General features: G+C 42.0%; 2 protein-coding genes across 2 annotated transcripts; both read left to right on the top strand.

Annotated features, from left to right (window-relative positions):
• Positions 1–50,897: 50,897 nt before the first annotated feature.
• LOC139835545 (uncharacterized) lies at positions 50,898–61,414 on the top strand. The gene is made up of 3 exons (XM_071825402.1): positions 50,898–52,971; positions 53,371–54,635; positions 61,313–61,414. Exons 1-3 carry the CDS (start codon positions 52,962–52,964, stop codon positions 61,412–61,414), a joined length of 1,377 nt encoding a protein of 458 aa, XP_071681503.1. The 5' UTR covers positions 50,898–52,961.
• Positions 61,415–61,445: 31 nt separating this feature from the next.
• On the top strand, positions 61,446–63,922 carry LOC127333291 (succinate dehydrogenase subunit 3-2, mitochondrial). The gene is made up of 3 exons (XM_051359671.1): positions 61,446–61,567; positions 62,668–62,733; positions 63,249–63,922. The coding sequence occupies exons 2-3, from the start codon at positions 62,670–62,672 to the stop codon at positions 63,572–63,574; spliced, it is 390 nt and encodes a 129-aa protein (XP_051215631.1). The 5' UTR covers positions 61,446–61,567; positions 62,668–62,669; the 3' UTR covers positions 63,575–63,922.
• The last annotated feature ends 8,167 nt before the right edge of the window (positions 63,923–72,089 follow it).

The following is a 72,089-nucleotide window of genomic DNA, read 5'->3' as shown; positions in this document are numbered from 1 at the left end:
AACAACAATTAATTCTTTTCTCATTAGAGATTTGAGGATGTTTGTCCAAAACTGAAACTTCCACCATGGATCATGGCTTTAGTTAGCGGCCCAATGTTCTTCTCTAACAATATGCATGCTCAAACCATTCAACTCAGTGTAGATCGCCCTTACTTCAGACAAGACGAACATGCATAGCAACTCACATGAAATTCAACAATGAAAAGTTGATGGCGTCCCCAGTAAACATGGTTATCGCACAACAAGCAACTTAATAAGAGATAAAGTGCATAATTACATATTCAATACCACAATAGTTTTTAAGCTATTTGTCCCATGAGCTATATATTGCAAAGGTGAATGATGGAATTTTAAAGGTAGCACTCAAGCAATTTACTTTGGAATGGCGGAAAATACCATGTAGTAGGTAGGTATGGTGGACACAAATGGCATAGTGGTTGGCTCAAGTATTTTGGATGCATGAGAAGTATTCCCTCTCGATACAAGGTTTAGGCTAGCAAGGCTTATTTGAAACAAACACAAGGATGAACCGGTGCAGCAAAACTCACATAAAAGACATATTGAAAACATTATAAGACTCTACACCGTCTTCCTTGTTGTTCAAACTCAATACTAGAAATTATCTAGACCTTAGAGAAACCAAATATGCAAACCAAATTCAGCATGCTCTATGTATTTCTTCATTAATGGGTGCAAAGCATATGATGCAAGAGCTTAATCATGAGCACAACAATTGCCAAGTATCACATTACCCAAGACATTAATAGCAATTACTACATGTATCATTTTCCAATTCCAACCATATAACAATTTAACGAAGGAGAAACTTCGCCATGAATACTATGAGTAGAAACCAAGGACATACTTATCCATATGCTACAGCGGAGCGTGTCTCTCTCCCATAAGGTGAATGCTAGGATCCATTTTATTCAAACAAAACAAAAACAAAAACAAACCGACGCTCCAAGAAAAAGCACATAAGATGTGATGGAATAAAAATATAGTTTCAGGGGAGGAACCTGATAATGTTGTCGATGAAGAAGGGGATGCCTTGGGCATCCCCAAGCTTAGACGCTTGAGTCTTCTTAATATATGCAGAGGTGAACCACCGGGGCATCCCCAAGCTTAGAGCTTTCACTCTCCTTGATCATGTTGCATCATACTCCTCTCTTGATCCTTGAAAACTTCCTCCACACCAAACTCGAAACAACTCATTAGAGGGTTAGTGCACAATATAAATTAACATATTCAGAGGTGACACAATCATTCTTAACACTTCTGGACATTGCATAATGCTACTGGACATTGGTGGATCAAAGAAATTCATCCAACATAGCAAAAGAGGCAATGCGAAATAAAAGGCAGAATCTGTCAAAACAGAACAGTTCGTATTGACGAATTTTAAAATGGCACCAGACTTGATCAGATGAAAATGCTCAAATTGAATGCAAGTTGCGTACATATCTGAGGATCATGCACGTAAATTGGCTTAATTTTCTGAGCTACCTACAGGTAGGTGGACCCAGATTCGTGACAGCAAAGAAATCTGAAACTGCGCAGTAATCCAAATCTAGTACTTACTTTTCTATCAACGGCTTAACTTGGCACAACAAAACACAAAACTAAGATAAGGAGAGGTTGCTACAGTAGTAAACAACTTCCAAGACACAAAATAAAAACAAAGTACTGTAGGTAAAAACATGGGTTGTCTCCCATAAGCGCTTTTCTTTAACGCCTTTCAGCTAGGCGCAGAAAGTGTGTATCAAGTATTATCGAAGGGTGGTGCATTCTCAGCGGGGTGCGGAGTTTTCTCAACCAGGCATAATATATTAGATACATAAGTTTTAGCATCTCCTTTTTCATTAGTCTTAGGCGTGCTACTCTCATCAAACAAATTTTCAGGAACAAGCCAAGCATAGTTATTTTCTAGTGCATCATTCATAGCTAGGAGTTTACATGGTATTGGTGCTTTGATCTCCCCACCATCATCAATATTATTAGTGCATCTTATTCTATCCATGTCCATCTTTTCAAGGAGACTAACAAAATTAGTATGAGAACCAAGCATATTAAATTTAGCAAAGACCTTCCTAGCTTCTCTTGCTAGACCACCAAATTCTCTAAGAAGGGTTTCTAAAACAAAATCTTTCTTTTCCCCTTCTTCCATATCACCAAGTGTGAGAAACATGTGTTGGATTATAGGATTAAGATTAACAAATTTAGTCTCCAACAGGCGAACTAAATGCGCAGCAGCAATTTCATAATAGGTGCAAGGTCTACCAAGTGTCTATCTTCAAAATTTTCAATAGTACTAACATGATTGAAAAATTCTTCTATATTATTTCTCCCAACTATAGACCCACGTCCTACCGGTATGTCTTTTGTGGTAAAATTAGAAGGAAACATGATGAAATAAGTAAAGTAAATGCAAGTAAACTAATTTTTTTTTTGTGTTTTTGATATAGCAAACAAGATAGCAAGTAAAGTAAAACTAGCAACTAATTTTTTTTGTATTTTGATTTAGTGCAGCAAACAAAGTAGTAAATAAAACTAAGCAAGACAAAAACAAAGTAAAGAGATTGAGAAGTGGAGACTCCCCTTGCAGCGTGTCTTGATCTCCCCGGCAACGGCGCCAGAAAAAGAGCTTGATGGCGTGTAACTCACACGTTCGTTGGGAACCCCAAGAGGAAGGTATGATGCGCACAACAGCAAGTTTTCCCTCAGAAAGAAACCAAGGTTTATCGAACCAGGAGGAGCCAAGAAGCACGTTGAAGGTTGATGGCGGCGGGATGTAGTGCGGCGCAACACCAGGGATTCCGGCGCCAACGTGGAACCTGCACAACACAACCAAAGTACTTTGCCCCAACGAAACAGTGAGGTTGTCAATCTCACCGGCTTGCTGTAACAAAGGATTAACCGTATTGTGTGGAAGATGATTGTTTGCAGAAAACAGTAAAACAGTATTGCAGTAGATTGTATTTCAGTAAAGAGAATTGGACCGGGGTCCATAGTTCACTAGAGGTGTCTCTCCCATAAGACAAACAGCATGTTGGGTGAACAAATTACAGTTGGGCAATTGACAAATAAAGAGAGCATGACAATGCACATACATATCATGATGAGTATAGTGAGATTTAATTGGGCATTACGACAAAGTACATAGACCGCCATCCAACTGCATCTATGCCTAAAAAGTCCACCTTCAGGTTATCATCCGAACCCCTTCCAGTATTAAGTTGCAAAGCAACAGACAATTGCATTAAGTATGGTGCGTAATGTAATCAACAACTACATCCTTAGACATAGCATCAATGTTTTATCCCTAGTGGCAACAGCACAACACAACCTTAGAACTTTCTGTCACTGTCCCAGGTGTCAATGCAGGCATGAACCCACTATCGAGCATAAGTACTCCCTCCTGGAGTTACAAGCATCTACTTGGCCAGAGCATCTACTAGTAACGGAAAGCATGCAAGATCATAAACAACACGTAGATATAACTTTGATAATCAACATAACAAGTATTCTCTATTCATCGGATCCCAACAAACGCAACATATAGAATTACAGATAGATGATCTTGATCATGTTAGGCAGCTCACAAGATCCGACAATGATAGCACAATGGGGAGAAGACAACCATCTAGCTACTGCTATGGACCCATAGTCCAGGGGTAGACTACTCACACATCACACCGGAGGCGACCATGGCGGCGTAGAGTCCTCCGGGAGATGATTCCCCTCTCCGGCAGGGTGCCGGAGGCGATCTCCTGGATCCCCCGAGATGGGATCGGCGTTGGCGGCGTCTCTGGAAGGTTTTCCGTATCGTGGCTCTCGGTACTGGGGGTTTCGTCACGGAGGCTTTAAGTAGGCGGATGGGCAAGTCAGGAGGGGGCACAAGGGCCCCACACCACAGGTCGGCGCGGCCAAGGGGGGGGGGGGGCGCCGCCCTAGGGTTTGGGCACCCTGTGGCCCCACTTCGTTTCGTCTTCGGACTTCTGGAAGCTTCGTGGAAAAATAGGCCCCTGGGCGTTGATTTCGTCCAATTCCGAGAATATTTCCTTACTAGGATTTCTGAAACCAAAAACAGCAGAAAACAGCAACTGGCACTTCGGCATCTTGTTAATAGGTTAGTTCCAGAAAATGCACGAATATGACATAAAGTGTGCATAAAACATGTAGATAACATCAATGATGTGGCATGGAACATAAGAAATTATCGATACGTCGGAGACGTATCAATCCCTCTCATGCAACCCTGCAACCACAAAGCAAGAAGTCTCTTGTGTCCCCAACACACCTAATAGGTGCACTAGTTCGGCGAAGAGATAGTGAAATACAGGTGGTATGAATATATATGAGCAGTGGCAACGGCACCAGAAAAGTGCTTTGCCCAGGACAGTAAACAAGCAGTAGTAACGCAGCAGTAGTAACGCAAAGAAACAAGGTAAACAAGCAGCGATAGCAGTATTTAGGAACAAGGCCTAGGGATCAGACTTTCACTAGTGGACACTCTCAACATTGATCACATAACAGAATAGATAAATGCATACTCTACACTCTTGTTGGATGATGAACACATTGCGTAGGATTACACGAACCCTCAATGCCGGAGTTAACAAGCTCCACAATTCAATGTTCATATTTAAATAACCTTAGAGTGCATGAAAGATCAATTTGACTAAACCAAGTACTAACATAGTATGCACACTGTCACCTTCACACTATGTAGGAGGAATAGATCACATCAATACCATCATAGCAATAGTTAACTTTGTAATCTACAAGAGATCACAATCATAGCATAAACCAAGTACTAACACGGATGCACACACTGTCACCATTACACCGTGCAGGAGGAATAAAACTACTTTAATAACATCACTAGAGTAGCACATAGATAAATTGTGATACAAAACACATTGCAATCATAAAGAGATATAAATAAGCACTTCACTATGCCATTCATAACAGTGAATAAGTATTTTGTGAAATATAGCCTAAGAGACCCACACGGTGCACACACTGTCACCTTTACACACGTGGGACAAGGAGTCTCCGGAGATCACATAAGTAAAATTCACTTGACTAGCATAACGACATCTAGATTACAAGCATCATCATATGAATCTCAATCATGTAAGGCAGCTCATGAGATTATTGTATTGAAGCACATAGGAGAGGGATGAACCACATAGCTACCGGTACAGCCCCGAGCCTCGATGGAGAACTACTCCCTCCTCATGGGAGACATCAGCGGTGATGAAGATGGCGGTGGTGATGATGGAGGAGCCTTCCGGGGGCACTTCCCCGTCCCGGCGGCGTGCCGGAACAGAGACTCCTGTCCCCCAGATCTTGGCTTCGCGATAGCGGCGGCTCTGGAAGGTTTTCTCTGGTTTCGTCGAACGTATCAGGGTTTTCGCGACGGAGGCTTTAAATAGGCGGAAGGGCAAGGTCGGTGGACTTCTGGGGGGCCCACACTATAGGAGGGCGCGCCCCCCCCCCCTTGGCCGCGCCGGCCTAGGGTTTGGTGGCCCTGTGCCCCCTCTCTGGCGGTTCTCGTGTGTACTGGATGCTTCCGAGCAAAATAGGAACCTGGGCGTTGATTTCGTCCGATTCCGAGAATATTTCGTTACTAGGATTTCTGAAACCAAAAACAGCAGAAAACAGCAACTAGCACTTCGGCATCTTGTTAATAGGTTAGTTCCAGAAAATGCACGAATATGACATAAAGTGTGCATAAAACATGCAGATATCATCAATAATGTGGCATGGAACATAAGAAATTATCGATACGTCGGAGACGTATCAATGTGATCTATTCCCCCTTTCATAGCTATTGTTGACAGTGTGTATGCTATGTTAGTACTTGGTCTAAATTGCAACGGTATTATCTTGGATTATGATTTGATGAGGATATCCCTATGAGTGGTGTTTGTCAAGTACTTGATGAAATTTGAGTGGAGCTTTCGTAGCCACTACGTGATGATTAGTGATTCCAATAGGAGAGTAATTCAGAGTAGCACAAGTGAAGTTTTGTAATCTAGTTGAATATGTAGATGTTGCTCTTGTCTATTATGCACTCTAGAGGTTACTTTAATATGAACTCCGGAGTCACTCTTCACGGTGTGATGGTGACAGTGTGCGCATCGTGTGTGATTCCTTTATGACGTTGTGGAGCTTGTTTACTCCGGCTTGAGGTGTGCTTTTGCAGCCGTACACAATGAATGGTGTTTATTATCCAACAAGAGAGTGTTTGAGAGTAGTATTTATTTATTCAGTTATCTGATCATTGTTGAGAGTATCCACTAGTGAAAGTATGATCCCTAGGCCTTGTTTCTAAGCATTGAAACACCGTTTCCAACAAGTTCTGCTACATGTTTGCTTGCTGCCATTTTTATTTCAGATCGCAATTACTACTTATAATCATCCATATTACTTGTATTCACTATCTCTTCGCCGAACTAGTGCACCTATACATCTGACAAGTGTATTAGGTGTGTTGGGGATACAAGAGACTTCTTGTATCTTAATTGCAGGGTTGCTTGAGAGGGATATCTTTGACCTCTACCTTCCTGAGTTCGATAAACCTTGGGTGATTCACTTAAGGGAAACTTGCTGCTGTTCTACAAACCTCTGCTCTTGGAGGCCCAACACTGTCTACAGGAATAGAAGCGTGCGTAGACATCAAGCTATTTTCTGGCACCGTTGCCGGGGAGGTAAGGTAAAAGGTATTCACATCCTCCGACTACTAAGCTATTTCCTAGCACTGTTGCCGGTGTGTGAGTGCTTGAAGCTATTTCCTTTAGATTCTGCAATTATATCTTTTTGTTTCTTGTTTTTATTTCACTAGTTAGGCTTAATGGAAAACAACAAAAATATTAGAGATCTTTATAGTATTTATCTTGAGTTAGGACATGAGATGTTTGAAGAGAAAATTAAAAAACCTAGGGAACTTTATATGCATGCTAATGTCAATGTTATTAGTATGAATGCTTTGAACACCATTGTTGCTAATGCTATGGAAAATTCTAAGCTTGGGGAAGCTGGTTTTGATGAGCATGATATTTTTGGTCCCCCAAGCATGGAGGAGAAAATTTACTTTGATGATACTTTACCTCCTATATATGATGATTACAATGATGACTATCATATTTTTAGTCCACCTACTATTGAGGAGAAAATTAATTATGATTATAATATGCCTCCTATACATGATGATTATGGTGATGAGAATAATAATGATAGCTATTTTATTGAATTTGCTCCCACTACAATTAATAGTAATGACTATGCTTATGTGGAGAGTAATAATTTTATGCATGTAGCTCATGATAAAAATGTTTCATGTGATAGTTATATTGTTGAGTTTGTTCATGATGCTACTGAAAATCTTTATGAGAGAAGACAATATGGTTGTAGGGATTTTCATGTTACTAAAACACCTCTCTTTTTGCTGAAAATCTTAAAGTTGCGCTTGTCTTGTTTTCCTATGCTTATTGCATTATGCTTACATGACTTGTTTATTTACAAGATTCTTTTTCATAGGAAGTGGGTTAGACTTAAAAGTGTTTCTTATTTGCTTTTGATGCTCTCTTTTGCTTCAACTCTTATTTCTTGCGAGAGCATCATTAAAATTACTGAGTCCATCTTAATGGCTATAAAGTAAGCACTTCTTGGGAGATAACCCATGTTTTTATTTTTGCTACTGTTTTGTTGTGTCTTGGAAGTTGTTACTACTGTAGCAACCTCTTCTTATCATGTTTATTTCGTTTTTGTGCCAAGTAAAGTCTTTGATAGAGAGTTGATACTAGATTTGGATCTCTGCGCAGAAACAGATTTTTAGCTGTCATGAATTTTAGCTGTTCTCTCTGTAGGAGAATCAAAAAATTCTGTAAAAATTCATGAGTAATCCACAGATATGTACGCAACTTTCATTCGATTTGAGCTTCTTCATCTGAGCATGTTAAGTGCCTCGAAAAAATTCGTCTTTACGGACTATTCTATTTTGACAGATTCTGCCTTTTATTTCACGTTGCCTCCTTTACTGTGTTTGAGTGGATTTCTTTGCTCCATTAAATTTCAGTAGCCTTGGGTAATGTCCAGAAGTGTTGGGAATAATTGTGTCCTCGCTGAACATGTGAATTTTTGATTATGCACTAACCCTCTAATGAGATTGTTTCGAGTCTGGTGTGAAGGAAGTTTTCAAGGATCAAGAGAGGAGGATGATATAATATAATCAAGAAGAGTGAAAAGTCTAAGCTTGGGGATACCCCCGTGGTTCATCCCTGCATATTTCAAGAAGACTCAAGCATCTAAGCTTGGGGATGCCCAAGGCATCCCCTTCTTCATCAACAACTTATCAGGTCACCTCTAGTGAAACTATATTTTTATTCGGTCACATCTTATGTGCTTTACTTGGAGCGTCTGTGTGCTTTTATTTTCATTTTGTTATCTTAGTTCTCTAAATAAATCGGATCCTATCATGCTTGTGTGGGAGAGAGACACGCTCCGCTTTTTCATTTGAACACTTGTGTTCTTCGTTTTACTTTAATGTTCATGGCAAAAGTTGAAAGCCGCTGCACTTATTGCTTTTTGGTTGGAAACAGAAAATGCTTCATGTGGTAATTGGTATATTATCTTGAATAATTTGATACTTGGCAATTGTTTTGAGCTCTCAAGTAGATCATGTTTAAGCTCTTGCATCATGTAGTTTAAACCTATTAGTGGAGAACTACCGTAGAGCTTGTTGAAATTTGGTTTGCATGATTGGTCTCTCTAAGGTCTAGATATTTTCTGGTAAAAGTGTTTGAACAACAAGGAAGACAGTGTAGAGCCTTATAATGCTTGTAATATGTTCTTATGTAAGTTTTCCTGTACCGGTTCATACTTGTGTTTGCTTCAAACAACCTTGCTAGCCAAAGCCTTGTACTGAGAGGGAATGCTTCTCGTGCATCCAAAACCTTGAGCCAAAACCTATGCCATTTGTGTCCACCATAATTACCTACTATGTGGTATTTTCTGCCATTCCAAAGTAAATTGCTTGCGTGCTACCTTTAAAAATTCATTCCTTGTCTTTGCAATACATAGCTCATGGGAAAGTAGCCTAAAAACTATTGTAGTAATGAATATGTCGCTTATGTATCTTAGTTCTTATAAGTTGCTTGTTGAGCTGTAACCATGTATCTGGGGACGCCATCAACCTGTCACACCTTTGTTGAATATCATGTGAGTTGCTATGCATGTTCGTCTTGTCAGAAGTAAGGGAGATTTGCCATGAGTTAAATGGTTTGAGTATGCATATTGTTAGAGAAGAACTTTGGGCCGCCAACCAAAGCCATGTATCATGGTGGAAGTTTCAGCTTGGACATTAATCCTCAAATCTCTTATGAGAATATTATCTGTTGTTGAATGCTTAAAGCATAAAAGAGGAGTCCATTAACTGTTTTCTATGTTGTCCCGGTATGGATGTCCTCAAGTTGAGATCTATCAAAATTGAGAGATCAAATGCGATCTATCTTCTTGGACCTTTGTACAGGTGGCATAGAGGTACCCTTTTGTGACACTTGGTTGAAACATATGTAATGCAATGATAATCCATGGAAATCCGAGCTAATTAGGACAAGGAGCAGGCACTATTAGTATTCGATGCATGAGGCTTGCAACTTATAGGAAGTTTTATGCATAACCCATATGAATTATTACTACCGTTGACAAAATTGTTTCCATGTTTTCAAAATAAAAAGCTCCAGCACATGAGTAATCCCTGCTTCCCTCTGATACGTCTCCGACGTATCGATAATTTCTTATGTTCCATGCCACATTATTGATGTTATCTACATGTTTTCTGCACACTTTATGTCATATTCGTGCATTTTCCGGAACTAACCTATTAACAAGATGCCGAAGTGCCAGTTCCTGTTTTCTGCTGTTTTTGGTTTCAGAAATCTTAGTAACGAAATATTCTCGGAATCGGACGAAATCAACGCCCAAGTTCCTATTTTCACCGGAAGCATCCAGAACACCCGGGAAGGACCAGAGGGGGGGCACTGGGCCCCCAGACCATAGGCCAGCGCGGCCCAGGCCCTGGCCGTGCCGCCCTATGGTGTCGTCGCCCCTTCGACCCTCCTGCGCCGCCTCTTCGCCTATATAAAGCCCCTGGATCGAAAACCCTGATACGATTGTCGAAAACCACAGAAACCTTCCAGAGCCGCCGCCATCGCGAGGCCAAGATCTGGGGGACAGGAGTCTCTGTTCCGGCACGCTGCCGGAGCGGGGAAGTGCCCCCGGAAGGCTTCTCCATCGACACCGCTGCCATCTCCACCGCCATCTTCATCACCGCTGCTGCTCCCATGAGGAGGGAGTAGTTCTCCATCGAGGCTCGGGGCTGTACCGGTAGCTATGTGGTTCATCTCTCTCCTATGTACTTCAATACAATAATCTCATGAGCTGCCTTACATGATTGAGATTCATATGATGATGCTTGTAATCTAGATGTCATTATGCTAGTCAAGTGAGTTTTACTTATGTGATCTCCGGAGACTCCTTGTCCCACGTGTGTAAAGGTGACAGTGTGTGCACCGTGTGGGTCTCTTAGGCTATATTTCACAGAATACTTATTCACTGTTGAATGGCATAGTGAGGTGCTTATTTATATCTCTTTATGATTGCAATGTGTTTGTATCACAATTTATCTATGTGCTACTCTAGCAATGTTATTAAAGTAGTCTATTCCTCCTGCACGATGTAATGGTGACAGTGTGTGCATCCGTGTTAGTACTTGGGTTATGCTATGATCATGATCTCTTGTAGATTGCGAAGTTAACTATTGCTATGATATATTGATGTGATCTATTCCTCCTACATATGCATGAAGGTGACAGTGTGCATGCTATGTTAGTACTTGGTTTAGTCTTTTGATCTATCTTACACTATAAGGTTACTAAAATATGAACATTAATTGTGGAGCTTGTTAACTCCGGTATTGAGGGTTCGTGTAATCCTACGCAATGTGTTCATCATCCAACAAAAGTGTAGAGTATGCATTTATCTATTCTGTTATGTGATCAATGTTGAGAGTGTCCACTAGTGAAAGTGTAATCCCTAGGCCTTGTTCCTAAATACTGCTATCACTGCTTGTTTACTGTTTTACTGTGTTACTACTGCTGCAATACTACCACCATCAACTACACACCAGCAAGCTATTTTCTGGCACCGTTGCTACTGCTCATATATATTCATACCACCTGTATTTCACTATCTCTTCGCCGAACTAGTGCACCTATTAGGTGTGTTGGGGACACAAGAGACTTCTTGCTTTGTGGTTGCAGGGTTGCATGAGAGGGATATCTTTGACCTCTTCCTCCCTGAGTTCGATAAACCTTGGGTGATCCACTTAAGGGAAAACTTGCTGCTGTTCTACAAACCTCTGCTCTTGGAGGCCCAACACTGTCTACAGGAAAAGGAGGGGGAAGTAGACATCAAGCTATTTTCTGGCGCCGTTGCCGGGGAGGAAAGGTAAAAGGTACTCACACTCCGGACCTCGGCTACTAAGCTATTTTCCGGCGCATTGTAAGTACTCAAAGCTATTTCCTTTAGATCCTGCAATTGCATCTTTTTGTTTCTTGTTTACACTAGTTTGGCATAATGGACAAGAATGAGCTTCTATTTCTATTTCCTGATTTAAAACATGGATTGTTTGATGCGAAAATTAAAAAACCTATGGAATCTTATTTGCATGCTGGTAGTAATATTAGTATGAACGCTTTGAACACCATTGTTGATAATAATATAGAAAGTTCTAAGCTTGGGGAAGCTGGTTTTCATGATCTTTTTAGTCCCCCAAGCATTGAGGAGAAAATTTTCTTTGATGATACTTTGCCTCCTATTTATGATGATTATAATGATAGTGGTCTTTTGGTGCCACCTACTATGGAGAGTAAATTTAATTATGATTATACTATGCCTCCTACACTTGATGAGAATAATAATAATGATAGCTACTTTGTTGAATTTGCTCCCACTACAACTAATAAAACTGATTATGCTTATGTTGGGAGTAGTAATAATTTTATGCATGAGACTCATGATAAGAATGCTTTATGTGATAGTTATATTGTTGAGTTTTCTCATGTTGCTACTGAAAGTTATTATGAGAGAGGAAAATATGGTTGTATAAATCTTCATGTTACTAAACTGCCTCTCTATGTGCTGAAATTTTTGAAGCTACACTTGTTTTATCTTCCTATGCTTGTTACTTTGCTCTTCATGAACTTGTTTATTTACAAGATTCCTATGCATAGGAAGCATGTTAGACTTAAAATGTGTTTCTAATTTGCCTCTTGATGCTCTCTTTTGCTTCAAATACAATTTCTTGCGAGTGCATCATTAAAACTGCTGAGCCCATCTTAATGGCTATAAAGAAAAGAACTTCTTGGGAGATAACCCATGTGTTATTTTGCTACAGTACCTTGTTTTTATTTTGTGTCTTCGAAGTTGTTTACTACTGTAGCAAACTCTCCTTATCTTAGTTTTGCGTTTTGTTGTGCCAAGTGAAGCCTCTAATCGAAGGTTGATACTAGATTTGGATTTCTGCGCAGAAACAGATTTCTATCTGTCACGAATCTGGGCTGTTCTCTCTGTAGAAAAATCAGAAAAATATGCCAATTTACGTGCGTGTTCCTCAGATATGTACGCAACTTTCATTAGTTTTGAGTTTTCTGATCTGAGCAACGGAAGTATTTATTAAAAATTCGTTTTTACGAACTGTTCTGTTTTGACAGATTCTGCCTTTTATTTCGCATTGCTTCTTTCGCTGTGTTGGGTGGATTTCTTTGTTCCATTACCTTCCAGTAGCTTTGAGCAATGTCCAGAAGTGTTAAGAATGATTGTGTCACCTCTGAACATGTGAGTTTTTGATTATGTACTAACCCCTCTAATGAAGTTTATGAGAAGTTTGGTGTGAAGAAAGTTTTCAAGGGTCAAGAGAGGAGGATGATATACTATGATCAAGAAGAGTGAAAGCTCTAAGCTTGGGGATGCCCCGGTGGTTCACCCCTGCATATTCCAAGAAGACTCAAGCGTCTAAGCTTGGGGATGCCCAAGGCATCCCCTTCTTCATCGACAACATTATCAGGTTCCTCCCCTGAAACTATATTTTTATTCGGTCACATCTTATGTGCTTTACTTGGAGCGTCTGTATGCTTTTATTTTTGTTTGTGTTTGAATAAATTGGATTACATCATGCTTGTGTGGGAGAGAGACACGCTCCGCTGTTGCATATGAACACATATGTTCTTAGTTTTTAGTATTCATGGCGAAGTTTCTTCTTCGTTAAATTGTTATATGGTTGGAATTGGAAAATGATACATGTAGTAATTGCTATTAATGTCTTGGGTAATGTGATACTTGGCAATTGCTGTGCTCATGTTTAAGCTCTTGCATCATATGCTTTGCACCCATTAATGAAGAAATACATAGAGCTTGCTAAAATTTGGTTTGCATAATTGGTCTCTCTAAGGTCTAGATAATTTCTAATATTGAGTTTGAACAACAAGGAAGACGGTGTAGAGTCTTATAATGTTTACAATATGTCTTTTATGTGAGTTTTGCTGCACCGGTTCATCCTTGTGTTTGTTTCAAATAACCTTGCTAGCCTAAACCTTGTATCGAGAGGGAATACTTCTCATGCATCCAAATCCTTGAGCCAAACAACACTATGCCATTTGTGTCCACCATACCTACCTACTACATGGTATTTCCTGCCATTCCAAAGTAAATTGCTTGAGTGCTACCTTTAAACAATTCAAAATTTATCACCTCTGATTTGTGTCAATGTTTTATAGCTCATGAGGAAGTATGTGGTGTTTATCTTTCAATCTTGTTGGGCAACTTTCACCAATGGACTAGTGGCTTCATCCGCTTATCCAATAATTTTGCAAAAAGAGCTGGCAATGGGATTCCCAGTCCCAAATTAATTAACAAAAAAATAGACACTCCTCCATGGTATGTGATTGTTGGACGGCACCCGAAGGATTCGGTTAGCCATGGCTTGTGTAAGCAAAGGTTGGGAGGAGTGTCATCATAATAAAACTAAAATAAAAAGGCACTCCTTCATGGTATGAGATTGTTGGCAGGCACCCGAGGATTCGGTTAGCCATGGTTTGTGAAAGAAAGGTTGGAAGGAGTGCCACCCAAAATATAATAAAATGGGAGCCGCTCTTTGAAGGTTTGTCTGGCAAGGGGGTTAGAGTACCCGCTACCATTCATTGACAACAACATACACCTCTCAAAACTTTATTTTTATGCTCTCTATATGTTTTCAAAATCAAAGCTCTAGCACAAATATAGCAATCGATGCTTTCCTCTTTGAAGGACCATTCTTTTACTTTCAATGTTGAGTCAGTTCACCGATTTCTCTCCACCTCAAGAAGCAAACACTTGTGTGAACTGTGCATTGATTCCTACATATTTGCATATTGCACTTGTTATATTACTCTATGTTGACAATTATCCATGAGATATACATGTTACAAGTTGAAAGCAACCGCTGAAACTTAATCTTCCCTTGTGTTGCTTCAATGCTTTTACTATGAATTATTGCTTTATGAGTTAACTCTTATGCAAGACTTAATTGATGCTTGTCTTGAAGTGCTATTCATGAAAAGTCTTTGCTTTATGATTCACTTGTTTACTCATGTCATATACATTGTTTTGATCGCTGCATTCACTACATATGCTTTACAAATAGTATGATCAAGTTTATGATGGCATGTCACTCCAGAAATTATCTGTGTTATCGTTTTACCTGCTCGGGACGAGCAGAACTAAGCTTGGGGATGCTGATACGTCTCCGACGTATCGATAATTTCTTATGTTCCATGCCACATTATTGATGTTATCTACATGTTTTATGCACACTTTATGTCATATTCGTGCATTTTCTGGAACTAACCTATTAACAAGATGCCGAAGTGCCAGTTCCTGTTTTCTGCTGTTTTTGGTTTCAGAAATCTTAGTAACGAAATATTCTCGGAATCGGACGAAATCAACGCCCAAGTTCCTATTTTCACCGGAAGCATCCAGAACACCCGGGAAGGACCAGAGGGGGGGCACTGGGCCCCCAGACCATAGGCCGGCACGGCCCAGGCCCTGGCCGCGCCGCCCTATGGTGTCGTCGCCCCTTCGACCCTCCTGCGCCGCCTCTTCGCCTATATAAAGCCCCTGGATCGAAAACCCTGATACGATTGTCGAAAACCACATAAACCTTCCAGAGCCGCCGCCATCGCGAGGCCAAGATCTGGGGGACAGGAGTCTCTGTTCCGGCACGCTGCCGGAGTGGGGAAGTGCCCCCGGAAGGCTTCTCCATCGACACCGCTGCCATCTCCACCGCCATCTTCATCACCGCTGCTGCTCCCATGAGGAGGGAGTAGTTCTCCATCGAGGCTCGGGGCTGTACCGGTAGCTATGTGGTTCATCTCTCTCCTATGTACTTCAATACAATAATCTCATGAGCTGCCTTACATGATTGAGATTCATATGATGATGCTTGTAATCTGGATGTCATTATGCTAGTCAAGTGAGTTTTACTTATGTGATCTCCGGAGACTCCTTGTCCCACGTGTGTAAAGGTGACAGTGTGTGCACCGTGTGGGTCTCTTAGGCTATATTTCACAGAATACTTATTCACTGTTGAATGGCATAGTGAGGTGCTTATTTATATCTCTTTATGATTGCAATGTGTTTGTATCACAATTTATCTATGTGCTACTCTAGCAATGTTATTAAAGTAGTCTATTCCTCCTGCACGATGTAATGGTGACAGTGTGTGCATCCGTGTTAGTACTTGGGTTATGCTATGATCATGATCTCTTGTAGATTGCGAAGTTAACTATTGCTATGATATATTGATGTGATCTATTCCTCCTACATATGCATGAAGGTGACAGTGTGCATGCTATGTTAGTACTTGGTTTAGTCTTTTGATCTATCTTACACTATAAGGTTACTAAAATATGAACATTAATTGTGGAGCTTGTTAACTCCGGCATTGAGGGTTCGTGTAATCCTACGCAATGTGTTCATCATCCAACAAAAGTGTAGAGTATGCATTTATCTATTCTGTTATGTGATCAATGTTGAGAGTGTCCACTAGTGAAAGTGTAATCCCTAGGCCTTGTTCCTAAATACGCTATCCTTTGCTTGTTTCTTGTTTCTTGTGTTACTATCTTTGCAATACTACCACCATCAACTACACGCCAGCAAGCTATTTTCTGGCACCGTTGCTACTGCTCATATATATTCATACCACCTGTATTTCACTATCTCTTCGCCGAACTAGTGCACCTATTAGGTGTGTTGGGGACACAAGAGACTTCTTGCTTTGTGGTTGCAGGGTTGCATGAGAGGGATATCTTTGACCTCTTCCTCCCTGAGTTCGATAAACCTTGGGTGATCCACTTAAGGGAAAACTTGCTGCTGTTCTACAAACCTCTGCTCTTGGAGGCCCAACACTGTCTACAGGAAAAGGAGGGGGAAGTAGACATCACCCTCTGCGAAGGGCCTTTCTTTTTACTTTATGTTGAGTCAGTTTACCTACTTCTTTCTATCTTAGAAGCAAACACTTGTGTCAACTGTGTGCATTGATTCTTACATGCTTGCTTATTGCACTCATCATATTACTTTGTGTTGACAATTATCCATGAGATATACATGTTGAAAGTTGAAAGCAATTGCTGAAACTTAAATCTTCCTTTGTGTTGCTTCAAAACCTCTTATTAAGAATCTATTGCTTTATGAGTTAACTTTTATGCAAGACTTTTTGATGCTTGTCTTGAAAGTACTATTCATGAAAAGTTTTTGCTATATGATTCAGTTGTTTAGTCATTATCTTTTTGTTAGCAATAGACCATTGCTTTGAGTCACTTCATTCATCTCATATGCTTTACAATAGTATTGATCAAGATTATGATGGTAGCATGTCACTTCAGAAATTATCCTTTTTATCGTTTACCTACTCGAGGGCGAGTAGGAACTAAGCTTGGGGATGCTTGATACGTCTCAAATGTATCTATAATTTCTCATGTTCCATGCTAGTTTTATGACAATACTCACATGTTTTATATACACTTTATATCATTTTTATGCATTTTCCGGCACTAACCTATTAACAAGATGCCGAAGCGCCAGTTCCTGTTTTCTGCTGTTTTTGGTTTCAGAAATCCTACATAGGAAATATTCTTGGAATTGGATGAAACAAAAGCCCACGGTCTTATTTTCCACGGAGTCTGATGACCCACAAGTATAGGGGATCGCAACAGTCTTCGCGGGAAGTAAAACCCAACTTATTGATTCGACACAAGGGGAGCCAAAGAATATTTGTAAGCCTTAACAACGGAGTTGTCAATTCAGCTGCACCTGGAAACAGACTTGCTCGCAAGAGTTTATCAGTAGTAACAGTTTTATAGCAGTAACAGTAGTGAAATATCAGCAGCAATGTAACAAAGACAGCAGTAGTGATTATAGTAAACAGCAGGATTAAAATACTGTAGGCACAGGGATGGATGAACGGGCGTTGCATGGATAAGAGAAACTCATGTAACAATCAAGGTAGGGCATTTGCAGATAGTAATAAAACAGTATCCAAGTACTAAACAATCCATAGGCATGTGTTCCATATTGAGTCGTACGTGCTCGCAATGAGAAACTTGCACAACATCTTTTGTCCTACTAGCCGGTGGCAGCCGGGCCTCTAGGGAATCTACTGGAAATTAAGGTACTCCTTTTAATAGAGCACCAGAGCAAAGCATTAACACTCCGTGAACACATGTGATCCTCCCATCACCGCCTTCCCCTCCGGTTGTCCCAATTTCTGTCACTTTGGGGCCTCGGGTTCCGGACAACGATATGTGTATACAACTTGCAGGTAAGATCATAAAGCAATGAATATCATCATGAATTGATAACATGTTCAGATCTGAGATCATGGCACTCGGGCCCTAGTGACAAGCATTAAGCATAACAAGTTGCAACAATATCATAAAAGTACCAATTACGGACACTAGGCACTATGCCCTAACAATCTTATGCTATTACATGACCAATCTCATCCAATCCCTACCATCCCCTTTAGCCTACAGCGGGGGAATTACTCACACATGGATGGGGAAATATGGCTGGTCGATGGAGAGGCGTCGGTGGTGATGATGGCGATGATCTCCTCCAATTCCCCGTCCCGGCGGAGTGCCAGAACGGAGTTTCTGATCCCGAGATGGAGTTTCGCGATGGCGGAGGTGTTCTGGATGGCTTCTGGCGATTTCGTCTAACCCCCGTTTTTAGGTCGAAACCTTTAAGTAGTCGAGAGGGGAGCACCTGGGGCCGCCCGAGGCATCGCCACCATAGGGCGGCGCAGCCCAGGGGCCCACCACGCCGCCTTATGGGGTTGGCGCCTCGTGGCCCCCCTCCTTCTGGTCTTCTGGCTCCGTCCCTCTTCTAGGAAAATAGGCCCAATGGAATTAATCCCGGGGATTTTCCTGAAAGTTGAGTTTCTACACAAAAACAAGACACCAGGGCAATTCTGCTGAAAACAGTGTTAGTCCGTGTTAGTTGTATCCAAAATACACAAATTAGAGGCAAAACAATAGCAAAAGTGTTCGGGAAAGTAGATACGTTTTGGACGTATCAACTCCCCCCAAGCTTAGCTTATTGCTTGTCCTCAAGCAATTCAGTTAACAACTGAGTGCAATAAAAGAACTTTCACGAACACATTTGTTCATATGATGTAAATATCCTCATGATATGGGCAAGTACTTAAGCAATTCATAATAAGATACATGCAAATAAAGTCATCTAATAGCTATGTCAATCATGGAAAAGGTACCAACAAATTAATAATAAGCATCATGAATCATGTCTATCAGCAGGATTGCAATGTTCATAAAAGGATATGATAAAGTGGTATCTCGCTTGCCCGTATTTGTACAGCAAAACATAAATGCTCGGGAACCTTTGAAGTTCATGGAAATACTGAAAGTAGAGATTATCAAAGATAAAAGCATCAAAGTTATACCACAGTTAATCACATTTTGGGACAAGCATATTATACTAAGAATGACAGTTGTGCTCTCAAGAAAGTGCTCAAAGAAAGGATGGTGACTCAATGTAAAAGTGAAAGATTGACCCTTCGCAGAGGGAAGCACGGATTAACATGTGCTAGAGCTTTTCATTTTTTTAAACAGGAGTAAAATTATTTTGAGAGGTGTTTGTTGTTGTCAACGAATGGTAGTGGGCACTCCAACTAGCTCGTCAACCAGACTTTCAAGAGCGGCTCCCATGAAGGATGTTATCTCTACCAGCAAGGTAGATCATCCCTCTTCTCTTTTGTTTACACACGTACTTTAGTTTCATTATGGATGACACTCCCCCCAACCTTTGCTTACACAAGCCATGGCTAACCGAATTCTCGGGTGCCTTCCAACATTCACATACCATGGAGGAGTGTCTATTTGCAAATTAAGTTGCTTACTGATAAATCAGGGCAAAACATGTGAAGAGAATTATTGATGATAGTTAATTAATTGGGGCTGGGAACCCCGTTGCCAGCTCTTTTTGCAAAATTATTGGATAAGTGGATGTGCCACTAGTCCATATGAAAGTCTGTCAAGAGTAAATGACAAGGTTGAAAGATAAACACCACATACTTCCTCATGAGCTATAAAACATAAACACAAATTGAGAAGTATTTTGAAGGTTTAAAGGTAGCACATGAGAATTTACTTGGAATGGCTTGAAATGCCATGCATAGGTATTTATGGTGGACACTCTGGAATAACTTGGTTTTCAGGGGTTTGGAAGCACGAGCAGCGTTCCCGCTCAGTACAAGTGAAGGCTAGCAATAGACTGGGAAGCGACAATCAAGAGAGTAGTAACTATCATAATCATGCTTGCGGCAAAATAAATTAACGGAGGCATAAAAGTGATACAAGAACTCCGAGGCAAAGTAAATCATCGAGGCTTAATTGACTTTGTTCAGTCATATGCATGCGTGAGCATGTGCCAAGTCGATTCAAGTGAATTATTCAGAGGAGGATACCACAATGTCATACATATTCATGAATAAAACAATGCAAGCAAATATCTATGACATGCTACTCATATTAATAAATTGGAGCTAAACATGAGAGATCATGAACTACTAGACTTTCTTAAATGACATATACCTCACATGAAACAACTAAGCATGCTCACATGGATGAGTATATGTACAAAAATGAAAACAAATAGAGTTCATACCAGCCTCTCACCACAGTCGAGTTGTCGTAGATCGTCATTATTGCCTTTCACTTGTGCAGCTTGAATAATATGGAATGAAAACCAAGCTCCAGCCACCAAAGACCGCTGAACTCCATAATGAACTTTACAAAACCAAAGAAGAACAACAAATATTTTTGGTGTTTTCGAATTGGAAACAAGAACAAAAGGAAACAAGCAAACAAAGCAAAATCTTTTTGGATTTTCTTATAGCAAACCAACGATAGCAAATAAAGCAAAACAAGAACAAGAAACCAAAATAAATAAATGGTAAAGAGAAACAACATAAATATTTTTGGTTTTTTTGTGTTTTAGGAAAGAAATAAAGAAAAAACAAGAAAATGAAAACTAAAAGAGTCACATAAACACAAAGCAGCAGAAATTCGTCAAACTTGACATCAGTAGAGTAATCTGTTTTTAAGAAATTCTTCCGCTGCTCAGCTCGAAAAGTTCTCAACTAATGAAAGTTAGATAATAACCTGGGGAACATGCACAAAAGTTGGCTTCGCAAAATAACGCTCTGGATGTTTTTGGGAATTTTTTTGGTATCAGTCCAGAATCTGTTTTCAATCAGCACTTTCCCAAATATCATCTCCCTCTTATTAGAAAACCACTTTAAGAAGCTAAACAAGTATGTACAAGTATCCAGCAATTGTAATATGCAACGAATGAGTGATGCCGGTATACCTCCCCCCAAGCTTAGGCTTTTGGCCTAAGTGGAGTTCAATCCCATGGTGCCCATGAAGTGGCACCTCCGTAGTACGATGAAGATGGATCCTGTTCTGGGTATGTGCTGGAAGACGCACCAGGATACGTGACGGTGTACCCGTAGGAGGGCTCGGCGTCCTCGGAGTCATGCTGCTGGTGGAAGCCATGTATCCTCAGCTGCTCATCCACCTCCTCCTTAGAGCGCGACCACGGTCTCCTGTAAATATCGAACAAATCTGTCTGCGGCAAAGGGATTTCCTTCTCGTCCCCGTCAATAAACAACATCTTATAGACAATATTATCTAAACTAGAGTCAGTTGTAACAAATTGGTGACTCTTCATAGCAGCAATATCAAGCCTTATAGGAGTTAATTTCACATCAGTAGAGTCAAGAGGAAGATCTAGATATGCCAAAATACGTGAGGCAACAATTCCTCCAAAAATAGGCCCCTTGTTAGACAAACGACGAGCAACAAGAGCACCAAGATGATAAGGTGTCTTTCCAGTAAGTGCAGCAACTAGGAAAGCAAGATGATAACTAGAAATATTGCTAGTGTTCTCCCTACCAAGAATGCTAGTAGCAAGATAGTAAGCGAAATATCTAATGGCAGGGAGTTGAATGTTTCTTATCTTGCCGCGCTGAATGGTGCGGCTATCATCATTGGTAACTTCTCGATAGAGCTCCAGCAAAGTCTTGGGATTATTCTCAATCTTCTTCGCTGTACCTACATGGGCAATATCCAATGCAACACAAAAATCTTTCAACTTCATAGTGATAGGCCTATCATAAATCCTGAATGTAACTGATGGTTTGTAGTGCGTGTTGTTGAACTGAAAGCTTTCAACAAAGATTTTAGTTAGCATGTAGTATTGATCCCTCTCATCTTCCATATAGGTGGATAAGCCCACATTATTGATGAGGACCAAGAAATCATCGAGCAGCCCTGCATTGCGCAAAAAGTTATAACATGGAAAAGAGGAAGCATTAGGGACTCCATTATCCTCTTCAACTTCGAAGCTCGGTGCGATGATATCCTCATTATAGGATCGTCTAATCCGAGTGGATGCCCTTGAGGGCCTCCCCATGCTTGTCGTCTCTCTTTCAAACACTTCTCCAAAGTTATAATTATCCATCTTCCTTTTCTGAAATTTTCAACGAACATTATAAAAGTTGATTTGGAGACATATAAATGAGGGAAACTACTATAGGAACTTGGTAGAGTACTAAACATGCATCAAAACTATTTTTTACAACTTAGAACAAGCATGCAAGCTCACTTAACATGTTACCTATAGCAGCAAAATATTCAAGATATACTCAACCAAACAAAATTCTATTTGGATAATCGGAGGAGTCACATACCGGAGAGCAAATGTGCCAAATTTCAGACAGAAATCTGGGATGAGCAAAGAGATCGAAGAATCCCGAGCTCTTGAGCAAAAACGCGAGTGAGAGAAAGTTGGTACGAGTTTTTTCGGGAGAGAGAGTAGAATGGGAGGAAGAGATGAGTTAGTGGGGCAAGGAGGGGCCCACACCACAGGGTGGCGCGCCCCCTCCTTGGCCGCGCCGGCACATGGGGGGCAGCCTGGGGTGCCCCACTGGTCAGCCCCAGGTGCTCCCAGGTAGCTCTTCGAAAAATAAAACCAACGGTATAATTTTTGTAAATTTTTGAAAACTTTGAAAAATGCACATTTCTGGGTGTTAAAATTATTATTACTGGGCAGAAAAAGATTTTGAAATCTCTAAACAACTAAAGAACTTTGCAAAACAAGTAGTGCTACAGCGAGTAAAACAAGTGGAGAAAGAAAGAAATGTTGTTTAGCTCCTCTATGCATATAAAATATACTTGTTAACAAGGTTGATCAAGTCTTGCCACCAAATAAATTTTACATGGGATAAGATGAAATAAACCTCAAATCAATCATGTTACCTTGTATTGTATTGATATGGATCCAATCATAATATTTTGATACCCTTCTTTAGGCTCATATATAGGACAATCAATAACTCCCACTTTGATAGTTCTCACATTAGAAATTGTATTAACTCCACATACTTTATCAATCCTCTTGGGAAAATAAATAGTATGCTCCTTGTCATCAACATTGAAAGTAACTTTTCCTTTATTGCAATCAATAACAGCCCCTGCGGTGTTAAGAAAAGGTCTCCCAAGAATAATAGACATATTATCATCTACAGGCATTTCCAACACAACAAAATCAGTTACTATTAAGAAATTATTAGTAACTTGAACAGGAACATCCTCACATATACCAACAGGAATAGCAGTAGATTTATCAGCCATCTGCAAAGATATATCAGTTGGTATCAACTTATCTAAATAAAGTCTCTTATAAAGAGAAAAAGGCATAACACTAACACCTGCTCCCAAATCACATAGAGCAGTTCTAACATAATTATTCTTGATGGAACAAGGAATAGTCGGTATACCTGGGTCGCCCAGCTTCTTTGGAACTTTGCCATTGAAAGAGTAATTAGCAAGCATAGTGGAAATTTCCTCATTAGGGATTTTCCTTTTGTTAGAGACAATATCTTTCATATACTTTGAATAAGAAGGCAATTTAATAGCATCAGTCAAAGGGATTTGCAAGAACAAAGGTTTCATCCAATCACAAAATTTATTATAGTGTTCTTCTTCCTTTGATTTTAGTTTCTTAGCGGGAAAAGGCATTTGCTTTTGAACCCAAGGTTCTCTTTCATTACCATGTTTCTTAGCAATAAAATCTTCTTTAGTATACTTTTTATTTTTAGCATGCTTTTCAGGTTCATCTTCAACCTCTTCTTTATCAGAAGCATCATTCTTATCATTATCTTTATCATGTTCATTACCACTTTCAGTTTCAGCATCAGAAATAGAAATACTATTAGGATCATTAACAGGCTCAGAGGATTCTAAAACAGTTTTATGTTTATTCTTCTTTTTCTTAGAAGGAGCACTAGGTTCAATTCGTTGAGAATGTTGTTCAACTCTTTTGGGATGCCCTTCAGGATATAGAGGATCCTGAGTAGAAACACCGCCTCTAGTTGTTACTTCATAAGCATGTTTTTCTTTAGAACTATATTTTAACAAGTCATTTTGCACTTTAGTGAGTTGATCAATTTGAGTTTGAATCATATGAAAATGTTTAACAAGCATCTTAACATCATTGGCGGTTCTCTCCACAATATCATGCAATTTACTAATAGCTTGAGAATTTTCCGTTAAATGATTCTCTACTCTCATATTAAAATTTTCTTGCTTAACAATATAATTATCAAACTCATCTAATCATTGAGCAGGAGGTTTTGAATAAGGAATATCTTCCCTAGTAAAGCGTTGAAGAGAATGTACCTCAATCATGGATGAAGGGGGGGTTATCTTACATAAATCTTCTATGGGAGGTAAGTTTTTCACATCTTCGGATTTAATACCTTTCTCCTTAAGAGATTTCTTGGCTTCCCTCATATCTTCATCATTTAATTTAATCAAACCCCTCTTCTTCAATATTGGCGTCGGAGTTGGTTTAGGTGTAGTCCAATCATCATGATTTCGGCCTATTTTAGCCAATAATTCTTCAGCTTCGTCTGGAGTTCTTTTCCTGAAAACACAACCAGCACAACTATCCAGGTATGCCCTAGATTCAACGGTTAGTCCACTATAAAATATATCAAGTAAATCATGCTTTTCCAGATCATGTCCAGGCCGAGCTCTAATAAGAGAGCAAAATCTTGCCCAAGCTTCAGGCAATTTCTCTCCATCTTCCTGGTCAAAACTATAAATCTTCTGCAAAGCAATATGTTGAGCACTAGTAGGAAAGTATTTCTGAAAGAAAACATCAAGCAAACCACTTGGACTATCAGTAGAATCAGGAGGCAAACTATTATACCAAGTTTTAGCATCATCCTTTAATGAGAAAGGAAAAATTTTAGCAACAAAATAAGTACGCTTCTTGATATCATCAGAAAACAAGCTACTCAAAGTTGAAAGCTCATGCATGTGTTCTACAGCACTTTCTTTTTCAGTACCACAAAAAGGTGTTTTCTCAACAATAGATATATGAGATAGATCAAGAGAAAAATCATAATCCCTGTCCTTAATGTTTATAGGAGATGTGGCAAATTTAGGATCAGGAGACAGTTTATATCTAACAGTATGTTGTGCAAGAAGCTTTTTAATTTTACTTGCATCAGTAGCAGCATTGCATTTATCAGTGAAATCATCATCAAGTTCCACATAATCTTCATCAAGATCATCACTCGACTATTCAACAGACTCAGGTGAATTAACAGGTGTAACAGTATTTTCATTAGGAGTTTCAGTATTTTCAATTTGTCTAGACCTAGCAATTGTAGCATCTAGAAAAGATCCTAACGAACCACTATCATCAAGCACAGCAGAAGCATCATCAAAATTATGAGAATTTTCAGATTCAGCAGAAGTACCAGCATGTGAAGCTTGTGGTGGTGAAACAAGTTGACTTATCACAGATGGTGAATCAAGAGCAGTAGAGGTACTCAGAGTTGTACCTTTTCTTGTAGTGGATGGTAATATGGCGACCTTAGTATCGCGAGGTTTACCCATGATGGAGAATTTGCAGCGAACAATATCAATCCAAGTGAACTTGCAAATAAAGCTATGCTCCCCGACAACGGCGCCAGAAAATAGTCTTGATGACCCACAAGTATAGGGGATCGCAACAGTCTTCGCGGGAAGTAAAACCCAATTTATTGATTCGACACAAGGGGAGCCAAATAATATTTGTAAGCCTTAACAGCGGAGTTGTCAATTCAGCTGCACCTGGAAATAGACTTGCTCGCAAGAGTTTATCAGTAGTAACAGTTTTATAGCAGTAGCAGTAGTGAAATATCAGCAGCAGTGTAACAAAGACAGCAGTAGTGATTATAGTAAGCAGCAAGATTAAAATACTGTAGGCACAGGGATGGATGAACGGGCGTTGCATGGATGAGAGAAACTCATGTAACAATCAAGGTAGGGCATTTGCAGATAGTAATAAAACAGTATCCAAGTACTAAACAATCCATAGGCATGTGTCCCATATTTAGTCGTACGTGCTCGCAATGAGAAACTTGCACAACATCTTTTGTCCTACCAGCCGGTGGCAGCCGGGCCTCTAGGGAATCTACTGGAAATTAAGGTACTCCTTTTAATAGAGTACCAGAGCAAAGCATTAACACTCCATGAACACATGCGATCCTCACATCACCGCCTTCCCCTCCGGTTGTCCCAATTTCTGTCACTTTGGGGCCTCGGGTTCCGGACAGCGATATGTGTATACAACTTGTAGGTAAGATCATAAAGCAATGAATATCATCATGAATTGATAACATGTTCAGATCTGAGATCATGGCACTCGGGCCCTAGTGACAAGCATTAAGCATAACAAGTTGCAACAATATCATAAAAGTACCGACAACGGATACTAGACACTATGCCCATGATGGAGAATTTGCAGCGAACAATATCAATCCAAGTGAACTTGCAAATAAAGCTATGCTCCCCGACAACGGCGCCAGAAAATAGTCTTGATGACCCACAAATATAGGGGATCGCAACAGTCTTCGAGGGAAGTAAAACCCAATTTATTGATTCGACACAAGGGGAGCCAAAGAATATTTGTAAGCCTTAACAGCGGAGTTGTCAATTCAGCTACACCTGGAAACAGACTTGTGATACGTCTCAAACAGACTTGTGATACGTCTCCGACGTATCGATAATTTCTTATGTTCCATGCCACATTATTGATGTTATCTACATGTTTTATGCACACTTTATGTCATATTCGTGCATTTTCTGGAACTAACCTATTAACAAGATGTCGAAGTGCCAGTTGCTGTTTTCTGCTATTTTTGGTTTCAGAAATCCTAGTAAGGAAATATTCTCGGAATTGGACGAAATCAACGCCCAGGGTCCTATTTTGCCACGAAGCTTCCAGAAGACCGAAGAGGAGACGAAGTGGGGCCACGAGGTGGCCAAACCACAGGGCGGCGCGGCCCAAGCCCTGGCCGCGCCGACCTAGGGTGTGGGCCCCTCGTGACGCCCCTTGACCTGCTCTTCCGCCTACAAATAGCCTTCGTCGTGAAACCCCCAGTACCGAGAGCCACGATACGGAAAACCTTCCAGAGATGCCGCCGCCGCCAATCCCATCTCGGGGGATTCAGGAGATCGCCTCCGGCACCCTGCCGGAGAGGAGAATCATCTCCCGGAGGACTCTACGCCGCCATGGTCGCCTCCGGAGTGATGTGTGAGTAGTCTACCCCTGGACTATGGGTCCATAGCAGTAGCTAGATGGTTGTCTTCTCCCCATTGTGCTTAATTGTCGGGTCTTGTGAGCTGCCGAACATGATCAAGATCATCTATCTGTAATTCTATATGTTGCGTTTGTTGGGATTCGATGAATAGAGAATACTTGTTATGTTGATTATCAATTTATATCTATGTGTTGTTTATGATCTTGCATGCTCTCCGTTACTAGTAGATGCTCTGGCCAAGTAGATGCTTGTAACTCCAAGAGGGAGTATTTATGCTCGATAGTGGGTTCATGTCTCCGTGAATCTGGGGAAGTGACAGAAATCTCTAAGATTATGGATGTGCTGTTGCCACTAGGGATAAAACATTGGTGCTATGTTCGAGGATGTAGTTACTGATTACATTACGCGCAATACTTAATGCAATTGTCTGTTGTTAGCAACTTAATACTGGAAGGGGTTCGGATGATAACCTGAAGGTGGACTTTTTAGGCATAGATGCATGCTGGATAGCGGTCTATGTACTTTGTCGTAATGCCCAATTAAATCTCACAATACTCATCATAATATGTATGTGCATGGTCATGCCCTCTTTATTTGTCAATTGCCCAACTGTAATTTATTCACCCAACATGCTGTTTATATTATGGGAGAGACACCTCTAGTGAACTGCGGACCCCGGTCCAATTCTCTATACTGAAATACAATCTACTGCAATACTATTCTACTGTTTTTCTGCAAACAATCATCATCCACACTATACATCTAATCCTTTGTTACAGCAAGCCGGTGAGATTGACAACTGATACGTCTCCGACGTATCGATAATTTCTTATGTTCCATGCCACATTATTGATGTTATCTACATGTTTTATGCACACTTTATGTCATATTCGTGCATTTTCTGGAACTAACCTATTAACAAGATGCCGAAGTGCCAGTTGCTGTTTTCTGCTGTTTTTGGTTTCAGAAATCCTAGTAAGGAAATATTCTCGGAATTGGACGAAATCAAAGCCCAGGGGCCTATTTTTCCACGAAGCTTCCAGAAGTCCGAAGGAGAGACGAAGAGGGGCGACGAGGGGGCCACACCCTAGGGCGGCGCGGCCCCCCCCTTGGCCGCGCGGCCCTGTGGTGTGGGGCCCCCGTGCCGCCTCTTGACCTGCCCTTCCGCCTACAAATAGCCTCCGTGACGAAACCCCCAGTACCGAGAACCACGATACGGAAAACCTTCCAGAGACGCCGCCAACGCCGATCCCATCTCGGGGGATCCAGGAGATCGCCTCCGGCACCCTGCCGGAGAGGGGAATCATCTCCCGGAGGACTCTACGCCGCCATGGTCGCCTCCGGTGTGATGTGTGAGTAGTCTACCCCTGGACTATGGGTCCATAGCAGTAGCTAGATGGTTGTCTTCTCCCCATTGTGCTATCATTGTCGGATCTTGTGAGCTGCCTAACATGATCAAGATCATCTATCTGTAATTCTATATGTTGCGTTTGTTGGGATCCGATGAATAGAGAATACTTGTTATGTTGATTATTAAAGTTATGCTTATGTGTTGTTTATGATCTTGCATGCTTTCCGTTACTAGTAGATGCTCTGGCCAAGTAGATGCTTGTAACTCCAAGAGGGAGTACTTATGCTCGATAGTGGGTTCATGCCTGCATTGACACCTGGGACAGTGACAGAAAGTTCTAAGGTTGTGTTGTGCTGTTGCCACTAGGGATAAAACATTGATGCTATGTCTAAGGATGTAGTTGTTGATTACATTACGCACCATACTTAATGCAATTGTCTGTTGCTTTGCAACTTAATACTGGAGGGGGTTCGGATGATAACATGAAGGTGGACTTTTTAGGCATAGATGCAGTTGGATGGCGGTCTATGTACTTTGTCGTAATGCCCAATTAAATCTCACTATACTCATCATGATATGTATGTGCATGGTCATGCTCTCTTTATTTGTCAATTGCCCAACTGTAATTTGTTCACCCAACATGCTGTTTGTCTTATGGGAGAGACACCTCTAGTGAACTGTGGACCCCGGTCCAATTCTCTTTACTGAAATACAATCTACTGCAATACTTGTTCTACTGTTTTCTGCAAACAATCATCTTCCACACAATACGGTTAATCCTTTGTTACAGCAAGCCGGTGAGATTGACAACCTCACTGTTTCGTTGGGGCAAAGTACTTTGGTTGTGTTGTGCAGGTTCCACGTTGGCGCCGGAATCCCTGGTGTTGCGCCGCACTACATCCCGCCGCCATCAACCTTCAACGTGCTTCTTGGCTCCTCCTGGTTCGATAAACCTTGGTTTCTTTCTGAGGGAAAACTTGCTGCTGTGCGCATCATACCTTCCTCTTGGGGTTGCCCAACGAACGTGTGAAATACACGCCATCAAGCATATTTTCTCGGCGCCGTTCTTTGGGGAGATCAAGACACGCTGCAAGGGGAGTCTCCACTTCTCAATCTCTTTACTTTGTTTTTGTCTTGCTTAGTTTTATTTACTACTTTGTTTGCTGCACTAAATCAAAATACAAAAAAATTAGTTGCTAGTTTTACTTTACTTGTTATCTTGTTTGCTATATCAAAAACACAAAAAAATTAGTTTACTTGCATTTACTTTATCTAGTTTGCTTTATTTACTGTTGCTAAAATGGCCAACGCTGAAAATACTAAGTTGTGTGACTTCACAACCACAAATAATAATGATTTCTTATGCACACCTATTGCTCCACCTGCTACTACAGCAGAATTCTTTGAAATTAAACCTGCTTTATTGAATCTTGTTATGCGAGAGCAATTTTCTGGTGTTAGTTCTGATGATGCTGCTGCCCATCTTAATAATTTTGTTGAACTATGTGAAATGCAAAAATATAAAGATATAGATGGTGATATTATTAAACTAAAATTGTTCCCTTTCTCATTAAGAGGAAGAGCTAAAGATTGGTTGCTATCTCTGCCTAAGAATAGTATTGATTCATGGACTAAATGCAAGGATGCTTTTATTGGTAGATATTATCCCCCTGCTAAAATTATATCTTTGAGGAGTAGCATAATGAATTTTAAACAACTAGATACTGAACATGTTGCTCAAGCTTGGGAAAGAATGAAATCTCTGGTTAAAAATTGCCCAACCCATGGACTGACTACTTGGATGATCATCCAAACCTTCTATGCAGGACTAAATTTTTCTTCACGGAATTTATTGGATTCAGCTGCTGGAGGTACCTTTATGTCCATCACTCTTGGTGAAGCAACAAAGCTTCTTGATAATATGATGATCAACTACTCTGAATGGCACACGGAAAGAGCTCCACAAGGTAAGAAGGTAAATTCTGTCGAAGAAACCTCTTCCTTGAGTGATAAGATTGATGCTATTATGTCTATGCTTGTGAATGATAGGACTAATATTGATCCTAATAATGTTCCATTAGCTTCATTGGTTGCACAAGAAGAACATGTTGATGTAAACTTCATTAAAAATAATAATTTCAACAACAATGCTTACCGGAACAATTCTAGTAACAACTATAGGCCATATCCTTATAATAATGGCAACGGCTATGGTAATTCTTATGGGAATTCTTACAACAATAATAGGAGTTCACCCCTGGACTTGAAGCCATGCTTAAAGAATTTATTAGTACACAAACTGCTTTTAACAAATCTGTTGAAGAAAAGCTTGGAAAAATTGATATACTTGCTTCTAAAGTCGATAGTCTTGCTGCTGATGTTGATCTTTTGAAATCAAAAGTTTTGCCTAATGAGAATTATCATAATAAAATTGTTACTACAGCAAATGCCATTCAAGTTAGAATTAATGAGAATATAAGATTAATGGCTGAACTGCGTGCTAGGTGGGATAGAGAAGAAAATGAAAAACTAGCTAAAGAGAAGAATATAGCTAAAGTTTGGACTATTACCACCACTAGTAATGCTAATGCTACACATGTTGCTGCACCTCCTACTAATACTAATAAAAGAATTGGTGTTAGCAATGTTTCCACTTCTAATGCAAAGCGCGAAAAACTGCCTGAAATTGCTGAAACTGCTGAAACTGCCTGTGATAAAGCTGCTGAAATTTTTTCCAACAATGGGGATGATGATCCCATTGCTTTAGATTATAATGGTTTGAATTTTGATGATTGCCACATCTCTGAAGTTATAAAGTTCTTGTAAAAACTTGCTAAAAGTCCTAATGCTAGTGCTATAAATTTGGCTTTCACGCATCATATTACAAATGCTCTCATAAAAGCTAGAGAAGAGAAATTAGAGCGCGAAGCCTCTATTCCTAAAAAGCTAGAGGATGGTTGGGAGCCCATCATTAAGATGAAGGTTAAAGATTTTGATTGTAATGCTTTATGTGATCTTGGTGCAAGTATTTCTGTTATGCCTAAGAAAATTTATAATATGCTTGACTTGCCACCGCTGAAAAATTGTTATTTGGATGTTAATCTTGCTGATCATTCTACAAAGAAACCTTTGGGTAAAGTTGATAATGTTCGCATTACCATTAACAATAACCTTGTTCCCGTTGATTTTGTTGTCTTGGATATTGAATGCAATGCATCTTGTCCCATTATATTGGGAAGACCTTTTCTTCGAACTGTTGGTGCTATTATTGATATGAAGGAAGGTAATATAAAATATCAATTTCCTCTCAAGAAAGGTATGGAACACTTCCCTAGAAAGAGAATGAAGGTACCTTTTGATTCTATTATGAGAACAAATTATGATGTTGACACTTCGTCTCTTGATAATACTTGATACACACTTTCTGCGCCTAGCTGAAAGGCGTTAAAGAAAAGCGCTTATGGGAGACAACCCATGTTTTTACCTACAGTACTTTGTTTTTATTTTGTGTCTTGGAAGTTGTTTACTACTGTAGCAACCTCTCCTTATCTTAGTTTTGTGTTTTGTTGTGCCAAGTTAAGCCGTTGATAGAAAAGTAAGTACTAGATTTGGATTACTGCACAGTTCCAGATTTCTTTGCTGTCACGAATCTGGGTCCACCTCCCTGTAGGTAGCTCAGAAAATTAAGCCAATTTACGTGCATGATCCTCAGATATGTACGCAACTTTCATTCAATTTGAGCATTTTCATTTGAGCAAGTCTGGTGCCATTTTAAAATTCGTCAATACGAACTGTTCTGTTTTGACAGATTCTGCCTTTTATTTCGCATTGCCTCTTTTGCTATGTTGGATGAATTTCTTTGATCCACTAATGTCCAGTAGCATTATGCAATGTCCAGAAGTGTTAAGAATGATTGTGTCACCTCTGAATATGTCAATTTATATTGTGCACTAACCCTCTAATGAGTTGTTTCGAGTTTGGTGTGGAGGAAGTTTTCAAGGATCAAGAGAGGAGTATGATGCAACATGATCAAGGAGAGTGAAAGCTCTAAGCTTGGGGATGCCCCGGTGGTTCACCCCTGCATATATCAAGAAGACTCAAGCGTCTAAGCTTGGGGATGCCCAAGGCATCCCCTTCTTCATCGACAACATTATCAGGTTCCTCCCCTGAAACTATATTTTTATTCCATCACATCTTATGTGCTTTTTCTTGGAGCGTCGGTTTGTTTTTGTTTTTGTTTTGTTTGAATAAAATGGATCCTAGCATTCACTTTATGGGAGAGAGACACGCTCCGCTGTAGCATATGGACAAGTATGTCCTTGGTTTCTACTCATAGTATTCATGGCGAAGTTTCTCCTTCGTTAAATTGTTATATGGTTGGAATTGGAAAATGATACATGTAGTAATTGCTATAAATGTCTTGGGTAATGTGATACTTGGCAATTGTTGTGCTCATGATTAAGCTCTTGCATCATATGCTTTGCACCCATTAATGAAGAAATACATAGAGCATGCTAAAATTTGGTTTGCATATTTGGTTTCTCTAAGGTCTAGATAATTTCTAGTATTGAGTTTGAACAACAAGGAAGACGGTGTAGAGTCTTATAATGTTTTCAATATGTCTTTTATGTGAGTTTTGTTGCACCGGTTCATCCTTGTGTTTGTTTCAAATAAGCCTTGCTAGCCTAAACCTTGTATCGAGAGGGAATACTTCTCATGCATCCAAAATACTTGAGCCAACCACTATGCCATTTGTGTCCACCATACCTACCTACTACATGGTATTTTCCGCCATTCCAAAGTAAATTGCTTGAGTGCTACCTTTAAAATTCCATCATTCACCTTTGCAATATATAGCTCATGGGACAAATAGCTTAAAAACTATTGTGGTATTGAATATGTAATTATGCACTTTATCTCTTATTAAGTTGCTTGTTGTGCGATAACCATGTTTACTGGGGACGCCATCAACTTTTCATTGTTGAATTTCATGTGAGTTGCTATGCATGTCCATCTTGTCTGAAGTAAGAGAGATCTACCACCATATGGTTAAGCATGCATATGTTAGAGAAGAACATTGGGCCGCTAACTAAAGCCATGATCCATGGTGGAAGTTTCAGTTTTGGACAACAATCCTCAAATCTCAAATGAGAAAATTATTAATTGTTGTTATATGCTTATGCATAAAAGAGGAGTCCATTATCTGTTGTCTATGTTGTCCCGGTATGGATGTCTAAGTTGAAGAATAATCAATAGCGAGAAATCCAATGCGAGCTTTCTCCTTAGACCTTTGTACAAAGTGCATAGAGGTACCCCTTTGTGACACTTGGTAAAAACAATGCATTGTGATGATCCGGTAGTCCAAGCTAATTAGGACAAGGTGCGGGCACTATTAGTACACTATGCATGAGGCTTGCAACTTATAAGATATAATTTACATGATGCATATGCTTTACTACTACCGTTGACAAAATTGTTTCATGTTTTCAAAATCAAAGCTCTAGCACAAATATAGCAATCGATGCTTTTCCTCTATGGAGGACCATTCTTTTACTTTCAATGTTGAGTCAGTTCACCTATTTCTCTCCACCTCAAGAAGCAAACACTTGTGTGAACTGCATTGATTCCTACATACTTGCTTATTGCACTTATTATATTACTCTATGTTGACAATATCCATGAGATATACATGTTACAAGTTGAAAGCAACCGCTGAAACTTAATCTTCTTTTGTGTTGCTTCAATGCCTTTACTTTGAATTATTGCTTTATGAGTTAACTCTTATGCAAGACTTAATTGATGCTTGTCTTGAAGTGCTATTCATGAAAAGTCTTTGCTTTATGATTCACTTGTTTACTCATGTCATATACATTGTTTTGATCGCTGCATTCACTACATATGCTTTACAAATAGTATGATCAAGATTATGATGGCATGTCACTCCGTAAATTATTTGTGTTATCGTTTTACCTGCTCGGACGAGCAGAACTAAGCTTGGGGATGCAGATACGCCTCCGACGTATCGATAATTTCTTATGTTCCATGCCACATTATTGATGGTCTCTACATGTATTATGCACACTTTATGTCATATTCGTGCATTTTCCGGAACTAACCTATTAACAAGATGCCGAAGTGCCAGTTGCTGTTTTCTGCTGTTTTTGGTTTCAGAAATCCTAGTAAGGAAATATTCTCGGAATTGGACGAAATCAAAGCCCAGGGGCCTATTTTTCCACGAAGCTTCCAGAAGTCCGAAGGAGAGACGAAGAGGGGCGACGAGGGGCCACACCCTAGGCGGCGCGGCCCCCTTGGCCGCGCGGCCCTGTGGTGTGGGGCCCCGTGCCGCCTCTTGACCTGCCCTTCCGCCTACAAATAGCCTCCGTGACGAAACCCCCAGCACCGAGAACCACGATACGGAAAACCTTCCAGAGAGACGCCGCCAACGCCGATCCCATCTCGGGGGATCCAGGAGATCGCCTCCGGCACCCTGCACGGAGAGGGGAATCATCTCCTGAGGACTCTACGCCGCCATGGTCGCCTCCGGTGTGATGTGTGAGTAGTCTACCCCTGGACTATGGGTCCATAGCAGTAGCTAGATGGTTGTCTTCTCCCCATTGTGCTATCATTGTCGGATCTTGTGAGCTGCCTAACATGATCAAGATCATCTATCTGTAATTCTATATGTTGCGTTTGTTGGGATCCGATGAATAGAGAATACTTGTTATGTTGATTATCAAAGTTATGCTTATGTGTTGTTTATGATCTTGCATGCTTTCCGTTACTAGTAGATGCTCTGGCCAAGTAGATGCTTGTAACTCCAAGAGGGAGTACTTATGCTCGATAGTGGGTTCATGCCTGCATTGACACCGGGACAAGGATGAAAAGTTCTAAGGTTGTGTTGTGCTTTTGCCCCTAGGGATAATACATTGTTGGGATGTCTAAGGATGTAGTTGTTGATTACATTACGCACCATACTTAATGCAATTGTCTGTTGCTTTGCAACTTAATACTGGAGGGGGTTCGGATGATAACCTGAAGGTGGACTTTTTAGGCATAGATGCAGTTGGATGGCGGTCTATGTACTTTGTCGTAATGCCCAATTAAATCTCACTATACTCATCATGATATGTATGTGCATGGTCATGCTCTCTTTATTTGTCAATTGCCCAACTGTAATTTGTTCACCCAACATGCTGTTTGTCTTATGGGAGAGACACCTCTAGTGAACTGTGGACCCCGGTCCAATTCTCTTTACTGAAATACAATCTACTGCAATACTTGTTCTACTGTTTTCTGCAAACAATCATCTTCCACACAATACGGTTAATCCTTTGTTACAGCAAGCCGGTGAGATTGACAACCTCACTGTTTCGTTGGGGCAAAGTACTTTGGTTGTGTTGTGCAGGTTCCACGTTGGCGCCGGAATCCCTGGTGTTGCGCCGCACTACATCCCGCCGCCATCAACCTTCAACGTGCTTCTTGGCTCCTCCTGGTTCGATAAACCTTGGTTTCTTTCTGAGGGAAAACTTGCTGCTGTGCGCATCATACCTTCCTCTTGGGGTTGCCCAACGAACGTGTGAAATACACGCCATCAACAACCTCGCTGTTTCGTTGGGGCAAAGTACTTGGTTTGTGTTGTGCAGGTTCCACGTTGGCGCCGGAATCCCTGGTGTTGCGCCGCACTACATCTCGCCGCCATCAACCTTCAACGTGCTTCTTGGCTCCTACTAGTTCGATAAACCTTGGTTTCATATTGAGGGAAAACTTGCCGCTGTACGCATCACACCTTCCTCTTGGGGTTCCCAACGGACGCGTGCTGTACGCGTATCAAGCACTTTTTCTGGCGCCGTTGCCGGGGAGATCAAGACACGCTGCAAGGGGAGTCTCCACATCCCAATCTCTTTACTTTGTTTTTGTCTTGCTTAGTTTTATTTACTACTTTGTTTGCTGCACTAAATCAAAATACAAAAAAATTAGTTGCTAGTTTTACTTTATTTGCTATCTTGTTTGCTATATTAAAAACACAAAAAAATTAGTTACTTGCATTTACTTTATCTAGTTTGCTTTATTTACTATTGCTAAAATGGGTACTCCTGAAAATACTAAGTTGTGTGACTTCACAACCACAAATAATAATGATTTCTTATGCACACCTATTGCTCCACCTGCTACTACAGCAGAATTCTTTGAAATTAAACCTGCTTTACTAAATCTTGTTATGCGAGAGCAATTTTCTAGTGTTAGTTCTAATGATGCTGCTGCCCATCTTAATAATTTTGTTGAACTATGTGAAATGCTAAAATATAAAGATGTAGATGGTGACATTATAAAATTAAAATTGTTCCCTTTCTCATTAAGAGGAAGAGCTAAAGATTGGTTGCTATCTCTGCCTAAGAATAGTATTGATTCATGGACTAAATGCAAGGATGCTTTTATTGGTAGATATTATCCCCCTGCTAAAATTATATCTTTGAGGAGTAGCATAATGAATTTTAAACAATTAGATACTGAACATGTTGCACAAGCATGGGAAAGAATGAAATCTTTGGTTAAAAATTGCCCAACCCATGGACTGACTACTTGGATGATCATCCAAACCTTTTATGCAGGACTGAATTTTTCTTCGCGGAACCTATTGGATTCAGCTGCTGGAGGTACCTTTATGTCCATCACTCTTGGTGAAGCAACAAAGCTTCTTGATAATATGATGATCAACTACTCTGAATGGCACACGGAAAGAGCTCCACAAGGTAAGAAGGTAAATTCTGTCGAAGAAACCTCTTCCTTGAGTGATAAGATTGATGCTATTATGTCTATGCTTGTGAATGATAGGACAAATGCTGATCCTAATAATGTTCCGTTAGCTTCATTGGTTGCACAAGAAGAACATGTTGATGTAAACTTCATTAAAAATAGTAATTTCAACAACAATGCTTACCGGGACAATTCTAGTAACAACTATAGGCCATATCCTTATAATAATGGCAACGGCTATGGTAATTCTTATGGGAATTCTTACAACAATAATAGGAATTCACCCCCTGGACTTGAAGCCATGCTTAAAGAATTTATTAGTACACAAACTGCTTTTAACAAATCTGTTGAAGAAAAGCTTGGGAAAATTGATATACTCGCTTCTAAAGTCGATAGTCTTGCTGCTGATGTTGATCTTTTGAAATCGAAAGTTATGCCTAATGAGAATCATCATAATAAAATTGTTACTACAGCAAATGCCATCCAAGTTAGAATTAATGAGAATATAAGATTGATGGCTGAATTGCGTGCTAGGTGGGAAAAAGAAGAAAATGAAAAAGAAGATAATATAGCTAAAGTTTGGACTATTACCACCACTAGTAATGCTAATGCTACACAAGTTACTGCACCTCCTACTATTAATAATAAAAGAATTGGTGTTAGCAATGTTTCCACTTCTAATGCAAAGCGCGAGAAACTGCCTGAAATCGCTAAAATCATTGAAATCGCTGTGATAAAACTGCTGAAATTTTTTCCAACATTGGGGATGATGATCCCATTGCTTTAGATTATAATGGTTTGAATTTTGATGATTGCAACATCTCTGAAGTTATAAAGTTCTTACAAAAACTTGCTAAAAGTCCTAATGCTAGTGCTATAAATTTGGCTTTCACGAAACATATTACAAATGCTCTCATAAAAGCTAGAGAAGAGAAACTAGAGCGCGAAGCCTCTATTCCTAGAAAGCTAGAGGATGGTTGGGAGCCCATCATTAAGATGAAGGTTAAAGATTTTGATTGTAATGCTTTATGTGATCTTGGTGCAAGTATTTCTGTTATGCCTAAGAAAATTTATAATATGCTTGACTTGCCACAGCTGAAAAATTGTTATTTGGATGTTAATCTTGCTGATCATTCTACAAAAAAACCTTTGGGGAAAGTTGATAATGTTTGCATTACCGTTAACAATAACCTTGTCCCCGTTGATTTTGTTGTCTTGGATATTGAATGCAATGCATCTTGTCCCATTATATTGGGAAGACCTTTTCTTCGAACTGTTGGTGCTATCATTGATATGAAGGAAGGTAATATTAAATATCAATTTCCTCTCAAGAAAGGTATGGAACACTTCCCTAGAAAGAGAATGAAGTTACCTTTTGATTCTATTATTAGAACAAATTATGATGTTGACACTTCGTCTCTCGATAATACTTGATACATACTTTCTGCGCCTAGCTGAAAGGCGTTAAAGAAAAGCGCTTATGGGAGACAACCCATGTTTTTACTACAGTACTTTGTTTTTATTTTGTGTCTTGGAAGTTGTTTACTACTGTAGCAACCTCTCCTTATCTTAGTTTAGTGTTTTGTTGTGCCAAGTAAAGTCGTTGATAGTAAAGTTCATACTAGATTTGGATTACTGCACAGAAACAGATTTCTTTGCTGTCACGAATCTGGGATGTTTTCTCTGTAGGTAACTCAGAAAATTATGCCAATTTACGTGAGTGATCCTCAGATATGTACGCAACTTTCATTCAATTTGAGCATTTTCATTTGAGCAAGTCTGGTGCCGCCATAAAATTCGTCTATACGAACTGTTCTGTTTTTGACAGATTCTGCCTTTTATTTCGCATTGCCTGTTTTGTTATGTTCGATGGATATTTCGATTCCATTGACTTTCAGTAGCTTTGTGCAATGTCCAGAAGTGTTAAGAATGATTATGTCACCTCTGAACATGTATATTTTGATTGTGCACTAACCCTCTAATGAGTTGTTCTATGTTTGGTGTGTTAGGAAGTTTTCAAGGATCAAGAGAGGGAGATGATACAACATGATCAAGGAGAGTGAAAGCTCTAAGCTTGGGGATGCCCCGGTGGTTCACCCCTGCATATATCAAGAAGACTCAAGCGTCTAAGCTTGGGGATGCCCAAGGCATCCCCTTCTTCATCGACAACATTATCAGGTTCCTCCCCTGAAACTATATTTTTATTCCATCACAGCTTATGTGCTTTTCTTGGAGTGTCGGTTTGTTTTTGTTTTTGTTTTGTTTGAATAAAATGGATCCTAGCATTCACTGTGTGGGAGAGAGACACGCTCCGCTGTAGCATATGGACAAGTATGTCCTTAGGCTTTACTCATAATATTCATGGCGAAGTTTCTTCTTCGTTAAATTGTTATATGGTTGGAATTGGAAAATGATACGTGTAGTAATTGCTAAAATGTCTTGGATAATGTGATACTTGGCAATTGTTGTGCTCATGTTTAAGCTCTTGCATCATATGCTTTGCACCTAATAATGAAGAAATACATAGAGCATGCTAAAATCTGGTTTGCATATTTGGTTTCTCTAAAGTCTAGATAATTTCTAGTATTGAGTTTGAACAACAAGGAAGACGGTGTAGAGTCTTATAATGTTTTCAATATGTCTTTTATGTGAGTTTTGCTGCACCGCTTCATCCTTGTGTTTGTTTCAAATAGCCTTGCTAGCCTAAACCTTGTATCGAGAAGGAATACTTCTCATGCATCCCAAATACTTGAGCCAACCACTATGCCATTTGTGTCCACCATACCTACCTACTACATGGTATTTCTCCGCCATTCCAAAGTAAATTGCTTGAGTGCTACCTTTAAATTTCCATTCTTCACCTTTACAATATATAGCTCATGGGACAAATAGCCTAAAAACTATTGTGGTAATGAATATGTACTTATGCACTTTATCTCTTATTAAGTTGCTTGTTGTGCGATAACCATGTTCACTGGGGACGCCATCAACTGCTCTTTGTTGAATTTCATGTGAGTTGCTATGCATGTTCGTCTTGTCTGAAGTAAGAGCGATCTACCACCTTATGGTTAGAGCATGCATATTGTTAGAGAAGAACATTGGGCCGCTAACTAAAGCCATGATCCATGGTGGAAGTTTCAGTTTTGGACATATATCCTCAATCTCATATGAGAAAATTAATTGTTGTTACATGCTTATGCATAAAAGAGGAGTCCATTATCTGTTGTATATGTTGTCCCGGTATGGATGTCTAAGTTGAGAATAATCAATAGCGAGAAATCCGATGCGAGCTTTCTCCTTAGACCTTTGTACAGGCGGCATAGAGGTACCCCTTTGTGACACTTGGTTAAAACATGTGCATTGCGATGATCCCGGTAGTCCAAGCTAATTAGGACAAGGTGCGGGCACTATTAGTATACTATGCATGAGGCTTGCAACTTGTAAGATATAATTTACATGATACATATGCTTTATTACTACTGTTGACAAAATTGTTTCTTGTTTTCAAAATCAAAGCTCTAGCACAAATATAGCAATCGATGCTTTCCTCTTTGAAGGACCATTCTTTTACTTTTATTGTTGAGTCAGTTCACCTATCTCTCTCCACCTCAAGAAGCAAACACTTGAGTGAACTGTGCATTGATTCCTACATACTTGCATATTGCACTTATTATATTACTCTATGTTGACAATATCCATGAGATATACATGTTATAAGTTGAAAGCAACCGCTGAAACTTCATCTTCCTTTGTGTTGCTTCAATGCTTCTACTATGAATTATTGCTTTATGAGTTAACTCTTATGCAAGACTTATTGATGCTTGTCTTGAAGTACTATTCATGAAAAGTCTTTGCTATATGATTCACTTGTTTACTCATGTCATATACATTGTTTTGATCGCTGCATTCACTACATATGATTTACAAATAGTATGATCAAGGTTATGATGGCATGTCACTCCAGAAATTATCTTTGTTTATCGTTTACCTGCTCGGGACGAGCAGGAACTAAGCTTGGGTATGCTGATACGTCTCCGACGTATCGATAATTTCTTATGTTCCATGCCACATTATTGATGTTATCTACATGTTTTATGCACACTTTATGTCATATTCGTGCATTTTCTGGAACTAACCTATTAACAAGATGCCGAAGTGCCGATTCTTGTTTTCTGCTGTTTTTGGTTTCAGAAATCCTAGTAAGGAAATATTCTCGGAATTGGACGAAATCAACGCCCAGGGTCCTATTTTGCCACGAAGCTTCCAGAAGACCGAAGAGGAGACGAAGTGGGGCCACGAGGTGGCCAAACCACAGGGCGGCGCGGCCCAAGCCCTGGCCGCGCCGACCTAGGGTGTGGGCCCCTCGTGACGCCCCTTGACCTGCCCTTCCGCCTACAAATAGCCTTCGTCGCGAAACCCCCAGTACCGAGAGCCACGATACGGAAAACCTTCTAGAGATGCCACCGCCGCCAATCCCATCTCGGGGGATTCAGGAGATCGCCTCCGGCACCCTGCCGGAGAGGAGAATCATCTCCCGGAGGACTCTACGCCGCCATGGTCGCCTCCGGAGTGATGTGTGAGTAGTCTACCCCTGGACTATGGGTCCGTAGCAGTAGCTAGATGGTTGTCTTCTCCCCATTGTGCTTAATTATCGGGTCTTGTGAGCTGCCGAACATGATCAAGATCATCTATCTGTAATTCTATATGTTGCGTTTGTTGGGATCCGATGAATAGAGAATACTTGTTATGTTGATTATCAATTTATATCTATGTGTTGTTTATGATCTTGCATGCTCTCCGTTACTAGTAGATGCTCTGGCCAAGTAGATGCTTGTAACTCTAAGAGGGAGTATTTATGCTCGATAGTGGGTTCATGTCTCCGTGAATCTGGGGAAGTGACAGAAATCTCTAAGATTATGGATGTGCTGTTGCCACTAGGGATAAAACATTGGTGCTATGTTCGAGGATGTAGTTACTGATTACATTACGCGCAATACTTAATGCAATTGTCTGTTGTTAGCAACTTAATACTGGAAGGGGTTCGGATGATAACCTGAAGGTGGACTTTTTAGGCATAGATGCATGCTGGATAGCGGTCTATGTACTTTGTCGTAATGCCCAATTAAATCTCACAATACTCATCATAATATGTATGTGCATGGTCATGCCCTCTTTATTTGTCAATTGCCCAACTGTAATTTGTTCACCCAACATGCTGTTTATCTTATGGGAGAGACACCTCTAGTGAACTGTGGACCCCAGTCCAATTCTCTATACTGAAATACAATCTACTGCACATCTTTTCTACTGTTTTTCTGCAAACAATCATCATCCACACTATACATCTAATCCTTTGTTACAGCAAGCCGGTGAGATTGACAACCTCGCTGTTTCGTTGGGGCAAAGTACTTGGTTTGTGTTGTGCAGGTTCCACGTTGGCGCCGGAATCCCTGGTGTTGCGCCGCACTACATCTCGCCACCATCAACCTTCAACGTGCTTCTTGGCTCCTACTGGTTCGATAAACCTTGGTTTCATACTGAGGGAAAACTTGCCGCTGTACGCATCACACCTTCCTCTTGGGGTTCCCAACGGACGCGTGCTGTACGCGTATCAACTTGCTCGCAAGATTTTGTCAGTAGCAACAGTTTTATAGCAGTAGCAGTAGCGAAATATAAGCGGCAGTGTAATAAAGACAGCATTAGTGATTATAGTAAACAGCAGGATTAAAATACTGTAGGCACAGGGATGGATGAACGGGCGCTGCATGGATAAGAGAACTCATGTAACAATCAAGGTAGGACATTTGCAGATAGTAATAAAACAATATCCAAGTACTAAACAACCATAGGCATGTGTTCCGTATATAGTCGTACGTGCTCGCAATGAGAAACTTGCACAACATCTTTTGTCCTACCAGCCGGTGGCAGCCGGGCCTCTAGGGAATCTACTGGTAATTAAGGTACTCCTTTTAATAGAGCATCGGAGCAAAGCATTAACACTCCGTGAACACATGTGATCCTCATATCATAGCCTTCCCCTCCGGTTGTCCCAATTTCTGTCACTTTGGGGCCTCGGGTTCCGGACAGCAATATGTGTATACAACTTGCAGGTAAGATCATAAAACAATAAATATCATCATGAATCGATAACATGTTCAGATCTGAAATCATGGCACTCGGGCCCTAGTGACAAGCATTAAGCATAACAAGTTGCAACAATATCATAAAAGTACCGACAACGGATACTAGACACTATGCCCTAACAATCTTATGCTATTACATGAACAATCTCATCCAATCCGTACCATCTCCTTCAGCCTACATCAGGGGAATTACTCACACATGGATGGGGGAAGCATGGATGGTTGATGGAGAGGCGTCGGTGGTGATGATGGCGATGATCTCCTCCAATTCCCCGTCCCGACAGGGTGCCAGAACGGAGTTCTGGTCCCGAGACGGAGTTTCGCGATGGCGGCGGAGTTCTGGATGTCTTCTGGCAATTTCGTCGAACCCCCCTCGCGTTTTTAGGTCAGAGGCCTTAAGTAGTCCAGAGGGGAGCGTCGGAGGCTGGCCGAGGCGTCGCCACCATAGGGCGGCACGGCCCAGGGGCCCACCGCGCCGCCGGGTGGTGTGGGCGCCTCATGGCCCCCCTCCGTCTCGTCTTCTGGCTCCGTCAATCTTATGTGAAAATAGGCCCATTGCGATTATTTCCAGGGATTTTCCTGAAAGTTGAGTTTCTGCACAAAAATAGGACACCAGGGCAATTCTGCTGAAAACAGCGTTAGTTCGTGTTAGTTGTATCCAAAATACACAGATTAGAGGCAAAACAATAACAAAAGTGTTCGGGAAAGTAGATACGTTCTGGACGTATCAACTCCCCCCAAGCTTAGCTTATTTCTTGTCCTCAAGCAATTCAGTTAACAACTGAGTGCGATAGAAGAACTTTCACGAACACATTTGTTCATATGATGTAAATATTCTCATGATATGGACAAGTACTTAGGCAATTCATAATAAGATACATGCAAGTAAAGTCATCTAATAGTTATGTCAATCATGGAAAAGATACCAAAAAACTAATAATAAGCATCATGGAACATATCTATCAGCAGGATTGCAATGCTCATAAAAAGATATGATAAAGTGGTATCTCGCTTGCCCGTATTTGTACAGCAAAACATAAATGCCCAGGTGAAAGAACATCTCTCACATTATGTTTTGTGTGTTTGATGTCAATATATATGATACACTAATGTTTGTTTAAGTGGTACAGGGATTACATAGATATTTATTCATGTGTGTTGGATTTGATCGTGTGTCAAAAAGGTTTCAGAAAAAGTTTGGCCAGGCCGGATAATCCGGGCCGGATATTGTCGAAATATCCGGCCCCCCTGTTTTTGGCTAAGTGTTTCAGGAATTTTGGCTCTGGAAGGGGGCCGGACATTTGGCCGGATAATGTCCCGGTATTGTACCAGGGCCGGATTATCCGGGCCGGATATTTTGGAAATATCCGGCCCCCCCGTTTTTCGCTAAGGACTGGAAGAAAATCAACTCTGGAAGGAGGCCGGACATTTGGCCGGACATTGTCACTCTTTTGCCCCGAAGACCGGATTATCCGGGGGGGGCGGATTATCCGGCCCTTACTTAGGCCGGATTATCCGGCCCCCCGGAAACTGCAACGGCTCCATTTTGAGTGGGGGTATAAATACCCCCCTTCTTCCTCCTTGCCTCTTTGCTCAATCATTGCACAAGAATTCTGCCAAGCCACCTCCATTAGAGCCAACTCAAAGAAAGTCAAGATTTGCAAGATCTCCTTCCTCCCCCAACCAAATCTCTTGATCTTTGGAGATTCGAAGGAGAAGACACCGATCTACATCCTCACCGAAGCGTTCTTCATTTCCCCCTCTCTTGTTTGAGGGATCTCATGCTAGTGTTCCTATTTGGTTCCCTAGTTGATTCGTGTTGATGTATTGTTGTTGATTGTTGTGTTGTAACAGATTTGGGAGCCTCCAATTTGGTTGTGGATGTGTGCCCCAAGAACCTTGTAAAGGCCCGGTTTCCGCCTCGAGGAAATCCCTTAGTGGAAGTGGGCTAGGCCTTCGTGGCGTTGCTCACCGGAGATCTGAGTGAAGCCTTCGTGGCTGTTGGTTTGGCTTTCGTAGCAACCACACTCCTCCAAACGTAGACGTACCTTCTTGCAAAGGAAGGGAACTACGGGAATCATCTCCGTGTCATCGCGTGCTCCACTCTCGGTTACCTCTATCCTATTCTCTCTCTATTGCTTAGTTATCTTGCTTAGTTGGTAGCCTTGTCATATAGGTAAATTCACTTAGTTGCATATCTAGAGAATTTACCATTTGTGTCAAGCCTAAATTGAAAAAGAACTAAAAATTGGTTAGCACCTATTCACCCCCTCTAGGTGCGGCATACGATCCTTTCAATTGGTATCGTAGCCTCGGCTCTTATTTCGGGCTTAACCGCCTAAGAGTATGCCGGACGAGGAGTCCTCGGAAGGGGCCGCCAAGATGGTCTCCGTGGAAGACTTCAATTCGTTGAAGTCCTCCATGGAAGCCCAAATGGAAAGCATGAAAAAGATGATTGCCGAGCTTTTGGCTCCGGTCCTTCCCAAGGCTCCTAGTGTAGAGGTTAAAGACACGGGTGTGGTACATGAGGGAGAGGCTTCGGACCTACCCTCATCTACCAAACCCGTGGAAGGTGATAACTTAAACACTATCAAATCCCCCATTGCATCTCCCAAGGGAACTAGTGAAAGTGAGAGCTACAATCGAGTACCTCCACCTTTCCAATCACCCGATATACCGGTTCCCATGCCTCATTTGAACATTAGGGGCGACCCACCTAAGTTTTCTATTGAGGATTTCGATACTTGGCAATTTGAGTTCCGCTCTCATGTTTGTAGTGCTTCCAATGAATTATGGAGAATCATCAAGGTGGGCTTCAAGCCATACAACCCCGACAATTTGACTAGAAGAGAAGCCATTGAGAGTCAACTCAACAACACCGCCTTGCACATGATTCAATCAAGTGTGGGGACAAAGGAATTGCATCGTGTCCGGAACTACACCACCGCCAAGGAAGCTTGGGATGGTTTGACCTCGAGTTGCATTGGAAGTGAGAGCACAAGAAGGAACAAGTATAATGCTCTCAAGAATAAAGCCGAAGGGTTCATGAGGCTCCCGGATGAAGATCATGAAGATATGTATGGAAGACTTCTCACCGTTGCCGATGCCTTCCGGCTTGTTGGTGCCACCCACATCAATGATTCTTGGATCAAGGAGAAGTACATTGAATGCATGATGCCATTTGTACCCATTGATGTCAAGACCCTTGTGGGAAGGGAATGCTATTCCTCTCTCACCTCTCAACAAGTTGTGCACGAGTTGCAAGCTCTCAAGGTGCTTGAGGAAACCTCTCATGACTCTCGCAATCGTGCTATTGGAATGGCAAAAGGTTCCAACCTTGCCTTGGTGGTCAACTCCGTTGAAGAAGTGGTTCCTCAAGAATCTTATAGAGCATCTTGGAGTATGACCTATCCGGAAGATTTGCAATGCCACTACCATGACCACATGGCCTTCCATGCAAAGTCGTTTTGGATTGATCCCTCCAAGGCCAAGGAAGACAACATCAAGAGGAACAACAAAAGTGGGTTCACTAGCTTTGGCCCAAAGACAAGATCATGCTACAATTGTGATGACAAGCGCCACTTCATTGCCGAATGCCCCTATGAAAATAGAGAGCTTCATAATGGGAGGCTCATTCCCAAGGACAAGAGCAAAGATTCAAAGGGCAAATATTCAAAGCCCCTCAACAAGAAGTTCTACAACAACAAGACCAAGAAGGGCAAGAGGCCCTCAAGAGTTGTGCTAGTAACAAGGGAAGAATATTCTACCGATGAAGTTGAAAGTTCTAGTGGTGATGAAGATGAAGAAAGCTCAAAGGAATTGGCCGCCATCGCCACCACCAACACCCCCTCTTCATCTCTCTTTGAATCTCCCAATGAGAACCCTCATATCAAGAATGCACATTGCTTCATGGCAAGGTCCTCCTTGGACACACCTATTGTGCTATCAACTCAAGAAGAGTATACCTCCGGAGATGATGATGTTGATGATGAAGAAGATGCAACCTCTAATGGATTGGTCGCTCTTGCCTCCCTCTCCACTAACTCTTCATCACCAAGTGAATCCCCCAATGAGGTCATTCATGTGGAGGAAGAAAGTTGCCTTATGGCTAAATCCTCCGAGGTATCATCCCCTAACCCCTCTATGCCTAACTTATCTAGTGATCTAGGGGTTGATGATGATAGTCTAAAAGTGAAACAAGAAATGCTAGAGTTTGATGATTTCATTCTTAACCTACAAGGTAACACTAAGAAGCATGTTTCTAGCCTCATGGTTCGTATAGCTCAACAAGGTGATTTGCTTGAGAAAAAGGGTCAAATAGAGAGAGAAGACTCTCTTGAAATCCATGCTCTTAAAAATGCTCTTGAGGAAAGTCAAGAAACTATAGCCTCTCTTGAGGAGAGGCTAGAAACTCTTGAAGAGCCTCAAGATAAAATTAACAAGCTCACAAAAGCTAGAGATCTTGCTAGGGCTAAGTCTAAAGTGCTTAAAAAGGAAAAGGCCCAATTTGAGGTTGATCATGAGAAACTTGTGAAAGGTCTAGATGAACTAGACAAAGCTCACAAAGCTTTGAAGAGTGAATACACTCTCTTATCCAAGTCTTATGAGCAACTTCAAATTAGGCTTGCCTCATATGATGTGCCTAGCTCCTCTACTCCTTCATGTGATCATGCAAATGTTATTGAGGAAAATGCTAGGTTGAAAGATGAACTTGCTAGGACCTCCTCTCCCCAAAGTAAACTTTCGTTGGATGATCTTTTGAGTAAGCAAAGATCAAACAATGGGAAGGAGGGACTTGGTTTTAATTCCAAGGCTAAAAAGGCAAGCAAGAAAAGACCAAGCCCGCACATGAGAAAGCTAATGGTGAACCCCGAAAGGGCAACACCATTAATGATGATGGTGCGGGAATAGATAATCCTCACTATGTTCTCTTTAAAGATTATTATGGTGATGTTTATGCTAAGTATGTTGGTCCATATGATGGTTATGTTGCTTGGTCTATTTGGGTCCCAAAGACCCTTGTTGCTAACAAAAGAGGACCCATTGAAAAATGGGTACCTAAATCCAAGAATTGATCTCATGTAGGACTATGCCGCCGGAGGTTCAAAATGGGTACTTGATAGTGGATGTACAAGTCATATGACCGTGGCAAGAACCTCGTCAAGGAGTTGAGGCCTAACATAAATGATATCACCGTCTCCTTTGGCGATAATTCTACATCCGAGGTATTGGGTTTTGGCAAGGTTGTGGTTGCACACAACATTACTCTTGTGGATGTCATGCTTGTCAAAACCCTTGGTTACAATTTGCTTTCCGTTTCCGCCCTTGGCAAGATGGGTTTCGCCGTCTTTATTGATAATGATATTGTGGTCCTCTTGTGGAGCAAGACTCTAAAAGTCGCATTCGTTGGGTATCGCGAACACAACTTGTATGTGGTGGACTTTTCGGGGACCACCACGTCAAGTGCGATGTGCCTATTCGGAAAGGCGGACGTGGGTTGGTTGTGGCATCGCCGCCTAGCCCATGTCAACATGAGAACTTTGCAAAGTCTTCACAAGGGGAACCATATTGTGGGACTAATGGAAAATGTGTCTTTTGCCAAAGATCGTGTTTGTAGGGCTTGTGTTGAAGGCAAAATGCATGACTCTCCGCATCCAAGCAAGACCATCATCTCTTCCAAGAGGATCTTGGAGCTCCTTCATGTGGATCTCTTTGGTCCCGTTACTCATGCAAGTCTTGGTGCGAAGAAACATTGCTTGGTGATTGTCGATGACTACTCAAGATACACTTGGGTCTACTTTCTCAAGACAAAAGATGAGACTCAACAAATATTCATTGACTTTGCTACCGAGGTGCAACGCCAACACAACCTCCTCATTATGGCAATAAGAAGTGACAACGGCTCCGAGTTCAAGAACTACACACTCAATGATTTTCTTAGTGATGAGGGGATTCGTCATCAATATTCCGCTGCCTACACCCCTCAACAAAATGGTGTTGCGGAGAGGAAGAACCGGACTCTTATGGATATGGCAAGGTCTATGATGGCGGAGTATAAATCCCGCTATAACTTTTGGGCCGAAGCCATCTCCACCGCATGTCACTCCTCCAACCGGCTCTATCTCCGCAAGGGCTTGAACAAGACTCCTTATGAAATACTCACCGGCAACAAGCCCAACATCTCATACTTCAAGGTGTTCGGTTGTAAGTGTTTCTACAAAATCAAAGGAGTTCGTTTGTCTAAATTTGCTCCTAAAGCTTTGGAGGGTATATTTGTTGGTTACGGTGCCGAATCTCACACTTATAGAATCTTTGATGTATCCTCCGGGATTATCATTGAATCTTGTAGTGTGAAGTTCGAAGAAAATGATGGCTCCCAAGTGGGGCAAGTTGATGTTTGTGCAGGTGATGAAATACCTCAAGATGCCATAGTAAGAATGGGTGTGGGATTTTTCCGCCCCATTGAGGGACACGGTGTGGCGTCTCGGGAAGAACTATGCTCTACCACGGTGGAGCCCTCATCTTCTCAACCTCAACAAACCCCATCAAGTGAAGCAAATGATGCACCAACCCAAGAACAAGAACAAAACCCTCCCCCTTGTGTGCAAGATCAAGGACAAGATCAAGGACAAGACCAAGAACAAGATCAACCACGGGTTCATGATGGATCCGATGAGTATCCTTTCAACATTCAAGATCAAGCACATGAGGATGAGCAACCTCAAATAATTGAGGAAGCTCATGTTGAAGGTCAAGACGGGGACCCAAATGGTCAAGATGATCAAGTGACACCTCCAAGGCCAAGAAGAACCAAGGAGGAGATCGAGGCCGTCGTTTAGCAAGAAGAGATAGGACCCTTGAAATTCGTGGACACACTCATGATAAGGTCCTCGGTGATGTTCGAGCAAAAGTCTCCACAAGAAGGCAATTGGCTAACTTTAGCAATCATCATGCCTATATCTCCGTAGTGGAACCCAAGAAAGTGTTTGAAGCTCTTGAAGATTCGGATTGGGTGGAAGCTATGCATGAGGAACTCAACAACTTCAAGCGCAACAAAGTGTGGACCTTAGTAGAGAAGCCAAAGGAGTGCCGCAATGTTATAGGCACTAAATGGATATTCAAGAACAAGCAAGATGAGTTTGGAAATATTGTGAGGAACAAGGCAAGATTGGTGGCTCAAGGTTTCTCTCAAGTTGAAGGAATTGACTTTGGAGAGACCTATGCTCCCGTGGCTCGTCTTGAGTCCATCCGTATCCTTCTTGCTTATGCATCGCATCATAACTTTAAGCTTCAACAAATGGATGTGAAAAGTGCTTTTCTTAATGGTCCTTTGCATGAAGAGGTGTATGTTAAGCAACCCCGGGGTTCGAGGATCTCAACTTTCCTAACCATGTCTACAAGCTTGATAAAGCACTTTATGGTCTCAAGCAAGCTCCTAGAGCTTGGTATGAGCACCTTAAGGAATTGTTGGTAGACCGTGGGTTTGATGTTGGGCTAATCGACCCCACTCTTTTTACTAAGAGGGTCAATGGGGAGCTTTTCGTTTGCCAATTATATGTTGATGATATTATTTTTGGCTCTACTAACAAAGCTTTCAATGATGAATTCTCAAAGCTTATGACCGATAGGTTCGAGATGTCTATGATGGGAGAGATGAAGTTTTTCCTTGGTTTTGAGATCAAGCAATTGAGAGAAGGAACCTTCATCAACCAAGCAAAATATCTCCAAGACATGCTCAAGAGGTTCAAGATGACCGAGTTGAAGGGTGTGGCCACTCCTATGGTTACCAAATGTCATCTTGCTCTTGATCCCAATGGTAAAGAAGTGGATCAAAAGGTATATCGCTCCATGATTGGATCCTTGCTTTACCTTTGCGCATCTAGACCGGACATAGTGTTGAGTGTTGGTGTGTGTGCAAGGTATCAAGCTTCTCCTAAGGAGAGTCACATGATGGCTCTCAAAAGAATCTTTCGATATTTAGTTGATACCCCAAGATATGGTATTTGGTACCCCAAAGGCTCAAGTTTTATTCTCAATGGATATACCGATGCGGATTGGGCGGGTGACAAGGATGATAGGAAATCAACTTCCGGGGCTTGCCAATTCCTTGGTAGGTCCTTGGTGTGTTGGTCTTCTAAGAAGCAAAATTGCATATCTCTCTCCACCGCCGAAGCCGAATATGTTGCCGCCGCAAGTGGATGCACTCAATTGTTATGGATGAGGCAAACTTTAAAGGAATACGGTGTCATTTGTGACAAAGTGCCTCTATTATGTGACAATGAAAGTGCTATCAAGATTGCCTATAATCCGGTGCAACATTCAAGAACGAAGCATATTGAGATCCGGAATCATTTCATTAGGGATCATGTTGCCCGGGGTGATATTGAGCTTATCTATGTTCCTACCAAGGATCAACTTGCCGATATATTCACAAAGCCTCTTGATGAAGCAAGGTTCACTTATTTGAGGAATGAGCTAAATATCATTGATTCAAGGAGTATAGCTTGACCATCTTGCAAACACACCTTCGTCTCAAAACTTTATTTGGTTTAGATGTGGGCATGGAAATAGGGGGAGTGCGGTTTAAATTATTGAGCTATTCCTCCCCCCATAATGCCAACATTAAAGATTTCATTCTCGTTATATCATATTTTGATATGTGAGCTTAAATGATGAGTATTGGTTTGGACCCAAGATATATCTTCGCGGTGCCATACCATAACACTCATATATGGTGGCCTAGGCCACCACACTCTTCTTTGTGAAGAGTTGGAGTTGTTTGGTTTTTCATTGGATTTTATTGACATCTCCATGTTCTTATGGGAAATCACTCTAGTTTGGCCTTATTTGCTCATATCTTGCAAACTTGAGTGACCATGTACCATTAACAGTTTGTATCTTCTAAAACCTAAGCCTACTCTCCCCTATAAGCCATTTCCATCTTGCTCATTTGTCATGTTTGGTAAAAAACTTGGAGTTTGAGGTTTTTCGGTCGGATGATCTAGGGTGCTCCATCTTATTGGTAAATTTGTACCTTATATGTGACGTGATACTTTATTACATCATATATGGGACTTGCAAATAACCAACGAAAGATGGGCTGGATTTCCGGTGATTCTGGAATTTTCCAGAACCCCGGATAATCCGGCCCCAGGCCACCCCGGAATATCCGGCCCGGCCGGATTATCCGCCCTAAGCTAGGGCCGGATTATCCGGCCTGGGCAGATCTTGAAAGGGTTGAGTCGAGGGCGCAGGGGGCAAAACGGTTCAGACCTTCCCCCCACGCGCCTCTCTCCTCTTTCTCCTCTCAAGGCCGCCGGATCTCCTCCTCCTCGCCGGAGACGCTCCATCCGCCCCCTCTCGGAGTTCTTGGGTGGATCGGGTGCACCTCCTCCCTAGCTACCTTCTCCACCAAGCGGTTTCCACAATGGATGTGGGTATGATTCACAATCTCTAACCCTAGATGTTGTGTTTTATATGTGCTATTTTCTTGGTGGAATTGGTGTCTAGTTGTTCCAAATCATGAGTAGTGTACTCCTCTTGCATGCTATGAGGCCGATCTAGTCTTAGACATGTTTTTGATTGGAAATCTGCACATCTCGCAGGGCCGGATTATCCGCCCCCCGAGCAGGCCGGATTATCCGGCCGGGCCGGATTATCCGCCCCCAGGGGCACCGGATTATCCGGCCTGGAGCTTCATCGCCGCTGCAGTTTTGCTTCAATCTATCATGTTTAGACTTGTACCAACTTATAGCATGCTTCTCGAGTATTTTACTATATCTTACATGACTTATGAGCATTACCTTCTCTTTGCTACCCGCCTTTGCTTCTCACAGGTGGTGCTTCTCGGGGTGGTCGGAGACGCCAGAGGCATGATCGATCTAGTGACGAGTTTGCACCCAATGCTCCTCGCAAGTCGGTCACTTCAAGAAGGAAGAACAAGGAAGTGAGGGAGAACTACAAGGCCATGGATCCAGTGTCTTATTCCGCTCTCCGCTTGAAGAACTGGTATGAAGATTTGCCAAGAGATGAAGAGATAGAGGGCAGGAGATATTGGTGCATGGAGCAAATGTACATCTACAAGGACATCTATGAGCCAATGAAGAATCTGAGACCCATGCAAGCCATTGATGTGGACATTCTAGCTGAAAACGATCACTTTGAAGATGCTATCTGGGTTGTTGGAAGAATGGGCTTGAAAGATATCATGAAGATTCAATGTGACTATAGCCCAGAGTTGGTGAAGCAATTCTTTGCCACTTTGGCAATCAAGACTGATGAGGAACGCACTATGGAATGGATGTCTGGCTCCACACACTGCAGTGCCACTCTGCACCGCTTTGCCAGTATTCTTGGAGTCTCTATTGATGAGGGTCGTCGTCTTCATGGACCACAACAGGCAGATAAGAATGCTCTTGCAAATCTCTATACCTCAGAGGGAAGGATTGGTTTTACAAAGGGGCTGCTTCTCATATACAGTCAGTTGCTTCGGTTCTTTCGGGCAACCATTTGCCCAAGTGGTGGTAACAATGATGCTATCCGGGGAGTTCTTGTAGATCTTATGCACCTCAGCTATAAGTGTGCTCGTGATGGTGATGAAGTGAGGGACTACACTCTTGATATCATGGACTTTATCTTCCATGAGATCCGTGATGCCATGGTCTCCCGGACCACCATACCTTATGCACCCTACATCCAGCTTCTCATCAACAACTCTGTGTCTGTGAGTGAAGATTTGGGTGGGTATCCGTTGGTGAAGCACCATGTCAAGAAGGCCTACAAGCTCAAGCCAGTCTCTTCTGCTGTTCCTGCACCTGACTCTTTCATGGGTGATGCTCGTTCTAGTGGTGTTGCTCCTGGTCGTCATCCCGATGTCCCGGCTATGAGGAAGCAAGTGACCCGGCTTAGTTGGTTTCAGCGTCACATCCTTTGCATGAACATTGAGATCCATAAGGAGAACTATGCAGCTAGCCGTGAGCGTTCTGAGATTAAGCATACTCAGGCGGTTATTCTTCACAAGCTCAGTGGTGAACAAGGTCCCCCGCCTCAGCCTCCAGCTCACCCGGGTTACACTAGGTGGCACTCGCACGAGTTCCATGGAGTGATCTTGAGGATGGCCTTCAAAGGTCCAACACCTCTCGCCGCTCTCCGGATGCGCCTGACACTGATGAAGAGGAAGAAGAAGAAGAAGAGGTGCAAGAGTCCGATGATGATTATGCCTCCGAGTGATTCCCATGGGACGTGTAGCATCGCGCTTGTCCCCTTTTGGCGTCTCGATGCCAAAGGGGGAGAAGTGTTCTATTAGGATTCTCGGGGATTTGCATGGTTTGGGCACAAGCATAGGCGTTTATCATTCTTATATTGCTTGTGTTCCCGCTTATTTGAACTATTTGGTTTATTTGTGTGCCGTTCAAAACTATGTGCTATGTGGTGTGAGACATTGTTATGGTTTTCGGATTTCTATTTGTTGAGATCAAGGATATTTCATTATGTGTGATGCTATATCTCCGTATTATATATCTACACATGGGTATGACTTCCTTCATCCTATCTCAACTTCATATGTGTCAATGTCTTTTGTTAGAGCTCATGTTGGATATCTCTTGTGTTGAGGCACCATACTTCTATGTGTTGTGTATTTGTATTCAAATGCAAATTACTTATATGCACACATGTAGGGGAGTGCCTCTATGTTTTGCCATCATGCTTGTCTCTATAGTGATTCTATTGCAAATCCATATATTGTCATCAAACACCAAAAAGGGGAGATTGAAAGAACATCTCTCACATTATGTTTTGTGTGTTTGATGTCAATATATATGATACACTAATGTTTGTTTAAGTGGTACAGGGATTACATAGATATTTATTCATGTGTGTTGGATTTGATCGTGTGTCAAAAAGGTTTGAGAAAAAGTTTGGCCAGGCCGGATAATCCGGGCCGGATATTGTCGAAATATCCGGCCCCCTGTTTTTGGCTAAGTGTTTCAGGAATTTTGGCTCGGAAGGGGGCCGGACATTTGGCCGGATAATGTCCCGGTATTGTACCAGGGCCGGATTATCCGGGCCGGATATTTTGGAAATATCCGGCCCCCGTTTTTCGCTAAGGACTGGAAGAAAATCAACTCTGGAAGGAGGCCGGACATTTGGCCGGACATTGTCACTCTTTTGCCCCGAAGACCGGATTATCCGGGGGGGGCGGATTATCCGGCCCTTACTTAGGCCGGATTATCCGGCCCCCCGGAAACTGCAACGGCTCCATTTTGAGTGGGGGTATAAATACCCCCCTTCTTCCTCCTTGCCTCTTTGCTCAATCATTGCACAAGAATTCTGCCAAGCCACCTCCATTAGAGCCAACTCAAAGAAAGTCAAGATTTGCAAGATCTCCTTCCTCCCCCAACCAAATCTCTTGATCTTTGGAGATTCGAAGGAGAAGACACCGATCTACATCCTCACCGAAGCGTTCTTCATTTCCCCCTCTCTTGTTTGAGGGATCTCATGCTAGTGTTCCTATTTGGTTCCCTAGTTGATTCGTGTTGATGTATTGTTGTTGATTGTTGTGTTGTAACAGATTTGGGAGCCTCCAATTTGGTTGTGGATGTGTGCCCCAAGAACCTTGTAAAGGCCCGGTTTCCGCCTCGAGGAAATCCCTTAGTGGAAGTGGGCTAGGCCTTCGTGGCGTTGCTCACCGGAGATCTGAGTGAAGCCTTCGTGGCTGTTGGTTTGGCTTTCGTAGCAACCACACTCCTCCAAACGTAGACGTACCTTCTTGCAAAGGAAGGGAACTACGGGAATCATCTCCGTGTCATCGCGTGCTCCACTCTCGGTTACCTCTATCCTATTCTCTCTCTATTGCTTAGTTATCTTGCTTAGTTGGTAGCCTTGTCATATAGGTAAATTCACTTAGTTGCATATCTAGAGAATTTACCATTTGTGTCAAGCCTAAATTGAAAAAGAACTAAAAATTGGTTAGCACCTATTCACCCCCCCCCCTCTAGGTGCGGCATACGATCCTTTCACCAGGCACCTTTGAATTTCATGGAAAGACTGGAAGTAGAGATTATCAAAGATAAAAGCATCAAAGTTATACCACAGTTAATTATATTCTGGGACAAGCATATTATACTAAGAATGACAATTATGCTCTCAAGAAGGTGCTCAAAGAAAGGATGGTGACTCAAAGTAAAAGTAAAAGATTGGCCCTTCGCAGAGGGAAGCAGGGATTAACATGTGCTAGAGCTTTTCATTTTTTAAACAGAAGTAAAATTGTTTTGAGAGGTATTTGTTGTTGTCAACGAATGGTAATGGGCTCTAACTACCTCGTCAAGCAGACTTTCTTGAGCGGCTCCCATGAAGGACGTTATCTCTACCAGCAAGGTAAATCATCCCTCTTCTCTTTTGTTTACACATGTATTTTAGTTTTATTATGGATGACACTTCCCCCAACCTTTGCTTACACAAGCCATAGCTAACCGAATCCTCGGGTGCCTTCCAACATTCACATACCATGGAGGAGTGTCTATTTGCAAATTAAGTTGCTTACTGATAAATCAGGGCAAAACATGTGAAGATAATTATTGATGAAAGTTAATTAATTGGGGCTGGGCACCCCGTTGCCATCTTTTTTTGCAAAATTATTGGATAAGCGGATGTGCCACTAGTCCATTGGTGAAAGTCTGTCAGGAGTAAACGACAAGGTTGAAAGATAAAACACCACATACTTCCTCATGAGCTATAAAACATCGACACAAATTGAGAAGTACTTTGAAGGTTTAAAGGTAGCACATGAGAATTTACTTGGAATGGTTTGAGATGCCATGCATAGGTATTTATGGTGGACACTTTGGAATAACTTGGTTTTCAGGGGTTTGGAAGCACGAGCAGCATTCCCGCTCAGTACAAGTGAAGGCTAGCAATAGACTGGGAAGCGACAACCAAGAGAGCAATAACTGTCATAATCATGCTTGCGACAAAATAAATTAACGGAGGCATAAAAGCGATACAAGAACTCTGAGGCAAAGTAAATCATCGAGGCTTAATTGACTTTTGTTCAGTCATATGCATGCGTGAGCATGTGCCAAGTCGATTCAAATGAATTATTCAGAGGAGGATACCACAATATCATACATATCTATGAATAAAACAATGCAAGCAAATATTTATGACATGCTACTCATATTAATAAATTGGAGCTAAGCATGAGAGATCATGAACTACTAGACTTTCATTAAATGACATATACCTCACATGAATCAACTAAGAATGCTCACATGGATGAGTATATGTACAAAAATGAAAACAAATAGAGTTCATACCAGCCTCTCACCACAGTCGAGTCGTCGTAGATCGTCATTATTGCCTTTCACTTGCGTGGCTTGAATAATATGGAATGAAAACCAAGCTCCAACCACCGGAGACCGCTGAACTCCATAATAAACTTTACAAAACCAAAGAAGAACAACAAATATTTTTGGTGTTTTCGAATTGGAAACAAGAACGAAAGGAAACAGACAAACAAAGCAAAATCTTTTTGGATTTTCTCATAGCAAACCAACGATAGTAAATAAAGCAAAATAGGAACAAGAAACCAAAATAAACAAATGATAAAGAGAAACAACAGAAATAGTTTTGGTCTTTTTGTGTTTTAAGAAAGAAACAAAGCAAAAACAAGAGAATGAAAACTAAAAGAGTCACATAAACACAAAGTAGCAAAAATCCGTCAAACTTGACAACAGTACAGTAATCATTTTACGAAAATCTTCCGCTGTTCAACTCGAAAAGTGCTCAACTAATGAAAGTTAGATAACAACCTGGGGAACATGCACAAAAATTGGCTTCTCAAAATAACGCTCTGGCTGTTTTTAGGATTTTTTTTAGTATCAGTCCAGAATCTGTTTTTAGACAGCACTTCCCCAAATATCATCTTCCTCATATTAGAGGTCACCTTAAGAAGCGAAACAAGTATGTACAAATATCCGGCAATTATAATATGCAATGAATGAGTGATGCCGGCATACCCCCCAAGCTTAGGTTTTTGGCCTAAGTGGAGATCAACCCCAGCGACGGTCAGGGTTCCACGGCGGTGGATCATACATGGCGTGGTCATAATAAGGTCCCTGTGCAGAAGAAAAGGATGAAGGATCCACATGCCCAAAATGTTGATGCGAAGAACTCGCTGCGTCGGATGACAAGTCGAGGGGTTCCTCGGCCTCCTCCGTGCCGTCCCCTGCATAATGGCCACCCCCCTCTATGTATGCATCAAGTTCATCTTCTGTGACCGACCAATTTTCCCTGAAATCAAGGTTAAACAAAGCAGGTGCAGACAATCCAACTAGCCTTTCATTTTTAGTTGTTCTTCACTTTTTTCTTGAAAAAGGTTATCTCATAGGATAGGTTATTCAAATTAGACCAATTAGAAACAAAGTCATGTTTTATCATGGAAACAATATCAAGTTTCTCTATAGAGAGCTGAACATCAAGAGGGTGAGGTTCTACACCATGCATAGCTAGCAAACGAGAGGCGATGAGACCTCCACAAATTCCTCCTTTATCACGGTTAGTAGCAAGCCTAAAAGCTATCAAAGCACCCAAATTAAGTCCTATCACGTTGCAATGCAGCAGCTAGGAAAACCAAATCATGGATGGATAACTTATTTGCATTCTTTCTAGCAAGTACGCACTTGGTGATAAAGTAAGCAAAATAGCGAATAGCTGGGAGTTGAATACTACGAATTTTACCACTCTCATCTGAGAAGCTTCTCCCTTGACAGATCATCTTGTATAGACTCAAGAGTTCATGCGGCAGTCCCCTAACCTTCTCACATAATCCCCATTGTGGCACTTTAATAGCTGCACAAAAATCATCAAAGGGCAAGTTGATAGTTTTATTGTAGATTTTATATCGAACCATGGGGTTAGGTTGGGACCAATGGAATTCAAAATCCTGCACCACTGACATGGTTAGTTTTGCATATTGGCAAGGTTCACCAACAACAAAATCTTCTAACCCTGCATTAGAAATTAGATTTTGAACATCCTGCAAAATTCCTGCACTCTCCCTGAAATCGGTGCATGGATAGTAGGAGGGGTATACTCCCCCAAGCTTAGCTTATTGCTTGTCCTCAAGCAATTCAGTTAACAACTGAGTGCGATAGAAGAACTTTCACGAACACATTTGTTCATATGATGTAAATATTCTCATGATATGGACAAGTACTTAGGCAATTCATAATAAGATACATGCAAGTAAAGTCATCTAATAGTTATGTCAATCATGGAAAAGATACCAACAAACTAATAATAAGCATCATGGAACATATCTATCAGCAGGATTGCAATGCTCATAAAAAGATATGATAAAGTGGTATCTCGCTTGCCCATATTTGTACAGCAAAACATAAATGCCCAGGCACCTTTGAATTTCATGGAAAGACTGGAAGTAGAGATTATCAAACATAAACTTTGGATGTCCCATTCAAAGAACTGCCAACATCAGTTGGCATCCCAAGATAACGCTCATTGAGAGCTTCATTAGTAACCTCAAAGATAGATTTGACCACCTCCCGAATAGCCTGCGGACAACCTTTTGTGAAGAAGACTTATGACTTATCTTTATTAATCCTTTGACCTGAAGCTTGATCATATATATCCAACAGGTTAGACAATTCTTCTGCTCCCTCTCTACTTCCTTTGAAAAACAGCAGGCTGTCATCTGCGAATAACAAGTGGATCACCAATGGTGCCGATGGAGCCACTTTGATTCCTCCGAGGTGTGATGACTGGTCATTGACTTTTAAGAGGCACGAAAGGCCCTCCGCTGCTAACAAGAAAAGGTAGGGTGAGATAGGATCACCTTGCCTTATACCTCTTGTTGGTTTGAAACCCTCCAATTTGCTTCAATTAAACATAACAGAGAAAGATACTGAGCTTATCATGCTCATAATGATAGAGATCCATTGTTGAGCAAAACCCAATTTTACCATGATTGCTTCTAGATATGCCCACTCCACACGATCATATGCCTTCATCATATCTAGCTTCAACGCACATACACTATTGTTCTTTGATCTATTCCTTTTCATAAAATGAAGACATTCATAGGCCGAAATGATGTTATCTGTGATAAGCCTTCCAGGCACAAAAGCTAATTTTTCATCGGAAATAATATCCGGAAGAATTAACTTCAGACGATTAGCCGTTACCTTGGAAGCAATCTTGTATAATACATTGCAAAGGCTTATAGGTCTAAATTGAGACAGGAGTGTAGGGCTTTTAACTTTCGGTATAAGTACCAGGATAGTATCATTTGTACTTTCCGCAGATTCATTACCTCGAACAATACTCAAGACTGCCCTAGTGACATCCTCACCGCAAACATCCCAATGTCCGTGAAAGAAATGCGGTGGAAACCCATCGTGACCAGGTGCTTTGGTGGGAAACATTTGAAACAGAGCATTTTTAACCTCCATCGGATTAAACTCGGCCGTCAATATGTCATTCATGGCTGGAGTTACCTCTCGGAACATGTTGTAATACTTGATCCATCCCTTGGACCCCTTCAGATGTATATAGCTGCTGATAGAAATCAGAAGCCATTGTCTGCATCTCATTACCATCCTCAGTAAGTTGGCCATCATCTCGTGCTAAAGTTTTGACGAGATTTTTCCTCCTCCGCATACTTTCTCTTTGATGAAAGAATTTGGAATTTTTATCACCCTCTGACAACCAATCAATACGTAATCTTTGTCTCCACATCATCTCTTCTCTGTGGTATTATAGTTCAACAAGTCTGTCATTGATTTTGATTTCAGTCTGGCAAGGGCCGACATGTGCCCAGATCTTCCTCGACCGAGCGGCCCAGCACAGTATTCTCCACTGTAAGCCCGGCCCATCAATCTCTTCCCCAGCGTGCATGAAGCTTCATCCAGGGAAGCCAGGAAGAAAGGCAGGCGCCGTCGTCTCGTTCATCCCCAAATCGGCACCGACCTTCAGATTTCCTCTCGCGCCGCGCGCCGCGCGCCACCAAGGAGGAAGGTTAGGGATCATCCATGTTCTTCCCCCCCCCCCCCCCCCCCCCTGTTTCTACCGGTTTCTTCTTGCCTGGTTGTGATCCTCGTTACGGTCTGGTGGCTCTCGATTTCTAGAGCTTCTGCTAGGGTGCCGCGATGGAGGGGCGTGGTTGATTCGGATCATCGCCGCTAGATTACCACGGCGATGTATGACGCGAGATGTTTGCCGTTTGTTTAGCCGTAGTGATTCCGTGTATCAAACCCCGCCGCGAACCTGCACACCGGCGCGAATCAGATCGGCGGCGGACAGCGGATTAGATCGCGCGATTGCGATTGCGGTCCAAGGGTTGGCGTTTATCCGCTAATCTGCTTGGTTTCTAGGCTTACTGGGAATTCACCAAAAGGCATCACTTGATCTGTATTCCAAAAAAATAAAATGTGTGCACTTCTAAGTTCTGAAGTAGTTTTCATGTAGTTATAAGTTCTGAATTAGGTTTGTGTAGCTTCGTAAATTTCCTTGTTGATTAATGATGAACAGCAGGCATCTGTTTAGTTGATAAGTCCTTGGCATGCAATTTCTATTCTATTTGTAAAGAAATGGTATAATCAACATTGTTTCCGCTAGTCGTGCTACACATGCCTCAAGTGGATTTCGTATATATCTAACTTTTATCAGGATATATTGGTTCATAATTTGGTGCCATGTGTTGTTTAATGAAGAACACCCATATGTTTAGTTTATAAATTTCTGGCATGCAATTTATATGCATAAATAAATGGTAATAATCGACATTGTTTCCCGTCAATCTTGCTACACATGGTATATCTCGAACAGTGGATCTGATCGCACGATCGGGATTGCGGTTCATGAGTAGGTTGGCGTTTATCCGCTGATCTGCTTGGTTTCGAGGTTTATCGTGAATTTACTAAAATGCATCACTTGATCTGTATTCCAGAATATGTATATGTCACTAGTTTCAGTTGATATTGGGATTAAGAAGAATGAATGTGAATCTGTTTTTTCTCTCACAGACTATCATATTATTTCTGACCAAAGTGTGTTGCTAATGTGTTAGTATTGGTTTTTGTATGTATGTGTGTGTGTGTGTGTGTGTGTGTGTGCAGGAATGGACAAGTATCACAGAAACACTCGGTTTGCACCCCTGAGAGATGCTCCCTTTGCTCTCCGTGGTATGCACTCTTGGATTAGTTTGCTTTCTTATTTGTACTTCTAAGTTCTGAAGTAGTTTCGGGGTATCAAACATTCACACCACAGGTCAATTGTGTAGGTGCTAATGGGTGCACACAAGCACCTTTGAAGTGCATTCTTGTTGTGTTGGTTCATAAATTGGTTTGTTGTTTAATGAAGAAGCCATCTATTTAGTTAATAAATCTGTGGCATGCAATTTCTATGTATAAATAAATAAATGTTATAGTCAATATTGTTTTCCAACAGTCTTGCTACACATGCCTCAAGTGTCTTTTATCTGCATTAACTTTTACCAGGATATAGGTTCGTAATTTGATGTGTTGTGTTGTGTTGTTTAATGAAGAACTGGCATCTGTTTACTTAATAGTTCTTTAGCAATCGCTATGTACAAATGGTATAATCAACATTGGTTTCCTTTGTTCTTGCTATTCTGCTCTATTGCGATCCACAGTTAATTTTTCAAATAAGGCTTGTCGCGTTTCTTGTCATTGGTCAGGTGCCCTTGGTAGCTCAAACTCATCTTTCAACAACATGGATGGCCTTAGACACTCCTCAAGCATTGGGCAAGCGAAGGGCTACGCGTCTTCTCCCTTAGGAGCTCCGCGACAGAAGATGTCTCCATCTGGAAGCCGAGCCCTGCATACAAGTCGTCCCCTGTCAGCTCCTGTTGCGAACCGCCCGTTGTCTCCCCATCTTCCGCTGAAGAAGCCACAGCTGAGCGCTACCTTCTCCATCTCACACCGTATATTCGGTGTCGCACTGGGTGCTGCCATCATATCCATTCCTCTTGCTACCAAATTCAGCCTCATGTTTGGTGTCTGAGTGAAATACATCCTGCAATGATGAGAAGTGACTTTGCCAAGACAGGTCTGTCGTCTGGACAATGCAGCTGTAGATGTAGTTGTCAAACATCTTATCAACAACCCTGCATATTTCCTGAATAATAAGGAAAGCTACCCAAATCATCAGTGCGTGTAGACTTCATTCCGAGTGTCCTATTTCTTTGTTGTGAGGTCTGCAAATCTGAACCAATTTTTTTTTGTTGCTTCGGCTTCAATGTTTTCCTGCTCATGCAAAACAAACATAATGTTGATAGTTTTCTGAACAGATATCTGTAGGCAACTGTTATTTTCCGCCCCAAGAGGTTGATGCCTTATATTTGGTGTTCAATCGCAATGACCTTTTACGTTCTGCTCTCTAATAGAATTTGCAGGGTCATGTTTTTTTTGTATAATATGAATGTGAATTTGCATTTCATATTCTCGCCGCTTCGCTGCCTCCATGTAGTATAGAGTGAGGCTTCTTCTGGCATTGTGGTACAGCAACCACTAGCTAGCTTGAGACTACGGAAGTGCAGAGCCAGCTGTCTGATGGAGTTCTGTTTATTTCCGATTGAACCATATGATCCGGCTATCCATGCAAAAGGAAATATTATCTTGATACGACGGCTACCGGTAGTTGACAAACAAGCAATTATTAAGTCAAATGAGCCATAGCCACTTTTCTTTGTGCACAAGGCATAAGGTTACCAAAGCGTGCACTGGCGTATTCTAGTTCTACAAAGTACAAACACAAAAAGGCGTTCTTGGGGCAAATATCTCTCCCCCCCGCTTGCAACAAAACGCTCGCGAGCCTCCTGAGTGATCTGCATCCTTGTACTTCATCCATTCCAAATTACCATGTGCTGTATTTTTGCCAAACTCAAACTTTATAAAGTTTGATCAAATAATATGAAAAATGAACATCTATGATACCAACGTAGCATTGAGTAGGTATGTTGAATAACCTAGGCGATGGCAATCCTTTTTTTTTTTGAAACAAGGCAAGACTTGCCATTTTCATTGATAAAGAAGAAGGCTGGCAAGACTTGCCATTTTCATTGATAAAGAAGAAGGCGACCTATTTATTAACGGGAAAATCGGCCAAAAACCGATACAAATGCACCAATATCGTCATGGGAGATGACAATATTGGGCACAAACCCCCGACCGACCTGGCCAAATGCCAACAGTCGGCCACACACGCCAACGAGAGACAGCTCCGACTTGGCCGTCGAGCATCACAAGAGAACTATGCTGGGCTTGCGCCAACCAAATCATCCTCCACACCACCGGTTGCTGGTCATCGTTGCCGCAGGGGCACCCTCCACCGCAGCTCCGACTCCACAGCTCCACAGCGAAGCACGGGAAGACCCGTCGGCTATCGAAGCCCAAGCCGCGACCCAAACTCTGCTAGACGCCTCATCGTTGTCAAACTGCCCGTAGCGCCCCCAGCAAGGCAACTCAGCAACCATCCATCCTCGAGTCCCCAGGACGAAGCCCACTCCGAGACGATGCCCTCAACAGGGAGAGAGACGCAGAAGCGCCTCCATCATCCGATCCCAAGAATCTGAGGTTTGCCTCTGGAGGCAGAACTCCGAGGTGACGAGAGGATCCCTGAACGACGCTTCCAAGAAAATCAACGGCACCCACAGGTGTCGCCGTCGCCAGTCCGAACCAAAGCCCGGACAAGGATTTCTCCCATGATCCTTCACCTCGAACCACCCGAGCTGCCAGGCGACGACCTGCAACCGCACATCCACAACCAAGAGCGCCACAACACCGCCTCCCTGCCGCTGCCAAGCACCAACGGATCCAAGATGGATCGATCTGGGCCAGCAACACAACCACCCAATCCACCACCTCTCCAACCGGCGACGCCGCATCCGCCGCACCGCCGACCTGGCCAGGCGCAGGGATTGGAGCTTGGGGCTCCAGATCCGCCACGATGGAGGCTCCCTGGGCCAGCCGGCAGCGACGCCACCCCTGTGGCCGAAGATGCCGGCCACCATCCGCGGGAACGCGCCGCAGCACATCACCGCGGCCACCACCCGAGCTCTCGCCACCGAAGCGCCGTCGGCCCGTCCGGAGCCGCCGCCCCGGCCTCCACGCGCCGGTCAGCCCGCCGCCGCCTCACCCGGCAGAGCCAGCCACCAACGCCGCGCATGAGAGAGAAGCCCCCACACCACCTTCGGTGGCGGGGCCCGCCGCCGCCGCGGCAGAGGCCGGCGGCAGCGACGGCGGAGGGACACGGAGGGGGGGGGGGTTGGGCTAGGGTTTCCCCTAGGCGATGGCAATCCTTGCATAGGAAACAACGGTGAAGAGGAGGTTTTTCTAGCATGTATTTCCGCCGTTTCAAATCAAGTCTTACAAATTTTTCTCGGGCCACATCTACCTCAGTGTTGTTTTAAAATTTCGAAAATGGCATTTTGAAGTTCAAAAATATCTGAAATTGGATCAGGATGTAGACAATGTTGTGTTCGTAAATTTGTACCCGAGATGTCTTATATCTGGGACTGCAAAAAAGAACAAAATCCGACATTGCGACACTTCATTTGGAACGAAGAATGTAGTTCTCAATCGACTTTAGTCAAAATGATTTGAAGCCCCATAGTACAGTTAAGGCGACCACGAGTTCACGACCCTTATGTTAGGCGTCCTGTTTGACTGGTCTCGCCACCCGATGGAGCTTGTATACTTAATATGCTCACAAACTGATCAATAAAGCAAGCCCGGTTTCTTTACTATTAAATTACAATAGGTGACCGTCTGGTGTCACAAACGGACCAAAAAACGTGTTATTTCTAGGCCCAACATAATCTATACCTAATAATAACTGTTCACGGTTTGTTTTGACCATCGAGTACTGCTTCTCCCTTCGATCCCACGCACCGGTCAGTGAGTCCATCAGTCCACATCAAGCAAGGGCGTCGGTCGAGCGTGCAATCTGTCCAGCAGCGTCGGCGCCGTGAGCCAGAGCAGAGCAGAGCGGCGCGGAGTATGTGTCGGCGACCGTGCTCTTGGCTCACAGCGGCATGGCACGCCCTCCTGTTGACGCGTCGGTGGCGGGGAGCCCCGTCGTTCGTCGCGGCAACTGCAGAGCAGCAGCGTCACCTGCTTGCCAGGATGGTGACGAAGACGAGCTCCATCGTTTGAAGGAACGGGTAGCCAGCTAGCCGCGCCCTTAAATTGTGCAATCAGAGCGCTGGCACATACACAGTAAACAGCAGCTACGGGTCCAACCTGCGAGACCACGGAGTAATCCTCGCCACCGGTGCCGGTGCATGTGCATCAGGCTTCGCCGAGGGTAGTTCCGGCGCAGCACCCAACAAGGTCTACGGCCTCGTGCTCTACAGAGATGACCTACCCAATAAGTGGGTACAATGGTTACATCTATGCCAACGTTTAATTACAGTAGAATTAACAACTGAGCCGGATAAGTTTATTTGGAAGCTTACGGACTCGGGCATTTTTTCAGTCAAGACTATGTACCTTGATTGCCTGAATGGACATGCTATTTATCTTCGCAGATATCTATGGAAGTTGAAGATTCCTTTGAAAATTAAAATTTTTATGTGGTTTCTTAGTAATAAAGTGCTCTTAACTAAGGATAATTTAGCTAAACGGAAATGGAAAGGATGCCAAAAATGTAGTTTCTGTGATTCTAAGGAAACTGTTAACCATTTGTTTCTTGATTGCCCTTTTGCGAAGATAATTTGGCGTATGATGTACCTTACTTATAACATTTCCCCGCCAGCTAATATTACTAATATGTTTGGTAGATGGCTGAATGGGGTGAGAAAAGAGGACAAACAGAAAATTAGAATGGGTGTTTCAGCTCTATGTTGGGCTATTTGGAGAACTAGAAATGATATTATCTTTAACAAACAAAGTGGAACTAATTTTTTGCAGGTTATCCGGCGAGCTGCTCATACAATTCAACAATGGGTTTTACTCCTCCCAGTGGACAAGCGGGAGGATATGGTTATTGGTTGCAACCGAATGCTAGCGGTTGCTCAGGACTTCTTTTTCCAGGCTACTGGGTGACGGCATCTTAATAGAATAGCAAATGCATAGCTTTTCTGTTTGCCATATTTTTAGTTGGTTGATTCTTGTATCGACCTTACCTCTTTCGTGGTTGTAATAAGTGAGGATGAATTGGTTCTGACTTGATACGGTTTTAATAAAGCAAGCCGTGTGCATCTATTGATGCAGAGGCTGGGGCTATGCTCCTTTATCGAAAAAAAAGAGATGACTCCCCCGCAGCCAACTGCATCGACGGCCTGAAAGCCACCTTATCGTACGTGAACAACAGCGTCTTCTGCCGGAACGCCGTCGTCCACTACGACCAGTACATGCTCCGTTTCACCGACGACCAGAAATCCCATGGAGCCACATCTCTCTCCAGCGAGCGATCTCTCCGTCGCCTGGCTTGTGCGGGTCCAGCAGCCCAAACTGACCATCTTGGCCGGGCGACTGCTGCGCTACTGGGCCTTCTCTATATTAGAATACTTTTTAGGCAAAAAGAGGCATGCTACCGTGATCAACTGTTTGATAGTCCCACCTCGCCTCCTTACTTTGAGTTCCACCAATTTATATAGGTTGTCAAGCTGGAGAGTTAACAAAACGGGCGAGCTAATTAAACGGAAAGGAACATTGACATGCTTGAAAGGTGGACTTTGCAAGTCTGTAATTAAAAGAGACTGTGGGAATTATAAAGGAAAAAACGAATTTTCAGATTTGCCCCTTCGAGGCGAGAGGATGGCGGTGAAGATCCACGAGGGGATGCCATCATGTGCCCCACGGGCCACGGCCCAGGTGAATTCGAGGCAGATCTTGGTTGAGAGGATCGAGCGAAGGAAGTCAGGGAAGGAGACGACTGAGGCGATATATATTTCACTGTATTTACTCGGTACAAGTAGGGTCGCTGCTCTTGACTTGGGCCATGCCTTGACGATTCCAAGTTTTTATTATACTGGAAGAATGCAAGCTTTATTTTTAAACATCAATAAAAGGCTGAAGAATCATTAAACTTTTAAGATAACTTTAGGCAGAATATAAAAAAGGGGAAATCAACGATATGAAAGTATTGATTCTTAGGAAGACTATAGGCCGACGCACCGACCCATATTGATCGGTTTTAAAAAAATCCAATCATGCCTTTCATCCAAAGCGGCAACATTAAGGTATTTTCGGCAGCAACTTCAGCTATGATAATGGGAGAGTGAAGAAAATAAATTACAAATATCTTGGAACATTGTTATCAAGACACGAGTGTGATTAAACTCAACGAAATAGTTTAACATGAAAATGTATAAGAAAGATATGTTTGTGCTGGAAATTTTAAATTTGTAATAACAAAATGTAATTATCTTTTCAATACATGGCCTGAACATGCGATCCACCCGTAGCAACGCACGGACAATTGTGCTAGTGCCAAATAAAAACACGGGGCAATGGCACAATGATAATTCAGGGAGAGAATGGTGAACCTGAGCGCGCTATTCATCCCTAATTTGTATATTGATCATACTTTTGTGTTGTAAAATTGGGCAGCCGCATAAAATATACTCTCCCTGTTGAGTAATGTAAGGTCTTTTAGATAAGAGTGAAACTACACACTAAAACGTGTTAAGAAATACTTTACAAAAAAGAGTTTAAAGGTCTTACATTAGTGAACAGAGTGCTGAAGAAGCAGAAGTTTGGACTTGTATCACAGGACTGAATCATCTTGTTAGGTTGGGGTGTGACTGCCATCCTGTAATCGGACTGTCTAAGAACTGTTCAAGCTATGAACCGTAACAAGATTGATAGATCTATATAGGTTACAAGTACAACATGCTTACGGAGAGTGGCAGGGGATCGATGGAGTCCTGTACAAGATGGACTAGGTACGCGGTCGGCAATCCTTTGGTCATGACATCGGCGAATTGCTGTGTCGTTGGAACGCGAAGGACACGAAGCTTGTCGAGCTGAACCTTCTCACGGACGAAATGGATGTCCAACTCTATGTGCTTTGTGCGGCGGTGGTGGACTGGATTTGCCGTCATGTACACCGCAGAGATGTTGTCGCAGTACACCACCGTGGCTTTGGGGACGACGACATGGAGTTCGCCCGGCAGCTGTCGTAGCTAGCAGCATTCGGCGACGACGTTGGCAACGGCGCGATACTCCGCCTCCGCGCTGGACCGTGAGACGGTCGGCTGGCGTTTGGGTGACCAGGAGACGAGGGAGTCGCCGAGGAACACCGCATAGCCTGACGTAGAGCGGTGTGTGTCGGGGCAGCCCGCCCAGTCCGCTACTCCGACGAGATCAAGTGACGACGAGCGATGAAGCTGGAGACCGAAGACAGCAGTGCCACAGACGTAGCGCAGGATGTGCTTGACCATGGTGAGGTGGTGCGCGCGTGGTGCATGCATGTGCAAGCAGGCCGGCCTGCTGCACCGCATAGCTGAGGTCGGGGCGCGTCATCGTGAGGTATTGCAGCCCACCGACGAGGTTGCGGTAGTTGGAGGCATCGTCGACGGGAGCGCCGGCATCCTAAGAGAGCTTGGCGCGAGTGTCCACTAGCGTGGTGGCCGGCCTACATTCCTGCATGTTGGCACGCTCCAGGAGCTCCGTGGCATATGCATGCTGCGAGAGGAAGAAGCCGACGGCGGTCTGGACGACACTAATCATACTACTGTTATTTAAGATCTTGCATGCTCTCCGGTACTTGTAGTTACCCTGATCAAGTAGTTGCCTGTATCTCCAAGAGGGAGTATTTATGCTCGATAGTGGGTTCATGCCTCTAGTTTTGTGGAAGAGTGACAATAACTTCTAAGATTGTAGATGTGTTGTTGCTACTAGGGAGAAAACAATAATATTTTGTCTAAGGATAATTCTATTGTTTACTTTACACACATTGCTTAATGCGATAATCTGTTGCTTGCAACTTATACTGGAAGCAGTTCGGATGATAACCCAAAGGTGGATTATTAGTCATAGACGTAGTTAGATTACAATCTATGTATTATGTTGTAATGCCCAATTAAATACTATAATAACCTTTATCTTATCATAGCATGCATTGCCATGCCCTCAAAACTATCAATTGTCCAACTGTAATTTGTTAACCCAACACATGTTATTTGGAGAGTTACCACTAGTGTAGATAGTTGGGAACCCCGGTCCTTCTGTCATCATCATTGCTCTACAGTCAAGTACGCACTGGAATATTTTCCGATGCCATCTCCTCTGTGCTACTGCTGCTGTGTTACTATTGTCATTGCTCTCATATTACTGTTGCTTTCACATCACCTATGTTACTAGTGCTTTTTCAGGTGCAGCTGAATTAACAACTCTGCTGTTAAGGCTTATAAGTATTCTTTACCTCCCCTTGTGTCGAATCAATAAATTTGGGTTTTACTTCCCTCGAAGACTGTTGCGATCCCCTATACTTGTGGATCATCACGCATCATGACTGGAGTTTGCTGGTTCGGAACGGATTCGGTCGTGCACACCCATGTTTTACTATGACCTATTAGTTTCAGAGGGAGAACTTTGAAGCTCTGCTGGCTGTTAATATCGTGGGGTATGTTCTCGTTTCATGGTGCTGGCGGACAATGTCATGGATGCTAAGATCTAGGGTATGGCAATGACGGTTCAAGTCTGGGCGATGATGAGGAAATGGCTTGGTGTTTCATGACTTGGAGCAGCAGCATGATAGTGGGGCGACTGCACATGAGAAGTTCATAGTCTTATCTTTTAGGGTGAAAATTCAATGTCTGGCCTTAATCTGGTGCCTAGCAATGTCCTTGTTGAAGGAATTGTTTTGAGAGCGACGGCTTTCTTTAGGGTGAAAACCTAAGATCTATGATCGGGTGATGATGGTGCTTGTGCTATGTTCATTTTTAGAGGCGTCGCTTTTGGAGAACTTGAACTTCTGGTGCTGTCCTAGTGGTGTTTGGATTGCTGTTTGAAGCAATTAATCATTGTAGTGGTACTTTTCTTTTTCTGTAATTCTTTTTTTTGGCTGTGTACATTCATAATGTCTCTAGGGCAATGCGCTGTTGTAGAGATTCGGTGTAATTAGTATCTTCGCAATATTAATATATGCTTAGTGTCAAAAAATGTGACTAACCTGATTCTTGTGGTGGTCTTGCTGTTCCAATGAAGTCATATCTAACACTTCTACGTTATTGAGAGAAATACATGAAATCCGACTTACAACTCATTATTTTGCAAAGTCAAACTTTTAACTATACTATCGCAGCATGTGTGACAATCAATCTCAAACAAACCAACTAAGTAATTTACTATGTTTACACTTTATGCCTTACGAAGTTATATCATACACAGGTTAATTAGAATTATATTATTTTTGTATATTGTATATAACACACTCATATACTTATGTGAACTTTCATGATTTTTTAAAAAATATTTGTAGAAGTTATACTCTAACAATTTTTCGTAATTTTAATTAGTTCCGAAGTAACACGCAGATCTTTTTCTAGTCATTACACACTCTCAGTGCA

This window comes from Lolium perenne, chromosome 2 (genome assembly GCF_019359855.2).
Source record: "Lolium perenne isolate Kyuss_39 chromosome 2, Kyuss_2.0, whole genome shotgun sequence".
Classification (NCBI taxonomy): domain Eukaryota; kingdom Viridiplantae; phylum Streptophyta; class Magnoliopsida; order Poales; family Poaceae; genus Lolium; species Lolium perenne.
This window is presented reverse-complemented; position numbering and strand designations above follow the sequence as displayed.

Coding starts and splice junctions, on each gene's coding strand:
- LOC139835545 (XM_071825402.1), top strand. Junction 54,636..61,312: donor ACTCGCACGAGTTCCATGGA/GTGATCTTGAGG, acceptor GTGGTATTATAG/TTCAACAAGTCTGTCATTGA.
- LOC127333291 (XM_051359671.1), top strand. CDS start 62,670: ATGGACAAGTATCACAGAAACACTCGGTTTGCACCCCTGAGAGATGCT. Junction 62,734..63,248: donor TGCTCCCTTTGCTCTCCGTG/GTATGCACTCTT, acceptor GTCATTGGTCAG/GTGCCCTTGGTAGCTCAAAC.